This window comes from Takifugu rubripes, chromosome 2 (genome assembly GCF_901000725.2).
Source record: "Takifugu rubripes chromosome 2, fTakRub1.2, whole genome shotgun sequence".
Classification (NCBI taxonomy): Eukaryota; Metazoa; Chordata; class Actinopteri; order Tetraodontiformes; family Tetraodontidae; genus Takifugu; species Takifugu rubripes.
The window spans coordinates 7,581,811-7,642,758 of record NC_042286.1 but is presented as its reverse complement, the minus strand read 5'-3'; the positions used below and the strand labels follow the sequence as shown (position 1 = coordinate 7,642,758).

The following is a 60,948-nucleotide window of genomic DNA, read 5'->3' as shown; positions in this document are numbered from 1 at the left end:
AACTCCAAATTACCTGCATCAAGGAGTGTTAATGGGAAATTTACACTCAACATGCATATGTTTTACATCAGTCATTAGATTTATGATTGAGATACGAATGTTTTAGCTTGCTGCATTAAAAAACGTGCATACATCTTAATTCTTTCCACCATTTGCTGCTGCAGTGAGTGACTTGAAATGCAAAACTAAATGCATATACATTAATTTGAAGTACAGCCTCATCGCCTCTGGCGCTTAATGTTGGAAAACAGTTGTATGTAGAATTTCAGATCAGAAAACACGATGCTCAAAACACAATTGAGCATGTAGCGTTCGTCAACAGCGACACCTCGTGGAAACTATTGGCTTCGCACAGTGACGTCAAAAGGAAAACTGCTGGTAGACTAAACAGTTTTACAACATCAACCACTCTTTATTTACAAGTTATCACGACAAAACAAACACACCAATGGTGGGCAGCCCAGTCCTAAAGAGGTGCAGTGGTGTGAAGAAACTGAACAATAAAAGGGAGAGAGAAAAAAGACAAAGTATGGAGGATTTGGTTCAATCATTCTAGCAATAGGCTAATTATCTCAGGTCAACATAACTGAATTTGCAAAAAACATTTCCTTTACTTGGGTGGGGAAGATGGGCTCAAATTCCTAATTTCTCACACTGCAAAACTGGAATAACTTTTCCGAGGCCATGACAGAGGAAGGTGGAGTGATGCGTGATGGGTAAACATGACATCATTGAATCCATGTGGATGCTAAAGCGGATGAATAAGGATGGCACATTCAGGAAAGGACAGGCAATAAGAAGTGGGCTAATCACAACAATCCCATGGCACTTGGAATAAATATGGGAATAAAATCAGGCATTGGAAAAGGCAAAAAATCTGCAGTGAGGCATCCAAACAAATCACCATAGACTGCACATCTGACCCAAACTGCATGTGGGTAAAACCACATGTCCTCTCCTGTCTCAACTGTTTTCATCTGCAATGAAATCGACGAGGGCAGAACTGCAGGATGTCATTTCAGATTACAAAAACTGTGAACCCGACTCCCATCCAAATCCACGTGGGAGACAGATTGTGTGTACTGTAGAGACAGGCATAAGAGAGTGGAGCATGTAAAAAACCAATAAGAAGCAACGATAGATATGCGACAGCAAACGTCGCCATCGCTCACATGCACACTACGCAATACAGCTCTGCATTTACACCAGAGCACAAAACGGGTTTTCAAGTACTCAACGCTCAATCAGAAATTAAAAAAAAAGAGCAGGTGGATAGGATCTTCTGTGTACATTTAAATCACAGGCCGGGAGCCTTTGAAAGCAGGATAAAACACAATTAAAGGGATATTTATTCATTTAAGTACAAAAGCCTGGTATTATTGAAAGTCAGCTGTGTTATTGCGAGTTGTGACATTCTTAAAATGAGTCGACTCACAACAGCCTGAACAGCTTTAAACAAACAAACAAACAAACAAAAAAGACACAGTAAAACTAATGTTAGAACTGAAAACTTGACTGGTTTCCCTTCACAGAAAACCAGCAGGGTGAAGTCTATATTGGATCTTCAATATCTGAGAAAAGCTTATTGCTGCAAACCTGGTAGAGAGTATTTGCAAAGTTGTGGATCCATGGGTACACAAGTCAGGTCAGGTCATTGTCTAAGAGGTCAGTGAATGCATCACATATGATAACCTACCACATGCTTTTCAATGGTTCATATAATTAAAAAAAAACCCAGACTATTTCTTCTCCTAACTTACGCAGAGCAGCACGGTCAGATTTTCCTTAACTCTTCATCTGGCTACTTTTTTGCAGAGGCAGTTTCTTCTTCCTTCAGGACAAACTTTTTCCTCAGAGCTTCTGAAATCAGAGTGGCAGAGTCCTCTTCTCTGAGGGACGTGCAGCCTCTGTTGTATCTGCATACGCCCGGAGGATTTAAAAAAACAAAAACAAAAAATCAAACAATTAGCAGTTTATTAAGCGTCCTACCTGGTGGTGTTATTGGTAAATGGTGTTCTGGGACATTTATGAGTCCTACCTCTCTTTACTCATCTTCATGCGGTTCATGTCCTTCAGAATATCCATGACGTCAGCAAAACTGGTGGACTTTGACAGAGACACCGTATCCTCTTCAGCCTCCCGAAAGTCCATGCTGGGTCTGTCCAGGTCAAAGGTTGCCGACGCCGTCATGGAGACTGTTGGCAGAGGGTCGGGCACCAGCTCAGACACCATTGAGACGTCTTTTTCATCTTCCTGCTCTTCTTCTTCTTCCTCCTCTTCAGTGACATCGCTGATGACAAAGGAAGCGGCCCCGGCGGTGGCGGGCTGGTAGGACGCCGTTTCGAACGGTGCCATAGAGAAGCTCATGCTCGTGTCGTCAGGTGAGAGCAGGTCAGGTGTCAATGGGTTGGAACCTGAAAGGAAGAAGAGGAGCTTGAGTATTTACTGAAAGATATCAAAAACCCTACAAACAACAACCCCAACATTTTTATTATTTATTACAGGATGTGAAAAGTCTTGATGTTTCTACACGTTTTGATCTTATGGACTCAAGCAGCTAAACTATGAGAATATGGACAATGACAATTGTCATGAGTTGTAGCTCTTTTCGGTTACATGGTAACATGATTGGGGCTAACTGTGTGACAATGGTGCAGACAAAAAGTTCAATAAGGGACACGCATGTGCCACTGGATGGCAGAGATTATGTTTTGACACTGACCTAGAAACCGTTGCTAAGACATCTTAGTACCAGAGAGCTTTAGAAGAATCAGGGCAGCAGGCTTGATAGCAGAAGTATCAGAGCCACCAGTGAATATGGGCTCCACATTGCAATTTTGATGCCCTGATGTACACGGCAGCCATTACACGCCTTCATTTACTCACCTGAATCAGTTGCCACAATCTTGGCAATCTGTGCACGAAGTCTGCTGAGCTCGTCCTGCAGGGCGGTAGTGCGGTTCAGTGCCGTCACGCCAGGCTTCTTAAGACCTTCCATTCGTTTACCCTCGCGGCGGAAGTTAGGCACAGAGGAATTCCTGTGGAGCACGAGGAGTGGTGTGGGCCTCCATTCATGCTTCAGAGGACGACAGTCACTCCTGAGAACAGACAAGAGGACGATCAGTAAATCAGTGATTACCTTTATATCACGACTGTCTTTCCCTAACCTGGCACCACTCCATAAACTTTGTTGGTGACTAGATACTTACCGCACTCTGGCATATGTCTCTTCTTCATCTGCGACAATCCAGGCTATATCAGCCAAGGTAGGAACCATTGGACCGTCCGTGGGCCGAAGAGGGCCCAATCCGGGTAATTCCTTAAGTGTAAATTAAGTGGAAACAATAATTTAAACTGTTGTGAAGAAAGACTTCCTATAATGCATATAAAGTGTTTTTATGAGTCAATATTTACCTGGAAACATGCCCTTTGGGGAGGCTTGAGTGGAAGTGTGGAACCTATTCTTCTTACAACACTACGAGTTGAGCCATGAGGCTTATTCTGCCAAATTGGAATAATATCCTGCAAAGCCAATTAAAAATAAACACAAGTCTCTCTTATTATTCAATTATATTTTGCTCATTGCAATATTTGGGGGGAAAACACATTCAAAAATATGGCTAAGCAAAACTAAAAGTAATATCCAAAAAACAAACTCACAGCTTCTGTTTCCATGGAGATGGCAGCTCGGTCTCATGCACTGAGAAGTTGCACGCTAACAGCTAGAGCTAAGATTGGCTTACTGTCCAGCGAGTCAGCAGACAGGTGTCATCTCAATGAGCCTGAAAATCCTTAGGTCTGAATAAACAACTTAGGAACTTAGAGCATCTGTTGAAGGAAACAAACAAGGTAGTGTTAATCACGCAACTTCAATCTTGTGAATACTGTCCTTGCACGAATGTTTGACTTTGGCCAGTTATAATAATCATCAACATTACTAACCTGCACCAACATTAGCAACCTGATGTGTACGACGCATTTTACATTTCTAAAACATTGAAAATTTATGCTATTATGTTGCATAACCCCCAAAACCCATTTTCTTTTAGCAACATCACATCGACTCTGCATTCACTAGACTTCACCACTCAAGATCAGATTTAGTTAGAAAGGTTTGATCCAAACCCTTCAGTCAGCAACCAGCAGCAAATAAAAATGGATTGAACTTTTGTTTCGGCGTAATTTAGGCGTCACATTAACACAAAGACCACTGGGAAATAAACATCAACGCTAACCTTCACTGCGTATTACTAAATCTGTAGACGTTACATTACATTGCCGAACGGGTGAAAGCATTTTACTATAGTGATTTAAAGAATTTCCGTCCTGTCATCTTGTACATGCGGTAGTCCAGCAGCCCAAATTACCGGAGCAGCGATTTAGCTTTAGCCAAATCAGCAGCAAGCCCCTGATTGACCCCCAAGCGCCCACCACCATTACAATAAACGTTGTTATTTCTGGTTTTATATCAGTTGACCAGTGCTGTCATAGCGCAATTAAATTCTGTCCGCAACTTACAAGTTATCCGGCCGCGATACTTACCAAGCAGCGTCTCCTCTTCGTCTTTCAGTTGTGTTTGCGTTCATTAGGCCGGAAACCTGCTTCCTTCATCTGGACTATGATTGGCTGTAGCCCCACCAGCTTCCTACCCGACAGCGACCCCTATAGGGATAAAGTGGTAAGGGCCATTGTCATGGCAGTACGATAACTTCAAATCATTGTTAAGCATGTGATTAAAGACGCGCACGCACACACATATTAAATTGACCAAATGGGCCGATTACACCTCTAAAAGTCATCATTTTTACGCGTTTATTCAATGTAATGTGCAAGCACTTAAGTCAAGCATAATTTGCCATTTATGTATTAGATCAAAACATGAACAACAAATTCGCTGTGATAAAAATGTTTAGATGTAACTTTAAAATATAGTTTGCTAGAAATATATAGAGAAATATATATAGAAATATATAGTTAAATTAAAATTATTAATACATACGCGTCCGTCTGAAACACAAGATATGTTTAGCGGCTCACTTCCGCTTTCGTTGTTGAATTGGACTGAACTATCTTGACACTCCCTTCAAGGTCGCCATATAGGCGGAGCTTCACTATTGAAGTTGCTCACGTTATTTCTGCAGCGATATCATAACACTGCATTATGAAGGTGCGCTCATATGACCAACAATCTTCATTGCTAAAACAGACGCAGGTTAGTCAAGATATTTCTTCGTCAATTACCTGTTCTTCTCTCCGGTGCTGAGCTGTTGATGCCATATTCTTTCCTACCACAGCGGCAACCTCAGTCATTCTGCATAACTGTCGCCTAAAATAGTTACATCCTCAGCAGTGATTATATCGCAGAAGGAAGGAAGCCAGTTGTGTTCACTTGGTGATCGACAAGCATTTGAAATCTTGTGACTTAAGGAAGAATAGAGAAAGAAGCTACGCTAACCCCGCTGTTCTTGTGGGTTCCGTGGCTAAAAACATCAACATCCGCAGGGATCTGTCATGAGTTGCGGTTAGAACGTCTCTGTCTCATGGCCATAATGCGAAACATTCATACCATCCATCCTTTATTTATCTGATCCGGTCAACGTTATTGAGCCACAAAAGAGACTAAAAGCATACTTATACTTATAGGCAGATTGGCGTGTCAAAGTGGATTGAACCACTGGCTGCATCCCATTGCAAAATGTGCAGCTCCCTTTCTCTGCGATCCTGTGGTTAAAGGTAGAAAAAGGATTACCCGTTTTCTCCCCTGTCTGTCTACATGTTCAGTATTTTCAGCCAGCATTTCTGACTTGTGTAGGTATCTGTGTCAAAGTGAAACAATGGGGAATAAAAGGAGAAGGAAGTATACCAAGTGAGCCTCTCATCCATCTGAAACCGCCTGCCTCATACGGAAGTACCAGTGAAAATGGCTCAGTCCGTGAGGAGGCCCAACACTCTAATGGCCAAGGATCAAGAATCCCAGAGGGACAAGTCCAGGACCAGCTACTTTGGCAATGTCAAGACCAGGTTAGGCCTGTAAACACACAGATTACTGGCACAAAATGGAGGGGAAGGTTCAAGGAGGCATGTGACATGTTTACCCATTTCCCAGTTTAAGGCACAGTACAGTCAGGTCTTTCATCAATGAAAAATCTGTGTGCACATTTTAGCGAGTCTTATTACCATTCAGCCACTTACCTCTTAGTCATTACAGACTCCTACGCTGCTGAAAATAAACCACACTGATTGTTACTTGCAGTAATCTAAGGAATTCTCCTTCCCCAACCTAAGACCTTAATGTCTGTTTTTGGCAGTTTTAATGGCTGAATAAATAGTATTTGGTACCTTAAGTGCTTTTATTCGCCATGCTGCACAACTGCAGCTAGGTTGCATTTTAAATTTGATATGTACCATTTAATAAAAGCTATGTAAAGCAGTGTGCAATGCTTATTGATCTCACATTTTAAATCTTTCCTGCAACTATTGAGTGAGCATAAAATTAAGTTCTAGTCACCGTAGTGACTATTTATAGTCTAATTTAATCATTTATTCATCAATATCTACAGCACCATTAAAGTAATTAATTGGTGTATTCTTTTATTGTATCTCACTGAGCAATTAGGAGAAATACAAGTACTTTTAATTACTGTTAGTAGCATCCACCTCAGGGTTTAATATTAAAAAAGATTTGTTTTTTCTCTCTTAGGTTGGGTTCAAAGCTCCCTGCAGGTGTCTCCCAGCCTCCACAGTTTGCCAAGAAGCCCTGGGAGACTCAACCTAAAACAGACCCCTGGAACCAGGATCAGAACCGACCCATTGGCCGTCCTCTTGGCCACACTCCCTACATCAGAAACCCCAAGCTGAGGCAGTACTACCTCCAAGGTAAGCCTGCAGAGTTCCATCACCCCCACATATGGAGAGGACTGTTGTCAAGTGGCTCTTTGAGGAATTTCAGCCTGAATGTGTATTGATTTTTCACTCACTGAGGATCTTTGCACACTTGCATAGAGGTTTTAGCAGGCGGTGGCAGGAACTGTGTGCTCATCTTATTTGGAACCAGGGAACTGAAGTCAACGCAACGCAACACAACACACCAATTGTGCCTTCTCCACTTCTCAGGGACGTCATGGGATGTAAACAACACTGCAACGAAGCATCAGGACATGGAGGGTGCATCATATGACAGGACAGACATCATGGTGAGTCACTTGTTTTCTTAAAATCTTCTCCTGGCATGAAGCAAATGTGGGGCTGCGGCTCTATGTCTGGTGAGGTATGTGATAACAGGCAATTTTACAGTACTGCGTCAAAGTTTATAGTCTTGGTAGACCTAGATAAAGAGAGAGAACAAGGTACAGGGTGTCAGAGCCATCCAAGTGACACCATGGGCAAGCAGAGCATTTTCCAGAGCCTCTACAACAAATACAGCCGGAAGAATATTTTTTCAGATTTCTATTCAAAGGTAATTATCACCCTTGTTTTTCAGTAGATTTTTACTGTTCAGTGCTGTTTAACTGAGTTGTCTTTCACATTTTATGCTGAGGAGGTACCTTGGTTATTACATAACTGTTACCCTTTTGCTGACCGGTTTTAAGCAGATAAAGAAGAAAAAATGGTGTTCATTCAGAGTTGAGCATTTATCTCTTTCTTTTTTGTTGTGTTTGCTCTCCGTATTTATCTGTATGTTTAGCATTTGTCATGCAGATCTTGCTGTGCTGAGTGGATATTGACATTGTGCCTTTAGCGTAAAGAGCAGGCGTTTGAAACAGTTAAGTTTATGTTCGGGGACATGTATGTTAAAACTTACATAGTTTAAGCCTCTCCAGGCTTACTCTGGCACAAAACCGCCCAGCTTCTCTATGGCCTCATAATCCGCGAGGTGGCTGTAATCTAATTTAGGTCAGTGGGTCCTTGTTTTCATGGTTGATAGTTGTGGACATGGTGCTGCTGTTCGTGGCGTTCTTCAATAATATTTTTGCTCTTATATTGTGCACTTTTTGAACTAATGTTTCGGTTTTAACTGCCGTTTCCCAATATTGTAGATGCACATTTTGTTTCTCAGGATGTGTCTGACTATGAATGCCAAATAAGCTCAATTATCCTGCACATTAATAGATATTGTGGCCATGTGGTATGCAAGGCAAACAGGTACCTATTGCATCAATATCTACCAATGTGGAAATCTGATTATTACATTCCTTCTCCTGATTATGTCACCTTAATTATTATCTTATTTTAATTGCTTAATCATTTATCTGCAGGTTCTGCAGGTCTTGGAGCTCTTTTTTATTGATCATGGAATTACATGATTTACGATGACAATGTTTTATGGACTCTTGAGTACTTTGGTTTACTGTTTGATTTGCGGTCGGGTTTCTATGTGACTGCAGATCTACAACCCTTATGAACCAATTTAAGTTATAATCCAGACTTATGTGCCCTCTTCTTTTTCCATCCATTGTTCTGCCAGTGCAGGGTTGCAGTTGCCATGGTGCGTATTGTATCTAGACTGGTGGAGCTGATGTTTTTTTGGTGTATCTTCTTTTAGGGTCTCCCTGGGGACACAGTGTTCACTGTTGCAGCTCCGTTTAATGGAACTGGTGCATCCTCAGTGGAAGAGGGGAAAATGGGTCACCGTACCCCCTACTCTTCCTCACCTTTTTCCTCCTTTGGTGGTGACTTCATCCCTAGAAAGGTACAGATCAGCTCATTGCACAATCAGATACAGGAGCAGCAAAGTTTTTCACATGCTGCTGTGGACTAGATTTGAAATGCAAAACAGGACGGCTGAATGCATTCAGGTCTCAGCAGGAAATGTGATGATAGATCGTCAATATCCCTCGGAATGTCTCTTTTTATTAGCAAACTGATATCCTTTACACCTTGATAGCTTAAAGTCAAATATCATATGTTGTAACTGCGTACATAAGTTCCCTCTTCACAACCCTCATGTTTCACATGCAACCAAGATGCTACTGCAAACAAAGAGAAGTAGAGAAAAAAACAGGTTGTTAAAAGAGGAAGTAGCCTCCCATTTTACCTAGTGTCAGTGTTCTCATGGCTTCCACTCCGGTCTCACAGGCAGGTGCTAATATTCAAGGATCATCTCAGCCAGAACTGGATGCAGACGCGCAGGTTCAGCAAACAGAGGAGACTATTTCAGACTCTTACAACACACTCGCTGCTCAGCCTCAGTCCCCTTTACCAGAATCTGACTACGATAAACTTCTGGTGAGTAGAACTTCTGGGGGGTAAACCCTTTCACTGATTATTTTACAAAACAATTTGGGGAAGAATTTGCTCTAAGTTTTAAGCATGACAAGAGCAGCACGAGAGGACAGGTGCGCTCTGGGCAAAGCTCTCTGCCTGAAGACAGATTTGTAGTTCTGCCACTGCTAATGGTGAACTTTATATACTTCACTACTTGCCTGACAGTGTAGTTATTTAAGGTGTTAAACTGACAGTCTTGAACAAAATCTAACAATTGCTACATTAAGTGTGTGAGCTGTAATGATTAAATCTGTAGTTATGGCTTTTTCCCAAGTTGAGACCCATTGTCACAAATGTGCAGCCTAAAAATCAGTTTAAAACTGTCAATTATGTTACTGTTACTTTTCAGAATCACAGATGATACTCCTCAGCTCATCTCATGATCTTTCACATTATCTTATGACTCCAAGTTGTGGTCTACCACAATAAACAATATGAAACAAGGTTTACTACAACAGCAAAATGTTGCATTAATGCACCACTTAATGTGATATTAGCAAATCTGTTGCAATTTAATCTAAATAGAAATGATCTAGTTTGAGATTGCATCCAAAATATGCCTGTTTTCATATTTCATTTTATAGCTTGCATATTGTTTGAAATTAAGGTACAGGAGGCATCAAAGATATCAGACATACATTTCATTATGTGTTCATTTTCAACCATGTGCTGTACTGTATATTATATGCTTTTAAATATATCATTGATTCTCTCTTCATGATCATTCAGCTACTTAAAAGCTTAGATGTCAAGGAAACATCTAAAAACAAGGAAATTAGAAATAATTAGCATCACTAGCTTTCAGATTAAAACTGTCCAACTTGTCAGCTCATCTGTAATTGTTGTAAAAATGGACATGTTGACAGGATGTGGAGGCGGTACCAATGCCTGACGGACAGCTCTGCTTGTTGGCTCTGCCACCTGAATTCTGTGAGGGAGATGGACCAGAGGCCGTTCAGTACCTCAAACTGCTCTGCCGCTACATCACAGACCGTAAGGTGGGTGCGAGAGGCCTTCACTGTCCTCCAATCCTGTGTTATTCGCTTTCACTGGACTGACTTCAGTGGTTTTCTGCATCAGGGTGTGGTTTCAGGTATCCTGCTGGTGACCTCTAATAAGATCTTCTTTGACCCGTGTAAGACTCACCCCCTGGTGAAAGAACACGGCTGTGAGGAATATCTCCTGTCGTGCTCTGTTGACAGTCTGACTTCTGTTTCCTTCTTCTCTGACATCTCCCATATTCACTTCAACACATCCCAGCAGAGGTCAGCAATGCTTCACTCCTCTCAAACAGCCACGCGGGCTGATTCACACTCTAGATTTGTTTTGTGTCTCAGGAAAAAAGGAAAGAAAATCCTCCAGCAGTTGAAGAGGCAAGCCTACGGCCTTCTGAAGCAAAATGGGGAGTCGACCCCAGCTTTGGAGTCCGTCCATTCAGAGTTATCTGGTCTGCCTCTAAGGCAGACCAAAGAAGTTTCTGGGGAGGAAGAGGAGGCTGAGAGCATGGACATGGATGAAGCTGAGGGGGAGCTTGGTGGGATCCATGCCGAGGGCTCTCTGGGTATTCTGAGCAGCACTGCCACCTTCTGCTCTGGAGGTCAAGGAACCGTCAGCACGCAGCACACGGTCGAAACAAAACCATCAGAGACTGCAGGTAAGAATGTGAACCAGTCGGCGATTATAGTTTATCACCTTTTATTCATTTCTCCATGACAACTGTTGGTTGTCTGCTCACTCACAGCACCCCGGAGGTCGTCTACCGGCAGCCCTGGCGGTCTGATGTTTGTGCGGCTGCGGGTTCAGCTGCCTGCGGGAAAGAAAAGAGGTGCAGGAGCCCTTCAGATAGGCTCTGCCAAGACATCACGCAAACAGGACGCCTGGCTTGCTCTCTCACAGGAGAGGTGAGATAACTAAGGGAAAGTGAACCGTGCTTACACGTCTGGGCCGGTGTTTAATATTGCAACAGCTCCCCGTTCCTTAACTGCTCCTGTAAATACTCCTGCCTTCTTCAGTTGAATATTCACTTTCACTCAGCTCTCAGTGAACATTGTCAAAACATTACAAAGGTAACATGTAAAAGTAAATCAGTCACTCATGTACTGCACCTATACTTTCACAGCATTCAAGAGGGAAAAATTCTTTTACTTTAATAGATTCGGTTATAAATCGCTCCTTTACAAGAACAGTTCACTCTTTGCCTCTGCAGCTCAGACGAGCTCTACGCCTACCTTACACGCTGTCGACCAGACTTGTGCATACTCGAGGGAGGGGAGGAGGAGGGGGAAGCTGACCGTGATGAAGAGGAGTTTGTCCTCATTGAGGACAAGGATGAGGTGGAGCAAGAGGAGGAGGAGGAGGAAGAGGAGGTATGCCACAGGCTTCGGAGCTCAGGAGAGGACTGGGAGGTAAGCGGGTTCGGTCTTCTCCCACTGGGCAGTAAACAAGAACAAACGTTCCATAGATGCACCTTCTCTGTTTACTTGAAAAGATTTGATAATATTTAATAATTCCTTGCGCAGATGGTGTTGATGGAAGACAGCAGGGACAAACTAAGCCTGGTCCAAGACAGGGACCCTGAAGGTCTCAGTAATATCGTAGAGAGCAGTGACATTTTAGAAGCTTCGCATATCAGAGAGGTGAGTGATGCACAGAAACCAACTCTTTTGTTGAGTCTGCGATGATGGAAAACATGCTGGAAGAATTTCTTTTGAGACTCGAGATGTCCTTCAGTTTCTTTAAACAGTCCAGTGGACTCTCTGGTTGACTTCAATGGGAAAAAAAACTTGATCTGGATGAATGACAACCTACACGAATATGTTAACAAGTCCTATTTTGATGTTGGTTCAGTCAGCTCATCCGAAGTTAGGGACATGTAAATATTTAACAAATGTTGCTGTATGAACTAGCATCAATTTGTTTTCAAATCTTTCAAACACGGCTAGTGGTAGCTTAGTGAGGTAGTGGTAGCTCGGTGGGGTGGTGATAGATCTATCACTAGGGGACCCGGCTGGGAAGCAGAGGGCTCTTGATCAAAGCCCTGGGTGCAGTCAAAATTTGGAAGGTGCTCTGGTAGTGGGGAAAGGTACAAGGACACCAAGGTTTTTATTTTTTCTCAGTTTTGTTCATTTTTCTCAGTTATCAAAGGAGCTTCCCCCCAGGACAATCGGCCACACCTGGAACCTGGCCTACAGTACATCCCGCCATGGTGCCAGCCTGAAGACCCTGTACAGGAAGCTCAGTGCATCAGACTCTCCTGTGCTAATTGTCATTAAGGATGCTCTTGATGAGGTAGATTGAATGTTATGAAAGTAATACTATTGCTTAAAAATGAGGCCGATAACATATATAAAGATGCCTCTGGACAGTATTTTACATTTAATAACCATTTTTTACTCCCATTATTATTATTAACAGTGTTTTGGTGCCATTTCTCTTTTATGTAAGATATTCGGGGCCTTCCTTTCCCACCCCCTAAGGCCCAGTGAGACGTTCTATGGCACAGGAGAAACCTTCCTCTTCATGCTGCATCCTCGCTACAAGGTGCGCCACCCGACCCACGTCCTCCATGAAGTGCTACTGTAGTTAAATAGGAGTTGAAATTTAAAGGTGTCTTTTTGTTTTGGCAACAGTGCTTCAGGTGGACTGGAGAGAATTCATTTTTTGTTAAAGGAGACCTGGACTCTTTTGCTATTGGTGGAGGCAGGTAATGGCCCCTTTTCCAGCATTCTCTCTTTAACTTTAAGCTCAGAATTTGACAATTTTTCTGATCATTATACAAAGGTTGTTATTGGGGTTTTACATTATAGTCCAAAATGTGGAGGTGTGGACCAATAAGACTGTACTTTCTTTCATCAGTGGTCACTTTGGTCTGTGGGTGGATGAGAATCTGTATCTCGGCCGCAGCAGCCCCTGCTTCACCTTCAACAACTGTTGCCTCTCAGAAACCGATGACTTTCGAATCATGGATCTGGAGGCCTGGACGTTCAGCTGAAGACACACTCGTGGTCGCCTCCACCTGCACCCTCACCACCGATCAACTCTGTCCCTGATCATTAACACATACATCTGTTAATTCGCCGCTTCATCCCCTCAAGTGCTGGGTGTATCGGTGTTCAGTGGATTTTACTGGCTGAAATGAAGCGAACAAAGCTGATCTCAGCAGCCTCCCGGCGTGGAGGAACTTAGACAGTGGAAGGTTTCACGGTGTGCTCATTCGTGTGGGTTTGGCTGCCAGACTGCTAAAGCTGAACTTTCACGAACCTGGACCGAGCCCTTGTCTTTAAATGGAAAAGGTTACACGTCCTAGACACTGCACTTTGCTCTTAATGTGAATAAGTAACTTTATATGTGTGCCTGTGATCTGAAGTAATGCATGACCGCTCATTTGAGTCGATTTCTCTATTTAAATCTGCACATGCACGTTCTGCACATGCACTGTCCAATTAAAACCTGAAATACAATGCAAGTGACTGATTGGTTGACCCCTGAAAAGACCACAAGTCAATAAAAGGCTGCATTTCAAATTTCGTTTGGACTGTCTGTGTTTGGTCAATGAATAACATATGAGCGAGGATTCTTTTGTAAAAGAACACATTTTTACCTTTACTCATTTAGTAAATTACAATTTACATGTTTGCTAAATCTGAAATGAGGCAAGCGGTTCACCAGAGATTGTGACTTTTTTTTTAAAGTCACAAGTGTAAAAGAACAACACTGTCATCTGGAAAAGATTTCTTTATTTTACGTAGTAGTAAGTCTTTGGCTTAAAAAAAAATCAGTCAAATCCTTAATACTCATTCAAACAGCAAACAAAGCTTTAGTTTTAAAGTACCACAGTTGTATTGAGTCTGCCCTGCTTTAGTGCCCCGAGGTGGAGGAGGATTTCTCCTGCAGCAGGCTTCAGCAGAAACATCAGACGCTGCCCAGCACAGAGAGCTTTAAGACAACATCTTCACAAACTGCTCAAGCATGACTGAAAAGGCATCACCCGCCCACATTCCCTCTCTGGGTACGCTCAGCAGTGTTAAAACTCGCTCCTCATTTGAATATTGCACCCCAGAATAGAGGAGAGGATTATGTGTTTCTGAGTGTTATGATGGATTTGCATCCATTTGTCTGCAGCTACAGACTGGTTGATTTATGCTGCTGCTCACTGTAAAAACCACAGCATCTTAAAATATACCACACTGTCAGTAACAATAGCTTTAGGAGGCCACAGTTTTCCTGTAAAAAAACCCCCAAACACTAACCAAAAGAGATACCACAATAAATAGTAACAAAGATGAGAGAAGGCCAAAATGTTTTTTTCAGGAGCTGAAAAAGCACTGGAGGGTTTTTTCCTTATTAAGGGTCCCCGAGGAATTACTAATCATTTCCTCTGCATGAACATTACTGTGGCATGTACGCCCGGGCTCTCTCTAGTCCCTCTTTTAGAAAGCTGATGTAAGTGGAAGTGGAAGGGTCCTCGAACCCGCCCGAGAAGCTGAAGGGCGTGCCATCCTCCTCTGGTTTCATGGCTGTCTGATCCAGGAAGAAGTTGGCATTGATGTGGTGGACCTAGAACCAATCACAGATTGTAAATGTACATGCATAATTTGATTTATATGCCCTGAAGCTGTATGAAGTGTTCAAAGTAGAACTGAGCAGAATCAAAGAATTTGCTCTAAAAAAAAAGATCGGAACTAGTACTACTAATCTAATATTAGCCTAGCACAAGCACCAACAAACAGGCTTTCAAAATCTCTGACCATCTATAAATGTTATAACAACTTTTTACTTGCACAAGAGGTAAAATATTTACTATAGTTCCATTAGGCAGCGCCACCATCATCTCCACAGGGAAGCTGTACTTCTCCAGGTGTAATCGGGCCTTTTCACTCAACACATGGTTCTGCTCGTCAGCCTGAGAGGAAAAAAAACTCTGAATACACTGACGACAAATAGGTTGTGAAAAACTCTACATCTAAACAAAGTACAGAGAACTGGGTCACGGGATTTTTACCTGCATGCTCTCCAGCTCTTTGACCAGAGACCAGCTGCTTACGAAGCTCTCGTTGAGCAGGGCCAGGACGGGCGAACTTTCCAGGACTGTCTCCCGGAGAGTTCGCCCCGAACCTACAGAGGGCAGATAGATATTAGTGCTGTAACTGGAGTCTCTGTAAAGGTTTTGCATAAGTTTTCTCACCTCAGCAGGACTGGTCATCTAATGCTCCCCAGAGCAGAATGGAATGCACCAGTTTATTTTCTGCTTCAGCTCGCTCAAAGGCCTCTGAGAATGGCAGGTAGGACACCTGGAAAAGAGCGGCCGAAAAAGTGATCTCCTGGGTTAAACTCTGCTGTGTGCTGAATAAACAATGGGTGTTTACCTTCTTGAATGGGTAGAAGGTAACATCCAGATGTTGAGCAGCTTCCTGATGACTGATCTCCGATGTCCAGTGGATGTCCTCGAAGACAAACTGGATCGGTTCGCCGCTGTCCTTGCTGTCGATGACATTACCCTCCTCATCTGTGATAACAGTGGGTGTGGACGGGCCCAATGACAGCAGCTCCAGCTGTGGACACATACGCTTCCTACGTCAGGAAACTCCCTTCCCTGAGGTGAAACATCATTGCTGTAACAGAGACACCCGTCCCTGCAGCTGTACCTGTGGCAGATATCCAATATCAACCTCCATGTTGCTGCTCTCACTGGCACCGTACAACCACTCCATGTCCACATTTAGCGACCTGGGAACGGGACAGATCACAATGAAGTCACTGACAAAGACACTTACAGCAGCAATCTCATGCCACAGACTCACCTGTTGTTGGGGACATAGAGGCGGAATTGTCGGACGTGGGACGCGTCTTTGGACAGAACAATGTTGCCAGTGAATTGCCCAGGGGTGAACCAGAAAGGGAAGTTTGGAACTTCGTTGAGCTGGAATTCCGCATGAATTCTGCAGGAGGAAAATTGCATCAATGAGTAAATGAACTTGCCCCCTGATTTTAATGTGTCATCAGCTTATTTACATGCACTTTTCAACACTTCCGCCAACTTATAATGGCTCATGTTCTTCCTGGTCGCCACTGAATTTCCTTCAGCTTGAAAATATGCACACGTTTAGCGTCAGTGGGACATAAATATATTCATTGTGTTGATGCTGCCTGCCAGGGGGCTCCTCACCTGAACACGATGTCATAATAAAAATCATTGCTGGCACGGATGCAGGCGACGGTGCCCTGAGGGGCAAAGCGAGACTTGATGAAGGGCCGAGGGTGGAACATGCTCAACAAGGAGTGAATGAGAACCTGTAATGGGGCAGCAACACCCGTTAATAAACACACTCCAGTCAGGGACCCATGAGTGCTCTTTACAAATACCTCTTTGCCTTTCGGCGAGGGAGGATGGTAACGATTGTTGGGCAGGTAGCCGGTGAAGATGTTGAGCTCGCTGGGAATAAGCCACCACGTGTTTCCTACCTCCAGCTTATTCTTTGGAGGTAAGAAAACCCTGAATTGTCTGGCGGAGAAGGAAGCAGAAGGCACTGCTGGGCTCTTCCAGGAGCGCAGGCCGCTCAGAGAGCTGTGGGACACCTGCAGAGGAAGGATAAACTCCAGTTACCACCCAAAAACCAAGCCATTGTGCCACTACTTTTAAAAAGTTTGGCTCTCCAATGTGTTAATCAGCACCAAAAGAAAATAAGAAATCATCATACCCCAAGAAATCCATCCCTGCTTTTTGTCATGGAGTCTAGGATGAGAGGCTGCATCATGGCTTCCACTGTAAATGTCTCTCCATTGAGTTCATCTGTCTCTTCCTCCTCAAACTCTACGGGGGGTAGGATTCCTTCAGAAGGCCAAAAGGAAAAATCCTCTCAGGCTTGTAGGTGAGATTCAAAAGGGCAATAACAGGAGAAGCGGCATACCTGTCAGTTTCTCAGCTATAGGTTTAAACTCCTCTGCGCTGAGATAAAGGTCATGGTCAATGTCTAAGGAAGAGAAAAGAAAATGTCCCTCTGCGCCCAGCGTTCGAATGCTCTGTTCCTATTGGAAGAACATACACGTTTGTCCTCATTTACACAAGCATCATGGGTTTTCAATACAGCCTGAAATCTGGGACAGTGACCTGGATCTCTTGAAATAATGTACAAATGTGCTTTTCTGTCCTGTGTCCATGTGAGTCCGAGCACTCATTTAGCATTAGCTGGCTGGATAGAGATCAGCCCAGAGGCCACAGATTCCTTGCACATGTTCAATAAGACCTTTCCAGACAGATGCGTGTCTGCAAGACCTTACACAATGGAGGGAAGGGTGGGTGGGAGTTTCTAAACTTCAGACCCTCTCTAGTCAAATAAAAGCTTGGATTAAAGCAAGTTGAGTTTAACCAGCTGTGGCACAGTCCCGCCCCACTCATAAAAAGAAACAGGGGTGCAAAAACTGCAGATGTGGGAAAACTCCCTCCACCATTAATCAGACTGCCGAACCTCATTAACATACATATGCAATGCACCTTGTTTTACAGTATAAAACACATTTGTTTTGCAAGAATTTTACAAGACTTTTACTCGATATGCTCAACAAATACAACATTAAACAACTGCGTTTCAGATGTGTGGCTTACGTGACGTTTCAAGAGGTGGGCATCTTGATAATACTTGACCCCGAAGGCAAAAAGTGGAACGGCAGTCACAAGAATGAGAGTCCACAGCCCCTTGCAGATCCACGATCTAGAGCCCGGGTTCGCATTCCCAGCATGCGGCGGGGTTTTGCTCCCATTTTCGGGGGTGTTTTTATCCACGTCTGCGGCCATCCTGGATCTCAGCGGCGGCTACTGTGATGACGGCATTGTCATGAAATGACGGTCAGAAAGGTGTCCTTCGGATTGTGAATTTTCCAGCAAATGATTTATCCGAGTGTGTTGTGTCTTCCCCAGCTGTTGCATTCCGTGGTGACGCTATGGAACCTTAGCTTTAGCTGCACAGATTTCACCCCCTACCAATGTCGAACCATTGGCTGCGGTTCAGATACGTCAAAGAACAAACGACACCAAGAGCTAAACGGATATGGTTGCAATTTCAAAGTAAAAGTAAATTGGTATTTATTTATTTATTGGTACTTATTTAATGCAACAATAATATACATATATAAACACTATACTGTATACACTATAGCAAATTTGGCTTAAACGTGTCAAGAGTTGCGGTTCGAGGACACTAATTCGTTTATTTTGAAACAATAACCGGAAGTAGGGGTGTTGGTAGCTCAGTCTCGTGGGCTGAGAAGCAAAGGGATGTTAGTGCGAGCCCCAGTACAGACAAAACATGGAAGGTGTTCTGGTATTAGGGGAAGGTGCCAGAATGACTTCAGAGCACTGCTGAGGTACCTTTGAGCAAGGTACCAAACCCACAAATGCTAATAAAGGGCCCACAAAAGCTAATATAGGGCCTTGCAATGAACTCATCCAGGGATGGACCCAGCCTTCGCCCATTGTTTACCTTCCCCATGACCCCAAAAGGGATAAAGCAGTTAAGATGAGGCAAGATGAGAAACAACCAGAAGTTTCCTTATTTTTGATTCAGCAATGATTACTTTTGCCAAGGTGATAACAGGCATTTGTTTTCCTGTTAAAATAATTCTAAAAGTTTTGAACAAACTTTAGTGAAATGTCTTTGGAGATGATAATGGACTCAAATAAATTTTGATGATGTTCGTACGGGTGTAAGTCACAATAGGTTGGTGAGTCAGACGCCGGTGAGCTGCTTGTTATGTAATGGGATGGTGTTAGCATTGTTCTTCCAGGATTTTTTTCCCCCCAGTGAAACATCAATTACATATTTAAACTACAAATTTACATATTTAATTACAGATTTAAACAATAATTTCACCAATTTCAGAGTGAAATGTGGCACATATATCTGATACTGTCCAAAAAAAAAGGAATTCTTTGTATGTCAATGTTAAAATTTATTGGCATTCCACATTTTGATATACCATACATGCAATATTTACATGGACCATTTATAAGTTGCACTATACATTACCAAGTTCAATGGTAATGCTTCCAAGTTAGGTTTACAGCTAGGTTGAGATTTTGTTTATCAGTCCAGCACAGATATAAGCAGCTACTCCATGTCCTCTTCCACAGACTGTGTCTTCACTTCCACTGTCTTTGGAGGGATGTATGACCCCATACCTGCAGCTCTCTCTGCTTCCTCCTGAGTATAGGGCTCCTCCCTGAGCTGTTTCAACCTACAGAGAAAAATATTTAATAATAATGTCATAGTCTTAGTTATCGGTGGCATACATATATTGTATTACCTTTTCTTGTGCACTTTACTTTTGAAGTGATCTTTTAACGATTTCATGTCCACAAAATATCGCCTGCAAGATATGAGTTGTTCACAGGTTAAGTGGACATTCAAAAGCAGGATTTATTTTGCAAGACATTAATGAAGGAGCCCAAAACCTTCTATTTAAAAATAAAACCTACGCGCAGTGTAAACAGTAATGCTGTGCGCAGCCTGTGACGTCATAGTCCACTTCTTGATGTAGCAGCTTTGCTGCAATGTCTGGCTTCATATCGGAGTGGATCTGATCCAGGTCTTTGGTTCTGCGCTTCGTTTTCCAAGTTTTAGCAATGTTCTTCTTTCTGCCATTGTTGTGGTTACCCGTTTGTTTAGATTTCCCCATGGTAGATTTGACGAAACAGTCTGTCATACCACAAGGAAAACACACAATTGAGACACAAGATTAATATATTACAAAGCTATATAAAAAAGCAAAGCTGAGTACAATGACACGATGTATCCATGTGTAAACTATACCCACAAGTCAATCTTAACAAGCCTGTTGAGAACGAAAAGCCCAAATTTACAAAGTTATGTATCGGAGAATGATAATTTCGCAACAAATCATTATCAGAGTAGTAAAATATCCAGCTATATTAAAATGTCAGAACAAACGTCATAAATACACGTTATATACTTATAGAAGTCGCCCGTACAACAATTTCTGTTTACCTACTGTCACACGTGTGGCTAAGAGGAAACAATTGTACTTCCGGGTTAAAGACCGTGGCGTTATACCAGAGTTACACCTCTAGGTGGCGCCAATCAGTTAGATAGATAGATAGATAGATAGATAGATAGATAGATAGATAGATAGATAGATAGATAGATAGATAGATAGATAGATAGATAGATAAAATAGTTTGGAGAAAAAAAATCTGATAATAAGACAGAATTATGAATTACAGACAAATTATATTATTTTAACTTATTTATAATGTTGCTAAGCCAAACCAAAGTTAAATATATATAAAAAATATGAGTTTAAAATGGTCATCGACGTAGTTTAAAAATTTCTTAGAATAAATGCGAAAATAAGAATAGTGACCTGCTAATGCTCTTTCGTTATCTTTGTGTTGCATTTATGTGCCCATCAGAACTGTTGCAGGCAAACGGCGTTGAGATTCGATTAGAATAAAAGTACTGTCATTTAATTAAATAATTTATGCACCAACAAAAAGATTACATTTTAGGGGATAACATGTGAGAGAAAAAGCTTTATAAAATCTAACCTTCCAAACTGACAACTCAAAGAGCCAACTGAATTGAATTAAAATGATTTAAAATCTGCAGCAATAACCAATACCTTCATCGCTACCTCAGCTTTCAAGAGCAGTTATAAACACACTGAAAAATAGATTTTAACAAACTGGGGCCTCTTGTGTATTGTAGTGAGAAGTTTGTCAGTCGTCTTTAAATATTCCGACAGTCAGTGAAGGCGTTATCAGACTCTACTCTACTGCATACGCGCTTTGGTGGAGAGCGAAGATGGCGGAGAATAATGTCGAACCAGAGAACGAATGGAGCAGCCGGGCCCTGGACACGACTGAGGACACTCTGGTTGCAATGGAAACACTGCTTGCAACGCTGAGAGCCTTTGAAGACGTGCTCAGGCAACAAGATATATCCGTTGCATCCTCGGCAGAGTACTGCGACAACTTCTGTCAGGTAATGTGTACATGCTACCTTCAAGCTACCGCACGGCTAATATCGCTAGCTCAGCCACGATTTGTTTTCATTTTCATTTGCCGCCCTCACTCTTATCTGGATCGGCTGCGGGTTCGCTAGCTGCCCGAAAACGTGCAGGGTTTGTGGACAAGCGGGGAGCAATATAGCGCCGTGTGTGTTATTGTTCATACGCGCGTCTGCATATCATTTCACAGAGCAATTTACCTGTCAAAAACAGTTCCCGTTGTAGGAAAACCATGCACGCTGCTTCGGGTTACTTTTAATGACATAATGACCTGCCTTCCCATTATCACCCATTCTCTACGAAGACGAAGTTTTAAATATCTTTGCACGCACATGCTATGGTCCGTATTTTCGTGCGTTTGTGTGGGGCGGGGCGCATCTGTCTTAAATTTGCCAAAATGTGCGCTTCATACTTGTGCCTTCGTTCACGTTTGAATCTGATGCAGCGTCCAAAATCAGTGGAGCAACGTCGCATTTATTCGTATGCTCAGATAGACTGTAAGTGTGATTGTCACCCAGAGAATTAAAGTTGTGCGGGAAATGAAAGCATGAACGCTCTATTCCACCATTTAAGTTGTCTGATGTTGAAATTGGTTAGATACTCAAATGTGCTTCAGACAATGTATCGTGCCTCAGTTACACTGAGTTACACATTAGCCAGCAGCCCTTTGACCTTTAATCCCTGCAACCTGCACTGTGTCACTATTAAGCAGCAATATCCAACTGGTTTTATGGTTATGTTTGATCAGTTTGGAAGTTGTCTGGATGTAATTAGTACACTCTCAAAGGACCTTAGTTTTTGCTCGTTTTGAGGGTGTACTGTGGATTAAGACGTCAGGGATTTGCTTTGGTCCCATCTAGCATGGTTCCTACCGTTTCATAAATAGTACTCCAGGGAGGTTGTAACAAACCCGATTTAATGCATCTCACTCCATCCAAGGTGTTGAACTGACTAGACCCCCATGTTGGCTCCTCTGCACCAGGGGAGAGATCCCAGCACTATTTAAACATCAGTCATTAAAGCATTTTTTTTCATTGCAAATTTTGAATCAGTAGGTCTCAGAATTGATTTCCAAATCTCTATTGGCATTTTAATTTTACTTATATATGGACAGATATTATAACACACACTGTGATAGAGGAGCGTGTTTGTGCGTGAACCCCAGTTTATTTTGTTTACAGCACACTATTAAAAGGCTTCAGGACCATCTTTTTCTGTAAAATTGTGTCCCATTAGACCCAATCAGTAGCATTTCACATCTGAGAGATTTTCAGCTGGGATCAGTTAGGTGAAGGTGGGTCTCTCCCCAGATGGATAACCCCTCTTCACCCTGACAGATATCTCATTTATTTCCCTCATGTTATTCCTCACTCTTTACATTTTCCTGTTTGTTTGTGTTTATAGGCACTGATGCACTATGCTGGGAGCAGGAACTCTATCGAGCATGGTCTTCCTCTTCTTGAGGCCTACTGTTTGTCCATAAACTGTTTTGCGGCAGCCCGGTCCCTCCTCACTGCGGAGTCCGACAGAGTAGCTCTTGTTCTGAAGAGGCTAGCTTTGTGAGTACTGGGCAGTTTTTGCATACGACCTCTTTAGTATTTAAATGTTTGAGAGCAAATGTTCCACCTGCAAGTTGCTGGTGCTTTGCATGAGGTATATATTCAGCATTTCTTTACGTGAGTTGTATTCATGTCATGTGCTTCCAGGGTAAAAAGAATCTAATTGTAAGAAGTTGGAAGGAAGTAGGATGTAGAAAGGCAGAACATGGAGTTTGATTTATCCATTCAACCCACAATGGATATTTTAACAAAGAAAACGGCAATTAGATGATAAGCAGGTTCAAGGACAGATGTGCTCTGGTTCCTAATTACTACATGACACACAAAGCAGAGAGAAGGGCTGCCGTCAACTTCAGGTGTTGAATTCACATGTGGCAGCTGTTTGATTAGGGCATACTTGGGACGCACTGGGGGGATTTCGTCTCTCATCTGGCTTGGAAGCGCTCTAGTGAGCTCCCAGAGGGGTTGTAAAAAGTGGCTGGGGAGAGGAAGGACGGTTTGGGCCTCCCTGTTTAAATAGCTGCCCTTGTAACCCAGATAAAAAGATGAGCACAAAATGAGATGATGGTTTTAGAGTATCAGGAAACCCAGATGTTGCTAAACTTCATTAGATTTCATAGAATATAGGTGCTCCAGAATGACAAATATTTAGTTTTTCATTTTCTTATTTATTTATTTATGTTCATTTTGGCCCTGAATAGAGGGAAAATGCTAACTTTTTTGTCACTGATGACCTCTTTCTTCAATGTCTGTCAGCTTGTCAGAGGTGATTGTAAATATCAACTTTGTGTCTTGCAGGAGCTGTTTCGAACTGTTACTGTCAGTGCCTGAGAATGAAATCCCATTTGAGGCCTGGGTTCAGTTTCATCATTCAGTTCAGGTGCAGTATTGTGATTTACTAAAATAGCTCCACGGGAGGATCCCAGGCAATATCAGTGGATTTGTTTGCCTGCATATTGTGTATCATCCATATGTAAAGCATTTATTACTAGTCCTCAAGTTATACTGCCCACTTATATAGTGTCACTGTTGACTGATGTGTGCATGTGAGGGATAGATTCACTGCAAACAATTATAATTGACATTTATCATGAAATAGCCCAGCTTTGCTTCAGAGAATGAAATGATTTGCATGTTAGAATCAATGCAAAAAATGAACAGTCTCTTTTCTTTTGCAGTTTGCCCATGAAACATTATTACAGTATGGCAGCACAGACCTCCAGGCATTACTTCAGATCACAGGAGAGGGTGGAGCGTGGAGCAACTCTGTCCTTACTTCCCTCCTCACTGGCCAACCCACCAGTGCAGAAGAAGGTCAGTTTAGCGGAGCCATTTAGGTCCTCAGGTGGCGACTTCTCACTACCCTCCATAACCAGACTTTCTTTGTTGCCAGTGGAAGCATTAATCAGCTTGGAGGGCGAGGGCTTCATGGAAATGCGGGTCAAACACCTGCAGAAGATGGGCGAGATAGCCAAGGCGGTGGTGCTGGCCAAAGCGTGCACTGAATGCAGCTTCATCTCCAACCAGGCTACATTTCATCACACTTACGTCTCATTGCTTTGTCATCTGCTTCCGAATGAAGAAGCCATCATGGAGGTATTTATTTTGGAAAGAGTTTTATCAGGACATGCTGAGCGGTATCAGCTGGCTATGATTTCCGTGCTAGAAGTTTTTGCTTCCTCATGATAGGAAATGTTTATTAGTTCTAAAAAATAAAAAGTCTGTGCACATTTCCAAATTAGATATAGAACATGCTAAAAATAGATGTCATCACTTGATCAAAGATATAAATAGATGCTGTCTCACCAGAAAAGCATTTCAAAAACACAGTTTGTGATTCCGTTTCTCAAAATATTGAGAATTAATCAGTGAAATGTACCAGGAATTTTATTTCTCTTTTCATTCCAGTGACATAACAATGGTCTGGTCTTTCAGGTCTTTTAGCTTCTGTTTTAATTTCTCCTCATTTACAGAGAAAAAAGATTGGTGATAGACCACCTTTCTTCTGAAAGCCTAATCTTCAGACTCTAAGCTTCTCATTTGACTTTGACTTTTAAGAGCCAAGTCAAAGATCTTTTCTGTACAGTATTTATAAGGTTCACTGTGCATGCTGCTTTCTTTTAATAGTAAAGTGGCCCAAAATCAGAGTTGTTTCGTGGTTATCTGCTCTCCCGATGGCTTCATATCTCTATTTCACGCTCCTTTGCCCTGCTTTGTTGGGAGGTTACAATGGTAATCAGAGGTTTGGGTTTTGAAACTGAGCAGCTGCTGTTGCATGCTTCCCTTTTCTCTCTCTTTGTTGAATTTATTATCCTGCTGCATTATCTCTGCAGACAAAAGAAATCCTGCTGCTATTTGCACTTTTTTTTAGCTTTTGTTCTTTTAGTCATTTGTGCAAATTTTAATGTTCAGTTACTGAAACGTTGCAGCAGCCAAAATTAGTCACAGCATAAATTCTGGTGGTGAAGAATTCCCATGAAAGGTGTTATAAAGGGTAACAAAGACACAAACAAGTGTATCAGCGTCTTCAAATTTTGTGACCTAATAAAAAATAGTTCCAAACGGATTTAGAGGATCCTAAGGTTTATATGAAGCCCTAAACAATAATTCAAATGTTTGCATAAATGATGTTACCTGTTAAGAAGTTATTTTCTTCAATTCTTAGCTCTTTCAATTTTCTCTTTTTTTTAGATATCCAGGCTGGACTGTAAGGACGTCCTGGAGATCACGTGTAATTTGGAGACGGAGGGAGAAGAAAACACAGCATACATCTTGTGCACAACTTTTCTGACCCAGCAGCTTCAGCAGCAGAGCCTTTACTGCTCATGGTGAGCACTTTAACTGTATAAACAAATAAGTGAACTGTCTAAATTGTGAGTTGAATATAAACAAAAAAAATCACAAGAGTGATTTTGGTTTTGTTCTTTGCTTTGAATTCAAAGGGAGTTGACTCTCTTATGGAGTAAACTTCAGAGGAGGATCGACCCTTCGCTGATGTCTCTTCTGGATAGATGCCTTCAGCTCGGTGCTATTGCCAAGACCGTTGACCATTTACTTTCTCTGGTTCGTGTTATTCAGACAGAGGTGAGTCCAGCACCAGTCTCTTTCGGCATTCGTATCACCACCGCTGAAACAGCAGCCTGGAATGAATGATGGTTGTCTAACAAGTAAGGAGAAACGGTTGTGGCCTCTGATCTTTAAAAAGCCAGCCATAGGTTCCACAGTGTAGGGAATCATGAATCAAGAATGAAGTGTTTGAAGTACACAGACGGGTAGAAATACTACAGTTTCCAGCACATCATAAATGGTTAAGATGTAATAAAAGTTATGTGTGAATCACATGCAAAATATATAAATTATGGTTTTTATGGGAGTTTGAGTGTTTATTATTCTCCTTGTTTCAGGCAGAGGAGATTGGGGTGCCTGCCTCAGTAGAGCTTTGTGTCAAAGCCCTTCAACTTCCAAAGCAGGATGACACAGAAACTAGGATCTCAATCTGCAAGACAGTGTCTCGTCTTCTTACCGATGACCTGGAGGTGTTACGTGCCTGCCTGCTCACAGAGTTCCTGCTGGGGCCCAACCAAGAGGTCTTCAGCCGCCTCGAGGAACTCCACTTGCGTCCTGATCAAAAGTATGACCAGGAAAATGAAGTGATTCCCAACTCGCTGCGCTGCGAGTTACTGCTTGTACTGAAAGCCTACTGGCCCTTCGATCCTGAATTCTGGGACTGGAAAACTCTTAAGTACCACTGCAGCTCCTTTCTAGGATTAATGCCAGAGTCAGAAAGTGAAGAGGAGGGGACAGTTGACAAGCAAGAGAAGGACTCACAACCTGAGCTACAGGGATTCCCAGTTAAACTTGAGTCTGATCAAAAGAGGTTAAATGGAACCCTTGATAGTCACAAACAGCAAGATGAAAATGTCTGTAGTTCTAATTTATCAGAAAGTCCAGCAGGAACCTGCAAGAAGAAGCATAAATTCTGCTGTCGGATATGTAAAAGGGTGATCGCTGACACCCAAATCATCCACCACTCTAAAAGGCATGCACAGGATGGCTGCCACACCTGCCCCGTGTGTCTGGAAAAGTTTAAGAGCAGGAAGGATCTCGTTCCTCACGTGAAAAGACACATTGAGGAAGAAGAACCTCTTTCCAACGCAGTTAAACAAGAGAGTTCACAGAAACAGCTGGACGAGGATGACGATATCGAGCCCGGGGAGATCACCATCGACCCGTCCTTAATGTCTTATTATAAATCCACACACGATCCAGATGTGCTGCAGCACATCGTGCAACAGGCCAAAACGGTGAAAGACAAGCCCGTGGACGAAGACGAGCACGTAACATTCGAATACATCGCTAAGCACTTTAACCTGCAGAACCGAGACGAGTATCAGTGCCCGGGAACCGGCTGCAGCCGCATTTTTAAGCATTCCAAGTACTTGTACGTCCACTTGAAGTCTGAACACAAGGGCGACGAAAACGTGAAGCATTTTCATCAGATGAGAGACAAGCGAGAGAAGTGCATTTTCTGCCGACGGCATTTCGCCACGGCGTACCATTACCGCAAACATCGAAGACTCCACTATGGCGAGCGGCCTTATGCTTGCGTGGTCATGGGCTGCGGCGCTCAGTTTCGCTCATCCAATGAGCTTGTCACACACAAACAAACCCACGGCTATCAGCTCAACTACGAGTGCGAACTGAGCGGCTGCAATGTCACCTACTCCGATTTAGGCCAAATTTATCACCACGAAGCACAGCATTTCAGAGACGCAGCATTTACCTGCGTTAGCGATCAGTGTAGAAAATACTATCTGTCAAAAAAGGAATTCATAAAGCATTTATCCACACACAACATCACCTTCTCAGAAGAGGACTTCGAGGCACAGAAGAAGGCAAAGCAGAAACTCCTCAACACTGTTCGAGAAGCGCCACCGCATTTTAGCCGGGCTGACAGCACAGAGGAGATCGCTCATGAAGATATGTTGAACTCTTCTTTAGGGAGCTGCGATTCTGAGGAGCCGAAAGCGACAATGACGCTGGTGGCCGTCTGTTTCGATGGCAGCAAATTCACCTGTGGCTTTGAGAAATGTGGCATGACCTTTTCCAGAGCCAGAGATGTCCAGAGACATCTGAAATGTGCCCACCCAGAACACCTAAAGCTGGAGAATAAAGAACACAAGCATGACAAAGAGCGAGACCCAAAATCCAAGGGGGCACTAAAGGACAACGAGCCAGATGTTGAACATAAGGGACAAAATGAGCCCTCGGCTCACTTTCAACCTGTCGAGCCTTGCGATGAACGTACAACCCTGCCCCATGGCAGTGAAACAAATGCATTGAGCCTCCAGACAAAAAGCGATGCTCTGAAAGAAATCCTTCTTATGCTCAGTAAACTAGATCTGAATTCTTCCACTGGTATTGTGTCAAGCGAGCTCTCTCAGTCCAGCCTGGAGCCTAATGCATCGCAGTTATCCCTTCATCAGACAGCCCCCGCCAAGTCTCCTCCTGTAACGCCTCCTGAAATGTCCCCACCGCATCCTGAAGAAGACATCGAGACTGAAGAAACCTTAGCAGCAGATGATGAAGCCAGTTTGCAAACATTAGCCAGTGCCAAGCCATACATCTGTGAGATAAGTGGATGTGACTTCAGGACTGCTCAGAATTACAGTTTAATGAGACACTACAGCACTAAACACGGTCGCACTGTTGAACAAGCAAAAAGACTGACTTCTTTAAAAGCTACTTCTTTTAAACCTTATGCGTGCCATCTTTGCTCCAAGAGCCACAGACAGAAACATGCTCTGAGGGTCCACTACATTCATACGCATAAAATGAGTCAAACTTTGGTGGACAAAATAAGCTGCGCGTCTGTTGTTGAGCCTAAATCTCAGCCTTTGGCAAACCATCATGTCAAAATAAAGAATGCAGTCCACGAGTTGCCGCACCATCAAGAGAAAAAAAACTCCATGGATACTGACCTTCATGACTTCAATGACAATCATTTTCTGTCTGAAGAGGAAGCAGAGGAACACCCAGAGAACCATGACGACGGTGAAAAAAAGGAAGAAAACAGCGACGGGGCCCCCCAACAGGTCAGAACCCGACGTGTGGTAACCAGAAATAACCTCTGCTACATATTGGACAAGTTCAGTAAACCCTTTCATTGTGTCGCAAAAAACTGCGACGCTGCATTTTCCACCCAGGGAGGCCTTGTGCGTCACCTCCAATTGGTGCACCATTACAATCGCTCTCAGCTTTTATTGGACAAAGATGAGGATGAACATCACAGCCCAGAAATCAGGAAAGAGCCCGCCAAGAAAAGGCCACTTTCGAACTCGGATGAACCTCAGCCCCAATTTAAATGTCACTTTGCCAACTGTAAAGCGTCCTACCACCTTAGAAGCAGCCTAGTACGACACACCCGGGACTGCCACTCCCAACCACCAGAGGTAATCCAGTGCACATACGAAGGCTGCACAAAAGTGTTCAACCACAACGAGGCCCTAAAAAAACACATGCTTTACAGCCACTGCGAATACTATGATTCACTGGTTGTACGACTTCAGAGCTCTCACAATAAAACAGTTGCTGGATGTCAAAACAACGTCATTGTTGCACCACAGAGTCCCCAAAACGAAGAGCCTAATTCAACCGCTACTAAGGCTGAGACTTTGAATCCAGAACCTGAAGTGCCTCCCCAGATTGAGGAAACTAATAAAGACGATGTGGTTGAAAGAAAAGTGCCATCAGAAAAAGTGTCTAAAAGAAAGGGCTACAGTCAGTTTACCTTCAGGTCTTATGAAGAAGCTCTGCAGATGTGCCAAGACCGCTGTTTGCGAGTGGCCTATCCGTGCATGGTTCAAGACTGCGAGTCCGTCGTCACCTACATGGGAAGTCTGCATCGTCACTACTTGAAAGTTCACTTCATGCGACGGGAAGATCTCATGAAGAATGAAGATAAACTTGTTTTTAATGCCGAACAACTGGAGGAGCTGATCCAGAGGAATTCTGCCAGATTAACGGCAACAGGAACAAGCGTCTCTAATGAAGGTTTTAAGATGGAATGCGAGGCTGAGCCAGAGAGCACAGACGCAGGGCAGCCTGTGGCCGTGGGTGCGCACATTGTTAAGTCAGACACAAATGAGAAGGAACCAGATCCATTGACTTTTCCTGAGGAAGAAGCAAAGGAGCCACCACCGATTGAGAGAAACGGCGTCCTAGTTGTTGCGGATGAAGTCCTTTATGGCGAGCCAAGCGCCAATGGACACTCTGAGGTGCCAGTTGTAGAAAAGCCTAAAAGTCCAAAGCCAGAGGGTTTATCCTGGGAGAAAATCAAACCACTTCTTCGTCCTGTCACCGTTGATCTCTCACCACCATACTCGCTGCGCTTTACTACTGAAGAGGGCTTCCATGATGTGCTGCCTTCCAAAGATGTTGGGAAAATGTTGAATGGCTCTGTCTTGCTGCCTAGTCCTCCTGTACGCCAGCCTCTAAAACGGAAAAACGAACTCTCTGAACAACCACCAAATCTGAAAGACACTCAGCCTTGTAGCCCTTCTTTTGACATCACAGCCTATAAACCAGTCGGCTTTGAGAGCTCGTTTCTGAAGTATATACAAGACACAACCACTAAAGACAAAAACCAGGGTCCAGTGAGACGGGAGTCTTTCAGACGCAGTTGTTCCGTTAAAGAGAACAACCAGCTGGGAGTCTCTCTGACCCGCAGCAAACGTAATTACTCCCCACTGTCGAAGCGCCATGCTGTGACCGGAGACCTCAACTCAGTCCAAAACATAAAATCCATCTTGGACAAAGCCCTGGCTGGGTGCGGAGACCTTGCTATTAAACAGCTTCAGTACCTCAGACCTGTGGTGGTCCTGGAAAGGCCTGTGTGCTGCAACGCCACCACTACCACCACCCCTGATCTCTTCCCATCAGAAACCAACAATTCCAAATTACTTCTGGGAAGTTAGTTTTAAGAAGCGTTATTTTCTGGCAGTTCTCTTTTTCATCAGTCAGTCAGTATTTTTCTTTATTAAAAATTTACATTTACAATTTGCATTGATCTTTTTCATTTAAGACTTGAAGAAAAAACCCTGAGCGGTGCATATGGAATACCTTTTGTTAAAAACAACTAACTGTAAATACTGTAGTTTTCCAAGAATGATATACACACTTTCAAAGACTAGAAATGGTCAGTAGCATATTGCAAGGCCTTTTTCTGATGTGTTATTGTGACTACAAAAAAAGCATTTACTTCCTAGAATCACTTGAGTGTTTTGTTATCTCACCGATTTATATCACACCAGTGTTGGGATGCAGTGAACAGGAAATGGAAATGTTATATCCATTGAATTTCTCATAATCTTTTTTACTTTCTTAATTATGTAAAGTGATATTTGTTTACAGTATGCTGGAAAATGTATTTTAATTTAATAGCACATAAGGTGATTTTTTGGGGGGGAGCGCATGGAAATGTGATGAGTCCTTTTTGTTGGAAGGAGTAATGAGAACGATAATTTTTGATAATGATGGATATTGTGGATGTCTTGGTTGTCTGTGCTGAAGTATATGTGGCTTTGCTGGCATTGGAATCATGTTTACATTACCAAAGCAAGTGTAAGAAAAGTACCTTTTTAATAAAGAACTATCATTTCATAGGTATATGTGTTGCACATTGAATTAAAAAATATGTAAATACCACTTTTTCTTACATATAATACATTTTATTTTGCATAAATATGCTGCAGTGATCAAACATTTTTAACATAGTTATGTATAACAGTTTAACTTGTATCATAAGGGCTAAAATTGAATACAGTACTGTCTGAAAGTATTTTTCACTATTCATTTTCACAGCACATTGTAAATATTTATAAAGGCCAAGAGTGTTTTAACGGTTCTTTTGACCGATCTTTATTGGTCGAAATTCTAAATTTAGATTCAGAATCGTAAAAGCGCAGCGGAACCAAATGCTCTCGCGGCTGTTTCTAGAGGGGTGGATTTTGTTGACACACTACGCGCTGCACGAATGGAACGATATTAGCTTTAAAACCTTGGCTTATGAATGGAAACTGGTTGCAAAGATTTCCGAGTTCTGATTTGTAGTCGGTATCTGTCATTATAACACAGGGACAGTTTCCTAAAATATTTTTTTACGTTTGTGCTGAGTTAAAGCTAAGTAGTTCCTAACTACTGATCGGTTTCGGGCTGGTCAACATACAGTATCATTGGCCTTTTAGCTACTAGCAGCTAGTCACCCCTTCACCAAGAAAAGGCCAAAAAGAAACCAAAAAATGTTGGAATCTATAGTTGACCTACCGGTGGAGAAGCAGATATTTTATGCTGTTTTGGGATTTTCCTGGACAGTGTATCTGTGGGAGGCATACCTTTCTTATAGACAGGTGAGTAAAACAGATGTCAGCTAACAGACACCACCAAGAAGTTTCTACCGAGGTGGTGTCTAATTCAAACTAAATGAGACATAAGTGAATGTTTTTGTTTCCTCTGGAAAACCGAACAGCACTAGCAATTTGATTTCCTGAAAATGTGTCCAAAAGCTAGTCATTTTTATAATCAAATATTTGGGGAACACAACTCCCTTATCCAGCGTGCTAATGCACTAATGCGATAACAGAAAAAGAACGAAATAATTTTTTATAATGTTTTTGTAGGGTCCAACAGAACGATTGCTGATGTCTTTATGCTCCACAGAGAAAGATATACAGAACAACAACACATGTGCCTCCAGAACTGGGGAAGATAATTGATTCTGAAACATTTCAAAAGTCACGTCTTTATCAGCTTGACAAGAGCAACTTTGGCTTTTGGTCAGGGCTGTATTCCGAGACTGAAGGGACGGTAAGTTAATTAAATGTCTATATATATATATATATATATATATATATTCAATAGGCTTGTAAATTGATAATGCCATAATTCAAAACGTTTTAGTTGATCCTGATCCTGGGTGGAATTCCATTTCTCTGGAACATTGCTGGTTCTGTCACGGCCCGCTTTGGTTTGGGTTCGGAGTATGAGATCACCCAGTCACTGGTTTTTCTGACGCTCGCCACTCTATTCAGTGCTGTGACGGGACTCCCCTGGAGTTTGTACAATACATTTGTCATCGAGGAGAAGCATGGCTTTAACCAGCAGGTACACTGGTGACTGCAACCGACCAACAATTGCACTAATTATTAGAACACACTTTTGTAAGTTTATTTACATGTTGTCTTATATTCTGCTCAGACAATAGGGTTCTTCCTGAAAGATGCAGTAAAGAAATTTATGGTGACCCAGTGTATCCTGCTACCTGTCACCTCGCTGCTCCTGTACATCATCAAGATTGGTGGAGACTACTTCTTCATCTACGCCTGGCTGTTTACTCTGGCTGTTACTCTGGTTCGTGCTTTGTGCACAAACAGGAAAAACATGTTGCAGAAATTGTTTCAATGTGCTAACAGCTCATGAAATTGCTGTTCTCTAATGTGCTCAGGTTCTTGTGACAATCTATGCTGACTACATCGCTCCCCTGTTTGACAAGTTCACGCCTTTGCCAGAAGGAGAGCTAAAGACTGACATCGAGGCTCTGGCGAAGAGTATAAGCTTCCCCCTCACTAAGGTTTATGTTGTTGAAGGTAACGCAATACATAGTTATGATAATCATCTCTATATCTAACCATCAATTTAGACTGTAATTGCTTATACATTTTTAATTACACTTGGAGTATTTGTGTAGGTCTTCACACAGGTCTTTGTTTTTTATTTCCAGGATCCAAGCGTTCATCTCATAGCAATGCCTATTTTTACGGCTTTTTCAAGAACAAACGCATTGTGCTGTTTGACACTCTTCTTGAAGACTACTCGCCTCTCAACAAGTCTGGAGAGCCTCAGACTGAGCAACCAGAGAGTGACGAGTCATCCCCTGAATCAAAAGCCAAGCCAAAGGTAATCTACTGAGAGAAGTTCTTGCTTGGTCTTAAATCAACAACATGGCTCCAAAATCTTAAATTAGTGTTATTTTATTGTGGCTGAAATTTTGGCTGGTGCTAAATAGGGCTTCCAACAGTAAGACCTGTTTACAGTAACTCTTTTAACGATGTTTTTATGTGTAGTATAGTATTATTGACCTCAATCTTATTTGCAGAACAAGAAACAAGGATGCAACAACCCAGAGATCCTGGCAGTGCTGGGTCATGAGCTTGGTCACTGGAAGCTTGGTCATACTGTCAAGAATATTGTTATCAGTCAGGTGAAATTCTTTTATATTTTATTACAATAGCAAATGTTTTTTTATGTACATGTGCAGAATTAATCTTATTTCTTTCTTTCTGCAGATGAATTCCTTCCTGTGCTTCTCATTGTTTGCCGTTTTAATCGGACGGAAGGAGCTGTTTGTGGCTTTTGACTTCAATGACAGCCAGCCCACATTGATAGGTTTGATGATCATCTTCCAGTTCATCTTCTCCCCATACAATGAGGTAATTTTGAGAGCGAGAGATGTTGATTTAGGTGTTTTTGTGTCTGCAACCTTGATTTTTCTCATCATTCTTATTTAATTTTTGCAGCTCTTGTCTTTCTTTTTGACGGTCCTGAGCCGCAGGTTTGAGTTCCAGGCAGATGCCTTTGCCCGGAGTATGGGCAAAGCTTCTGAGCTCTACTCAGCCCTCATCAAGCTCAATAAGGACAACCTAGGTTTCCCTGTGGCTGATTGGTTGTTTTCAATGTGGCACTATTCCCACCCTCCCCTGCTGGAGCGCCTGAGAGCACTGGGCAATGTCAAGCAGGACTGACGGGGCTGGAAGGGGGAGCAGCGACTTCTGCCTCCTCCAAAGGGCCTCCGCAGACCTCTCCTAGCCCTGTGAAGCATCCTACTTTTCCCCCCACCAAACCCCTATATTGTTTTATCCATTTTTTTTAGCTCTTTCTCTTGCCATGCTTTCTCTTGTGTTCCCATTTAAACCTTTGTTTTTAAATCAAAATTTAAACATTTCCGGATGAGCCAGCCTTAAAACCCTGAAGCGAAGTCTCTGCCCTTTCTCACTAAGGTCCTCAAATGCTGTCTCTGAGATCAAACCTTGAGGGCAATGTGTGCTGAGCAAAAACTACTGTCGGAGCACAATTCACACTTTTGTGCAGTTATTTATGCATAATGAGAAAATATCTGATTCCAAAACAAAGATGTAAAGACTGTCTGACGTCTAATGGCTGATGGTATGAGTGATTTTTTTTTTCTTCTCTCAGTTATACCTATAATCTTGGGTTTTGTTGATATGATAGAATCCATGAACAAGTTGAACATGCGCTCCTAACACTGGTTGTTGCAGGTACACAGGCTAAAGGGTTTGATTTGTCTCTCGGGTGAAACTTTTCTTTGTGAGAAAACATTTCAGGGAAAGCTCAAGAGAAAAACACAATTGATCGTCCACTCAAATTCTTCATTTCTCAAAAAGGGACTGTATGAATGTCACCAAAATAAAGCAAGGACCTCCCCTTTTAGTTATTCTTTTTTTAAATAAATTGACTTAAAATGAGCAGCACGTAGTGTTTCAGTTTAGGCTAAATGTTTGTTTTCTTAAGTCCATTGAGGGAGATTTTATTTTACTTTTTGTAAAATGCTTGCGTTATGTTTCCTACTATACCTGTACATATGTAATTTGGTCTGCACAGTAACAGTGTACGTATGTGAATTTTGAAAAGCCGGTTAAATGTGTTTTGAAATTTTAAGTTCACACCGTGTATCTTAGTTTCTTCTCTTGGTTCATTTTAGAGTAAACCTGGCATGCAAGTACTTGTTAGGTTTGGAGACCTCAAACGCCAGCATTTGGTTTGTTCAGAGAGGGACCTGTATGCTTTTCTTTGCTCTGTTCAATAAATTCCTTGTAGGCGATATTTGTGGTTGATGATTTTCACAAGGTTTGAAAGGTAAGTTTGTGCTTTTTCTGCATGTTTGAGTTGTTTTACATGTGGCAGCCTATAGAGCTACTAGTAAGATTTTTACCAGCATTTTCTTTGTTAAATCTGTTATAGCCTTTAAATTATTTCATTTCGGTTCTTTTTTGCACATTATCACAGTGGAACTTGTTAAAAATGTTGCCTTTTCCTGCTTTTTAAAATTGCCTTAAACCTGTACATATGTAGTTTCCTGACATGATCCCTGAATTCTGTTTTAAGATCCATTCAGCCTCTAAACTCTTGACGTAATTTGATTTATAAATATATAGGTAGAAAACCAGACAGTAAATTGTTAATAGGGATAATATAGAATATGTGATTTGCTATTAAAAAAAAAGGGCGTGTAAACTTTCAAAATAAAGATGATTTTAAAGAAAAAATATATATGTTAGTGTCACATATTTGCTAAATCTAATCTCTTTTTTTTTTTTTAAAAAAACTACTTGTACAAGGAATGCAATTGAAATTACCGCCTGACAAGTCAATCAGGACACGAATCTGAGAGACTTGGACACATGATCTTCCAAAGATCATAAGCTAACCTGTTTATATTGTATAACCGTATTTTACTGCTGCTTTCCGCTATACTGCACTGTTGCTAGTCATTAACAAACTACAGCCAACTAATTGCATGTGCGCACTTTTTGCTCGATTTACTTAGTTCTCCTCCCAACCAATCAAATAATACATTATCCTCAGTTGGTATGAGGATTTTGTTTTATTTTTTCAAGTGTAGGTTTCTGTTTATGCCGTATTTTGGAGAAATAGATTTGATGCTACTCCGGAACGTGCGGTCAGCTGATCACGCAGACGTCAGAAAACGTGCAGTGTCACGCTGCTTTCAGACCATACCATTGTGTTGTCAGGCGGAATAATTGGTTTTCGCATCACAATAACTTTAATCATGTTCAAAATACTACAAAACAATAAATGCTGTAGATATTGCACTTTGCTGATGACAACGCTGCGTGTGTGCTCGCTTTCTCATTGGTTGACCCCGTGAGGATGATAATGGCGCCGTCCTGTGGCGTGTTTTTGTGGACAAGGACATGATCGCAGTTGCCCAACTGTGGTGCCAGTTAAAGATGGCGAGGTTTTTGAGGCCTAACATTAGGAGCTTTGTCTCTTCTCAGCTGAGAATGTCATCAGACCAGGTAAGCGCATTCAGAAAAGGCCGATATGATGCTGTTTCTGATTGTGTTTTCTAAATAATTACCGCAAATCTACCGTTCTTTGCATGAAAGGGCGTTTGACAGTTGGCTGTTGACGTGATTGTATGTTGTAGTCATGCTGTTCCTGGACTGTAAGCATAAAGTTTCGTCTAATTATGAGATGTTGGCATGTTAAATTTGTATTTAATATGTGGTTATTGGATCATTTTACCACCAACAGTTTCAAGTACCAAAGCAAGCTGTTGGTCTGAGTGAAATGAAACCATGACCTTCACAATGGAGGGTGGGGGAGTTATGGTCAATTGGGTCGTTTACATACAAAAGGTTTCAATTATCACTACATAATGCGTTTGTCTTTTAACTCTTCTCTATTAACGTTAGCTGGGGGAGCTGGGGAAAGGTGCTGGAAAAGGTGGCGGTGGAGGAGGGTCCATCAGAGAGGCAGGTGGAGCCATGGGGAAGAAGCAGGCCGCCGAGGAGGAGATGTACTTCAGGTAAGCCAGTGTTTCTTTTACAGCAAACAAATGTGCACTGTCATGTCATGACCTCGACCTGTTTATTTCCACCTTAGACGCAAAGAGCAGGAGCAGCTGGCTGCATTGAAGCAGCATCACCAGGAAGAAATTGACCATCACAAAAAGGAGATCGAACGCTTGCAGCGTGAAATCGACCGCCACAAGGGAAAGATCAGAAAGCTGAAGCACGATGACTGAGTGAAACAAACCTTCCCAAATGATGACACTCAACCTATCAGTCCAGCCACATGGTTTTCTGTGATTATTCCACGCCTTCTGTAACCAGGCCAGACAAGAATGTGTGGAGGAGTGTTCTGTAAATGCTTGAAATGATTATAGATGGTCATAACGTTTGTTTCCATGACATGCTCTGACACACAAGTTGTTTATTTTTTTTTAAACATTTTTGTTGTGGCTCAGCCTATATGTATCAAATGAAAAAAAAATCTAATATAATCCATGATATGGTTGCACCATTTTATCTTGGGTGATTAAAAATACATTTGTATTGCAAGTTTACTTGAAAGTCATTAGGTGTTTCCTTACTTTTTTCTTCATTTTTTTCTACATTTTCTTACATGTGAACAGAAATGCAAACTGACAGTACACATTTTTAATTATTGCATGAACAATATACAACCACAGGTTGTACACCACGCCATGCCACTGCTTGTTTGGAATTTGAGGAATTAAAAAATACAAGCAACCTGATATAGCCAGTTTACTCCACTATCACGTCAGTGTAGAGATGAACTGAGATTTGTTACATGACATGGGTTACATAATCATAGGTAAACTAGTTAAAAAGCCATTTACGGCAATTCTATTTTACTTACCTGCACGTAGAAGTCTATTCTAAATCAAATGAAGAATTAAGATAATGCTGAATTGTTAAATGGGACTGTAATCTTCCACCCACCAGGTGGCGATAATTCTGTCTTGAACCACTTCTACAACACGACAAAATGTCGTCACTTCCGGATACCCCTGCCTTTTACCACGAGCAACCCCGTGCATCTTTCTTTTTGCGCATCATGGCGGACCGGTTCAATAAGGTGGGCAATCGTTGGAAAGAATTTTCAATCTCTTCGGTGTTTTGGTTGAAGTCAGGCCTTGTATTTACCCTTAATCTGCATGTCAAAGCCACAGAACATGTATTTATAGTCCTTGCGTTGGTCTGCGTTCCTTGAGGATTTTATATTGTTTCGTGTTTTAGACAGCCAGCGCGGCTTGAGGAGACGTGCCTTCATCATGGCAGCTTCCTTAACAAGCAATGCTGTTAGCTTGCTAACTGCCTTTGCTCTCCATATTACATTAATGCAGAACTAATAACTAATCCTCTGCCAATTATAACGTATTGTCTTCGCGCCATTTCATTTGACACTAAATACCTACATTATGTTAAAAGGGCATTACGATGGGATGTCATTGCTAACGTAGCATGTCCATGCGTGGATGATAGCGGACTTGTGGGTAAAGTGCGCTTGATATTTTAGTATTCTTACTTGGCTGCAGGTACGCTGGTCAAATATATCAATGCTACTTTTACAGGGGAAACACCGAGGCTTTATTTAACAATGCAATAACGCATCTGTCACGTACAGGTTCTGGTGCTGGATGGCAGGGGCCATCTACTCGGCCGGCTCTCTGCCATTGTGGCTAAACAGCTTTTGCTGGGTAAGTGCTGTTATCGAAGGCTCTAGACTACATGTTGTGTTGTCAAATGACCATTGAACGCTGAATTTCACAGTGAATTGGGTGATCGCTGCAGGTCTGTCAGTGATGATATGTTTGTTTTTTTGCTTGAGTTTAGCGACCATGAGAAAACTCACATGCACTACCATCTGAGACGGATGATCATCTGTAGTTTAGGTTATGCATTTGCCTCTTGCCACAAGCGTGTAACGCATTAGTATTTTTTATTTTATTTTTTGCAGGACACAAAGTGGTGGTGGTGAGATGTGAAGGCATCAACATCTCAGGCAACTTCTACCGCAACAAGCGTAAGTAGTGTAAACCTCTAAACTGTGGTAATTTATTAATATGCATGTCTGTGATGTGCTTAACCAATATAATTCGAGTTTCATTGACAATGAGACAACCTCACATGCACTACCATCTGAGACATCAGTGCGACACATTGAAATCACAGTGGAGCATTTGGCATATTCTAAAGATGCCTTGTCTGTTGTTCAGTGAAGTACCTGGCTTTCCTGCGTAAGAGGATGAATACCAACCCCTCTCGAGGGCCGTACCACTTCAGAGCCCCCAGCAGGATCTTCTGGAGGACTGTCAGGGGTAAGGACATGGCTATACAGTTTCTATATTTGTGGCATTGTAATACAATTGGAATTGTGACAAAAAGAGGTAGTTATTGGCACTTTGCTCAAATAAAAGTAGGGGTTAAAGTGCAATTTACAGAGCAGTGGTAAATGCTTATCAGAAATATATATGTCCCATAATACCAAATCAGAGTAAGTTGACTGCCCAGAAAATGGCTACATTCACAGAGCCAGCACGTTGTTCCTGTTCTTACTGTGATGAGCACTTTATCTCAAAGCTGATCCTCTGTGATGAGACGCAAGATACGGATCTGATTACTGAGTTCAGCAGGAACAAGCGCGCGTGCTTGGACAACCTGATGCTTTTAAAGGTCACAGGTATTAAACCTGGGTGTTTTTCTCTGACCAGGCATGCTCCCCCACAAAACCAAGAGAGGCCAGGCTGCTCTGGAGAGACTGAAGGTGTTCGACGGTATCCCTCCACCCTATGACAAGGTGATGAAAGTTGACCTATCTGATCTATAGTTTTGACTGTCTTCGCTTGTATGTGGTGTTTGCTGTTCATCTCAGTCTGACCTTTGAGTTTGGGTCCACAGAGGAAGCGCATGGTGGTTCCAGCTGCTCTTAAGATTGTGCGTCTGAAGCCCTCTCGCAAGGTGAGCTTTAAACCACTATTCTGTTCCAATTCGATTCAACTTGACAATGAAGATCAATGTAACCCTTAACTGATCATTTATTGATGAGTCCTACTTTTCGGATCTGATTGCTGAGTCGAGTTGCACCTCCAATTTGAGAACTCGTTACTGAATTCTCTTCTGGATCAAAGGCTGGATGTGGTTCAGATTGCCAGATCAACACTGAAATGTTGTTCTCCCTCCTCGCGTCAGTTTGCTGTCCTTGGGCGTCTGGCACATGAAGTTGGCTGGAAGTACCAGGCTATCACAGCCACCCTGGAGGAGAAGAGAAAAGAGAAGGCCAAGCTCCGCTATGCCAAGAAAAAGACGGTCAGAAAACTGACCAAGCAGGCTGAGAAGAACGTCGAGGCAAAGATTGCAAAGTACACAGACGTTCTGAAACAATATGGAATCCTCGTCTGAGCTGGTTGTTTCTGGCTAATAAAGTTAAATAAATGTTTATAGAAAGTGTTGGCTTTTTAATTCATGTAAAGGAAAATGACTTCTGGACCAATAAGGGTGAACTTCTGTAGTTAGGAGGGTCCTCCGCTCCAGAAACATAAAGGTCGGGCTGATATAAGGAAAATTATGCTCTCAACTGAGCAGAACTTGGTTTCCTACACACCCCTTAAAGGTTTCATCCTAATCTAACCTTTTGAGGTTTCTGTAGAAACGCACAGCAGCACCGAATCGTCATGCCGGCAGGTGGCGCTGCAGGGCCTTCAAGAGCGACTATTTCCACTTTAGGACGTTTAATGACTACTGTGTCTTTGGGAAAAGAATGAAAACACGTGTAAAACTGCACAAGTGGCATTTGGTGGGACGAATTTTGTGTGAAGTAGGAAAAAGAATCCGGATTATCAGCAGATGAGCTCATTATAGGATCATCACAGAAGCGGCGCTGCATCAAACTGGGTTTGACTCCTGGATTCTGACACCAAGCAGCTACTGAAGAACAGCAAAACAAAATATCTCTGGTTTCTGTCTGTGAATGCGCTTCTTCCACCTTCCTCTTCCACCCTAAGAGGATTATTTACACACATGTGGGCTTTATGTTATTTCTCAGATTTAGATAAACTAACCACGTCTGAAATATATTCTCCAGATGAAAGCAGGACGCACTATAAAGAATCTCCATCCCTGTATTCTATGATTATGTCTGTCTGTCTATATGAGGACACAGTAAAGTGCACATGCCTATTTAATTGCACGCTCACGGAACACTGCCTCCCCCCAATCTGACACCTGTCCACCTGCGTTAAGGTGGACAAGAATTCAACAGCAAGCTGCTCCTGTTTCATGGCAAATGTTGGCCAAATGTTGGCCACTGCACCCAGAATTGGAAGGCAAATAAGAAATAATCTCTTAAAACCATCAGGGGCTAGAACCAAAAATATGGTTTAAATGGACTAAAAGCCATTTTGGAATTGGGGGGGGGACACATCTGTTGAGGGTTTCAGAGATACACCAGGCTGACTGATGTGGCTTTGAATGGTTTATTAAAGCTTGTTTGTTATTTCTTTCCTTTTGCAGAAAGCTGAAAAATGCCTGACAGCTGATACACTTGAGCCATGACAGACTGCATTTAGCCAGAGTTTCTGATATTAGCAGCTACGACTCGTTCTTCATGTTGAAATGATTGTGAACGTTACCCATTAACGGGTTTTTATAATGAACTGAAAGATAAAGCAGTGTCAAGCTCTATCTGGTGTGGCACAATTCTTCGCGTGTGTCATCAAGACACAGCTAAATGAGTGCTTTGAAACGGAATTAACAATAGGAATTAATTAGCTCTGATGTCACACTTGACGAACAACGCTGAAAAGAAAACTGACAACACGACCTGTTTTTAGTGTTACACTGGAGCCAAAGACGGGTTTACATCAGCCACATATTAATAAAAGCATTCACACAAAGTCTCTTTATTTAAGAAATCGATGTGAATGACTTCTGTCTGGAGGCTTTCCCCCCTTTCACCGTGGTAACCCCAGTGTGTGCGAGTGGCTCTCCTGCACCAAAGTTGTGAGGATTCCAATGACTTTCATGGTAATTGCTATTTAGACCGCGGGTACACTGTGCATTTAGATCACCCAGCGTGTGAGTAATGAGAATAGCTTTCCTGTTCGAGTGATCATTTCTTATGCTTTATGAGTCATTGCTTAACCAAATACAGCAGCAATTTACCCCCACTGTTAATAGAGGGAACTGCTCCTTGAATAGTTGCTTATTCATTTTCAACTCTTGCAGCAAAATTTAACATTCAAGATTAGAAAACGCTGATGGGAAAATGAAGGAATGATTTGGAAAAGCAGGTGGGAGGACCCGGATGACCCCGCTAACCTGTGCCCTTTGACCCCGAACTGACAAATCACGGGTTTGAAATTTACTGCAGAATTTAGTCAAAAAGGCAGGTGAACTCATGACAGCCCTGCGGGTTCCAACCATCGGTCTCTTTTGAAACGTTGCAGATGATGCGTCTGCCTCCTCTTCCTCATCTTCGCTCACGACAAATGCTCCACACCAGCTTTTATGCAAATTCATGCAGACAGAAATGAATAAGAAGAGGAATTTGCCTGTCGCCGTGGACCCACGCATTCATCACGGCACGAGCAGCTTGTCATAAGTGGCTTTAGAGGAGTAAAAAAAAAGAGAAAAAAGATCTAGATGATGTATGCTCTGGCTGCACTGTAATGGCTGTCTGTAAACATATGATGCAGGTGGGGGCACTCGGCGCCTCCTTCATATTCACCGACCTCAGTGCGGAATTGGAATGATATAGAATGACAGCGGGGCAACTTGATTCATTCGTTCTCGCCGAAGCCATTATATCCATTTACTGACAAGAGCAGCTGTGAAATTCAGAACAGGCAGATTGATATTGGCCGCCGAGAGTCACAAATTGAATTGAGAAATTGAGGGAACGCCGAGACCCAACAACCCTTATCGACTCCGCTGTAATGAAGCACCTCTGAGGCGTCAGACGCGTGTTCGCATAGCCTCACAACACAAAGTCAAGAGCCAGGGAAAGGTTAGGCCCTACCGCGGTGCACGCGTGGCAGAGTGTCCTTGAGCAAGGCAATATGGAAGGATTTGGGCACTCCTGAAGATAAATACACCGCTGGGCGGTTAAATATTATGTAAATGATGGAGAAAATGATTCCATTTAAACCTGCAGCTGCTGTGAAAACGCGTGGAGCTTGTTATTCACACTGTACTGAACAGGTCACCAGGGGTTCTCCCCAGATTATGGATCCATTCACATAATCTACCCAGTTTTATTCCTGCACTGAGCTGGAAGGTTTCCTATGATTAACAACACAAACATAATCAGAAGCATTTTGGGCTGTAGCACCAGAAAAAAGGTTTAAGTCTGTATTTTATGGTGAAAACAGCTCGACAATTTCTGGGCATTATAACTCCATTCAGCAGTGTTGCTCCTTGTTTTAATGCTGCAGCTCCTCATGAGGACAAACGGCCACGGCGGTGCGGCCTTATTAGAAATGAATGGAAAGAAGCGTTTTAATATTGGCCTCAATGGAGTAATATTGATTCCTGAGCAGAATTTGCTGTAAAGAAGCAGTATGTGCTACAGTATCAACTAGGACTGACACAGTTGATTGGGTTCCACTAAACCAATATCCCAGATAAACTGCTGTAAAACAGCCGTGCACATATCTGCTCTTCACACATAAAGATATTTATCCCGCTAATGCATCTAATATGGGGTCCATGACGTCCCCCAGGCCTTCCCTGCTAATTTTCCTGGCCATAGTCACCACGCTCGGGGCTGTAAAATGCCGCAGGAGTGTGAACTTGGGTCTTGGCTGCAAACGCCAGAGCCCGTGCAGCACCGACCCCTCCTCTAAACGATCGATCCGAGTCCTGCGACGCGAACGGCGAAATCAGGGAATGTTCTGCTGATGGAATCACCTACATTTAGACAGATGCCGAGCGTCACGTCAAGTTGAGGGAAACTCAGCAACGTGTGTGAATTTCCCCTGCGAGCGTGCTAGCGGCACACGGAGGATATGAAAACAGCCACGGTGTGTTTTTCATGCACGCTTGGGAATAAAGCATATGGGATGGTTTTAAAGATGTCACTGCAAAGATTCCCCTGAGTGTGCTGCTTATCCACCTCTGTGAGAGCAGACCACAACCAGCTTTTTATATCTATACTCTCCAGCGGGGGGTCACGAAAGGCTACAGAAAATATAGTTCTATTTTTTATTTCCCTCCATCTGTCCGCTGCTTTTTGCAGCTCACGTAATCAGAGGCCGACTCTGAAGACGCCCTTGTCGACGCGGTCTGAAAGGCCTGAGTTGAAAGAAGTTTTGACTTGGGGGGTGGGGTGGGGGGGAGAGACCCCAACAATAAACCAACCCATTTACGTTTGCGCGCATGCAATTTGCATGAGACGCTACGTGTGGAGCAGGATGGCAGCAGACTGTTGCTGAATAATTTGCAGGAGTCGATGTTGAAGAGGTGTCTGGCGTATGTATAATAGATTCTGAAGAGAGCATATTTGGCTCCGGAGGGAGGAGGAACCGACCAGCAAGGCTCCATTTAGCTGGAGAGTAAAAAAAAGTTGAGGTTCATCTGTGAGGCGCCCACTTTGAGCATGTTTTGCGATGAAAGTAAAGTTGCATTTCCTTCTATAATTGCTGTGTATGCACGAGTGCTTTAATTCCCTCTTTAAAAGAAAACACAAAGCAATAACCAGATGGTCACAGATTTCCATGAATACATCAAAATTCCTCAGCAAAAATAGAGATGTGACCACCAATGGCCACTCTGGCGGTTTAAAGGCTAAAATCATCTGATTGTGAATGCTTCAATATGGCCTCGCTAACACACGTGCTCTGCCGCCCACGATGAGAGGTGCCTCGTTCACGTGCGCGTGCGAGGACTGACACGTGGCGTGAGTTATGAATGTGACCTGATCGGATCTTTAATAAATCGGGTAGCGGCGGCTGCCAGTCCAGATGAGCTCAGCGTGGCGAGAGAAAAATTGGAGTCGCCGTCGGACTCAAGCGACCGCACGGGCCCCTCAGCCTCGACAGAATCAAAGGAGGCGCGTCAGGTGTCCATGGGACGAGGCGCTGAAGCCGCGACGCCGTTCGTTAGCGAGCCAGAACAGCAGCGAGCGCTTTGGTGGGGCTTTAACGGTATAATCAGAGGAGTTTATCCAATTTCAAGCTGTCCACAAAGAGTTCCTTTTAAATCTCTTTTCGACGGTTTCGCTGATCATTGAGTCTTGGACGGCACACGTGAGGTGGAGAAAAAGACTGATAAGCAGAAACCCGCGCAGCGATGAACATCCCTAATGAGGTTTCGGCCCAGTGTGTGTGAGCTGGCGCTCTACTCCCACATACGAAAACCCAAGAAAAGAAAATGCTTGAAGCAACATTCTCTGGTAAATCTTCCTCGCATATACAGCCAACATCGTACTTTAGGGACAGTATCTGCGTAGAATGGGGAGGAGCACCCATGAATTGATCATAATGAGCGGAGCTGTATTGATTTTCTCTCCAGTAACAGCATTCTGAGTCAACTCTGGTTAGACTTAAGCTTTTTCTAGAGGATCAACGATTTGATTATTTAATGGGAACAAAATAATTGTCTCTATGCTGCCGCCGCGGTGTCCCGGGGAGGCTCACTTTTTCCACATTCCCGCCAGAACTCAGAAATCAGCCTTCCGACAAGCACACCGGTCTCAACAGCGTTAACAGTCTTCTACTTTCCACTCTAATTCCTCTCTCCTTCCCCAGCGATTTGGTTTTTCCTTTTGGTGGCCTTTCTTTCTGTAACCTTTGAGAGACAAAAGCACAGCCTACAGCCTTCAGCCATGCAACCGAAAGACTTTTCACCGTCTGAATCATGCACGACAAGCGTGTCACGCTCTGAAATCTCACGGTGACGGGCCCCGAGATGTCCAGAGCGTTTTGCAGAACAATGTGAACGCTTCTTAGATGCTAGCCTGGCCATCTGTCCTCCTAAACGTGGCACAAGCATGAAAAATATCAAGAGCGTCCCTCAGAGATGAGATCGGTGGTGAGGAGGGATGGACAACAGTGCCCCAGTGATGTAGCCTGATGTTGATAGCGTGGGCTGGCTAACAGAGGATGACTACGCAGAAATGTCTGTCATAAAAGACCCGCCTGCAGCACACAATTAAAATGTACACGTGAATTAAATGCGAATAATTAAAGCTCTCAGTCTGAAGATGTTTTCACACCAGCGTTACTACTGTCCAACTGTCAAAATGTGCCAAAAACAAATGTGCAACAAAGACTTCTTTTCTTCTTTATATCTTTGCTGAAAGTCCAGAGCTCCTTTATACTTCCCCTTCAGCCCGTTAATTGGACCGCTCCTCATGACAGAACTATCCATTTGAACCGTTTAGCACAGGGAATTCATTAGGATAGCCCACTTATTCCCAACTTCTCCACTTCTTCTTTCTTGATCACGACAGAAGTTTGGAAAGAAACAGTCCAGTTGGGGAAAAGTCTGCCCGTTGACCCATCTGTCCTAAACATGGAATCCCCAGTGGACCCTGTGTGCAGCTTAAGTTCTCTTTTGATTGATAATTTAGGATTTTTTTGGAACAGTGGTGCGGTAACACCACAAACTCTGCTCTGTTTGACCTCATTAACATACCTGAAAACCCACATTGGATCAGCTTGGTGTGCAGTGTAGGTGTATATCTATAGAACCTCGACTGCATGTTTCTCTCTGAATCTCCTCTCCCTCTTTTTTCTTTCCCACGGGGATGAAATGAACTAATCAGAGGGATGTGCCTGCTTACCTACCTGTAAATTTATTCATGACGCGCCCCTGGAAATGCCCAGAAATAAATCACTTTTCTCCCATGGCCCTTGTTCAATCTCCCAGCTCTCCCTTAGTGAGGGAGGAGCTTACAGAGAAAGGGAGCAAGAGGGAGATAAAGAAAAAGAAGGAAGGAGAAGAGAAAAGGAGGCTGGCTGACCCCAGAGGTGGAGTTAGTTAGCTCGCTCAGTGGTACAGTACTTCCAGGCGGTGCTGCAGCGGCACCATCAGGAAGAGTAAATATCAGATGTGTTTGAGGTTCCTGATCTGAGAGCGGTGAAATAAAGAAGCTGACGCCCTGGAGTTTTGACTGCACCCCCCACCCCCGTACCGTCCACAGGAAGAGCCAATGGGGCCCAGTTTAGTTGAGCAGATAAAAACTGGCCAACGTGAAAGTGTAAAAGGAAACCAGAAGACGATCAGCTTCGCTACTGTCACGTGACCCCCAAATCCTGATGTCATTCTCCTATAGGATACGCCAGGTCTAAAGCGGCATTAATATTTCAGGGCATTTTTAATAAAACATGCTAACATCGTGAATTCTTTCTGCTGAAGTGGGCTCCTCTTTAACGTCTGAACCCTAATCAAAATGGAAAACCGCCCCAGTCACACTCCACCTCTCATTAGCATATTTAATACCCAAAAGGGAAGACAGGACCTTTCAAAGGTCCGAACCCTTTAGCGGCTCCATCTGGGGATGTTCAGGATCCAAAGGCACCAGGCTGACTCGGTTTAACCCCCTCATTCTTTAAACCCGGAGCTAAATGCCTTTAACAGCCAATTACGAGGCTCAGCGATGACCCCTATCGAAACCCTTTAACACAATCAGGACCGTTGATGGCCATTAAGGGCACAATTACAGAAACACCGAGTGGCTGTGACGTTTGCGTGTTGCAGCAGATTATCAGATGGTTCTCAGTACCACTGAGTACCTCTTTTTCTGTAGTTAATTTGAAAATCAGTAAGAGTTCTTTATTCTTCAACAGCACGCCATCAACAAGCCCAAAGCACGTTTGAAACGGTCGTTTTACGAATACAGATCCCCAGAAATAGATATTTTAGTATTCCGTGTAGTGCATCATTGTATCAATGACGGCGCCTCCCTCAGAGCCGACAGGCTTCTCTGTACGGTTATCCTCTGAGATGCAGCTCCTCCGATCTAACACGCACAAAGGCGGGACGAGTGTGTCAGCCCCGACGCTCCCTGCAGGCCCTGAGGTCAGAATCAAAGGCAACATCACAGTTTATGCATCCTTGAAAAAGACATGTGTGTGTGTGTGTGTGTGTGTGTGTGGGGGGGGGGGTCCCAACGCAGCCTGAGTCATCAAATTATGCTTCCAGGTTGGATTCTCCTGCCACATCCGAGGCCCGATCCAGGTAGCTGGACTAATCTATGGGTTTTATTTATTCCATGCAGGAACGTGTTTCTTAATTTTTCATTCCAATGATGCAGCTAATCTCAAGGTCACGGGAACTGACCTTTCTAGTGCGCTACCAAGAATTAGCTAAGGCTAATTATGCTCATCCAGTTAGATCTGGGTATTCAGGTTCAACATAACCAATTAATTTTCATGTTTTCATATGTCCCCCCGTCCTCCTTGGCTTTTCTTTTCCAGTGGTTTCACGTGAGCATTAGCATGACGATCCCTCTCTTCATGTGTGACAGACATGTATGTTCTTTCCCTGTACAGTAGTGCATTAATAGGAAAAGCAAAACATCTGAGCATGTCAGGTGGGTCAACTCCCACTGTCTGTCTAGAACAGATGCCAGTGTCCCACATGAGCGCTGTCAAAATACAAAAGGAGAAAACACCCACCCACATCCTCCAGCATGGCTCAGCTGTCAGTCAGGTAGTTGCATGTGTTTTGTTAGGGGAAGCTTGTACATCCGGTGCATTGCATAAACGCTCCAAGAGCCGTAACAGATGAGCATCTGCGCACCGTGACAAGGTCCGAGGCTTTGGCTTTACTGTGTATAGGACTGATCCTAAAATCCCAGATAATTACATAAATGCTGAAGAATTCTGAAGAAATAAAGGGCACAAACACGCCTAATCTGACATAAGAAAGCAAAACACAGTTAAGAGAAACTGAGGTGGAAGAGGCCAGTGTGCTCACATAATATCAAAAGCAGGGGGATATTAAAACCTGCTCTCTTCTCTGCTGATTTCAGGTGCAACATTTCATCAGATCTCACTGAAAATCCCGCCGAGGTTCTGCTGAGGATAACCGACATTTTAGCTCCAAAAACATGGCGTCGGCCGTCTTTTTGCTGCAAGGTTGGCGAAGCAGCAGCAGATGCAACCTTGGGGAGCTCAGCGATGCAAGTAACTCTGGGAAAAAGTTTCCGCAGTCACTCCTCTGGTGCGTCAGCATCATCGGCAGTAACCATCCTCCTCTCTCCTGTCAGGTGAGCGTGAGTCACCGAGGCTGCATCGACGCTTTTGCTTTCATCCGAACCTTGGGTTTCAGCTGAAAGTTTACCTCCGGGTCATGTTGGGTTTGTTTATCTTTTACAGTTAAAGAAAAAAATGCAGACGTCAGATGTGTCGGTCAGGTACGTGCACTGTGGGCATCAGAGGAGACTTTAATCATGAGGTGTGAAGGGAGGAAGACCAGAGAAGCCTTGAATGGATCCATTGTTTGCCTCTGGATCGGCGGGATAAATAAACAACGGGATGACAGCTGCAGGTAATCATTGTTTTTTTATGCTCTCCTTTCACCCCCTGGATCCGTCTCCCTCTCTGGCTCGATATACAAACCAAGAGGAGAAGCTTTGGGAAAACTCAGCCTTCACTTCACCTATTGAAGAAAAACCTCACGATGGCTTTATTGCAGGCTTTAAATTAATCCCCAAATGTCGTATAAATCCAGTCGGGTACTTGAGGTTGATTTTCTCACCATCCTGACAGGTTCCGTTTAAAAGTAAACTTTATTTTTTTTGTCAGTTTAAAAAGGGGAAAGCAAAAGTAATGGTGAGTCGGTTCTGTGTCTGCTGAGACAGCACTGGTTGCACAGGTTAGAATGGTGACTAGTGGACTTCACATTCCGGTGGGATGTAAACAGACGTCACTTCCTGGAGGACCACATGAGTCGTCCAAACCCGTCACGTCCACCTGGGATATATACACAGCAATTCCTGCATCGATTTGGCTCTCAAGTCTTCAATAAATAGCAGAGTTTGCTCTGCTGTTTTGGACTTAACTCTGTCTCAGGAGCATCAATATTCTTGGAGCTGAAACTTCTTTAATCTGTGGACAGCGTGAGAGGGGCGTGCGGGGAGGTGAGAGGAAAACAAATCCATCCCATTAATCACGACAGCTGATTGTGGTCCGCAGCGTGAGCATCTTAAATTGCTTTGCCGTGTCAGCGGCTCTCATTAACATTTCTCCCTCCTCCTGCTTCTATCTAACCTTCCTTCTGTTTCTGATTTTAAAATTAGCAGTGACAGCGAGGCCTTCCAGTACAAAAACCCGCTCCCAAATGCAACAAATTAACCTCAACAGTACGTTTGGACAGGAATGAACTGTTGTCCCTTATTGGTGGAGACTTTGGTGGCATTTATATAGGTGTGAAACTAAACTAGCAACCCAGTGTGCATGAGTTTAGCTGTTCACCAGTGTGACGTGCATAACTTTATTAATCTTAAAAACAAGAGAAAGCAATCTCTGCACTGGCAGGTAAGGACATTTGGGTGCACCAAATCACAAAATGGATTCCCACCGATGAAGTTAAACATACAAATACAATATAAAGTGCAGAAATCGATTTCAGCACATGGTTGACCTTGAATAATGGCGGATCGCACAGCTCCTCTCATCAGTTCGATACTCCAGGGACCACCAGCGGTGTAAAAAGACTGCTTACACCAGCAACAACTGCAGCACCTCACAAATGATTGTTAGGATTGAGTTGCAGGAGTGGCCGTTTCCATGAAAAGTGTGACTCTGCAGCAGGCTTTTTAACACCCACTGGAAGAAAACAAATCATTATCTCATGTCTGGTTTATTTGTTGGCTTGTCTTCACAGGGAAATCCAAAAGGAAATTCTTACCCAGACTTTGTGCCACAGTTTTCTCACCTTTTAATGCTTTAGCTTAGCTTGTATTTGGCATCGAGGCATGAATGGATGGAATATAAGACCTCCTCAAATTATATATCACCAAAGTTTGACATGTAATAAGAATATATAGCCTTACAGGGACATTTATATATGTGTTCACCTATTGTGAGTCCTTTAATGGCTGTATTTGTCCCCCAGTGCGTCAGCATATCAGCGGGAAATGTGTTCGTATATTGTATCTGACAAATCTAGTGATGGAAACAGCTGAAGACTGCAGAAGACGGTAAAGGCTGGGGAGAAGTAATTGTGTTCTATGGCTGCTTAAGGAAGGTGTTTCCAGAAGGCTGAATCCACATTTATTCATCCAACAATCTCTTCTTATAACGAGACTGGACTGGCAAATCTAATAATGCAAATAAAAAGATATGAGGAAGGTACAAAAATGCCCATTTTTTTGGTTGAGGGGGTGTTCTAATGACAGATTTAATCAAAAAGTATGAATGGAAAAAAGAGTTTTCTGTAAACTTTAAAGGCAGAAAATTGTGTTTGGAATATTGAAAAATTCCTCAATACTTAATCAGCTTGACTGGCTGAGAGTCTTCCTCCCTTCTGGCTCATAAAATATCACGAAATGCAAATCCTAGCCCCACTTGGTCCCACATTTGAACGGAAGAGAAACTTATTAGTCTTTTCAGCATCATTAAAAGCGGAGACAGGCCGGAGACAGGCGGCACAGCGGCGTCGAAATACGGCAAGAAATCACTGACAAGAACACGTTCGGTTTCATCAGCGGCCGGCTCTGTCCTCAGCTTTCCGCTATTAACACTCCAGGAAAGACATTTCATAATCAGATTGCGTGGGGGGGAAAAAAATCAATGAATGGAGGCCTTAATGACCCTGGTTAACATGCTTATGAGGTCACACGTCTTGTCTGAGATGTCAGGTGTTCTCAGACGGAGTAATTTAGTGCCGGAGCAAACAGATGAGAGCCTTGAAACGAGACGTTTTAGAACTACACTTAATGGAAAATTAAGCTGATGATTTTCATGGAAAGCTAGCAGCCGTTAAAGGCCGTGGCATGTCTTTCCATGCGCCACCAGTAGATGGCGCTTTAAAGAGCAAATTTCCCTATAAATCTGGCGTAAAAGGGATGGATTTATTTTGATAAGGGACAAGATTTGACCTGCAGTTTTAATCCCTTCTTTCAGACCGAAGGACATGGACTTGTGTAGCTGTAGCAGGCTCATACTGGCGAACAAGAATTATAGATTTAACCATAGATGGAGAAACAGTGGTGTGCTTTGGAATTAAAAATGAAAAACAAGTAGAAATTTAGATGAAGTAATTTTATTTATTGATATGGAAGTAATGGAAGGCCTTTAAAACTTCCCCCTTCAGGACAGAGATTTTCTAGCAACGTTTCAGGTGTTCTAAATTTCAAAGCACCATTTTTGCTTCTTGTTCGGCTGTTTAATTTTTTCACTTTGAGACATCAGTCTCAATTTCATCCTTTTTGTGAGTCCCATGTTTTCTTTTCAGGGCACATAAAAAATATCTTTGGGGCATAAAATTCCCATCCTTTTTTTCTTGCTTCACTTTCGGAGGTTTTGACAGCTCTGAAATGATTGTAAATGGCTGTTATCATTGTGAGTAATGAAACATTTGCATAGGCACCGCCGGGCTGCGCACACACATCAGACCGAAACAGAAAGTCTTTCGGCACCAGTCTGCCGACACTTCAGCCCGCCTCACAAACGAAAGTCAAATATGTAAATATGAAGCCAACAGGACTGAGACAAATTTATTTGGAGCCTGTCACTCGGTGACAAACAAAACCCTCACAGGACGGTAAAAACAAGGATCGACAAGAACTCATTCCACTCTTATCTGTGTGGGGCTGATTTATTTTCCTCCTCTGCTGTTGTGACCAGCGACACGATCAAAGAATGCAGAGAAACCAAGTGCAGCGGGAACATTATTCTGTCCTGACAGCATCTTTTGTTCATAACAAAGAAGAAAGTCAAGAAATGGACCGAATGTGATGTGGATGTTAACGAGAGCCGATTATAACAGGACAGAGAGGCTCATGGGATTCATCTGTGGGTTATAATTGGAGACTAATTTTAGAGGTCAAAGGTCAGATGGTCTAAATGTAGAAGTCCTTTGCCCGTATTCAATGTGCGTACTTCTCTGTCCTTGACTTCTCGCCGGCCAAGTTCCAATTCTAAACTCACAATCTGTCAAGTACGCTCCACCTTGCTCCAGTGATTTTATCAGGCGGGACTTGAGCGCACTTCGGCAGGCTAGGTATCCCACAATGCATTTCACCCTGTCCACGGAGTGCAGCGGCAACGGCAGCATGTAGGAACTTAGTGACACCCAAGTCGTTCACAAACCTTTCATACTGAGTATTGACAAGACTATAAAAATGAGCTCGCATTCGTATTTTGAGCTTAAGAGGTTCCAACTCTAGTTTATTTTATGCAATGACTATTGTAATTCTTTATAAATAATGGAACTTTTCACAGCAATCACACTTATCAGATTTTTGATTGAGGCGCTTGCTCAACTACAGCGTGAATTATTTATAAGTGAGGTGGGAGAGAAATTGGACTTCAATATATTCTGGAAGACTCACAAAATCCCACACTGGATGTCCTCTGTGAGGGGAAAAAATGCATATTTATGAGCTGTTTCTGTAAAAGAGCAAGACAGGGCCACTTCAATGTGAAATTAGTTTCTCAAAAACAGCAAACAGGTGCCAGCAAGGTCACCAGAGCCCCCGGTTGAGAGGTCAAACCCACTCACCAAAACTATATGCTTACACCTTCATGGGAGCAAAAAGCTTTAAAAAAAATGCCGAAAATCGGAATATGTCTGCCTTTATGTTACTTTCCCTACCTTAAAATGCGCCCTGACCTTCAGAGCACACTCAAGGTCAGGGCGCAAGCAAGTGCCAAGTTTGATCTTCTGCTGATCCTTCATTTGATTAACCTCAGATAAGTGTGAGACTTTTAAAAGGCAATTTATTCCCCCAAAGCCCTGCACCTGAACATTGAAGCACACCATGATGCATTTTTAGTCGCAAGTCAGCTGTTTGCGGGGAGGGCCTTGATCTCGCGGCATGTTATTAAGGCCTAATAAGTTTTCGTCTGCGTAGGTGTGGGGGCAACGCTTGTGTTGCGCAGGTTGCGTCAGCGCCGTGGTGGCCTTCTGAAGTTGAGGACTTTTAAATGCTAATTGCCGTCGTCGGCCATCTGACTGGTACGGAGGACAAAGCCTTCATCTGGCAGCAGCGTGGGTGTGACAGCGCGCCAAAACGCCACACAACAGGCTTTGAGTCATCGCGATGGCCGAATAATCAGGTAGATGAGAAGTGTGGGAGGAGCAGCCCACGTTCACCTTAGCGTTGACCACAACCGACTCTTACATAACCACCTTCTTCATCTGACCAAACGTCTTTGAAACGACAACACCAAACAGTAAAGTAAACAACAGGCTCGATGAGGAGCGCTCACATTGAAGTTAGCCATGCGCACTGCGGGGTTTATGTCTTTAACATGCGCGCCCCCGGCTTATTTTAAGATCCTCAGAAGGAGTAATGAGGCCATTACCCATAACTGTTCTTATTCGTCTGTGCATCCCATCCTCACAGAGCAAAACAAGCAAACGTGCTCTGAAATGTCAACGAGAAGCATTAAAGAAGATGTCCAGAGTTTGGGCAAAGACCCATTTTATAGGAACGCAATGGATTCTTGCATGGCTGATAGGAAATATAGCTTAGAGTAGATCCGTGGCTGAGCCATGTGGATCTAACGTCCTTTGCACCCATCACAACACCCTGCTCCTCCCACCTCAGATGGTAGCTGCTGCCTCCACCCTGGGGCCTTCCTTCCATGGACCGTGTTCAGCATACCTCAGCAAGGATGCGTCAGGCGGCCACACTGCATAATCCAAGGGTTCCCGAGGGTTCCTTCTTATGAGGTGTGACCCTCCCGTTCCTGAGGGTGAGTCCCGACTGAGCGAGGAGAGAGCTCACCTCAGCCTGGAGAGATGGTGGTCTCACTGGATCACAACAGCAGGTGAAGGTCGAAAAAGGAGAAGCTAATTGGAGGTAACGTTTTAAGTTTTGTGTTAGCTCTGCTAATGCTACGAACTGTATGCCCAGTTTGCAGTGGCGCCCTGGTGTTTCAGTGTTGCTCTGCATTTACTAAGTCATTCCTCCACCTCGTTGCTCCTGCTCTGACACCCACACGGAGATGTGCGCCACCATCTGTCACTGTTGGCGACGCGTGATGCCTACATGCATGTAGTGTCACTTCCTGCCATTGCACAAAAAAAATTGACGGCGAACTTGCAGGATTTGGTCTCTGGTTTCTAATACTGGCGTCTGAAATTCCAATCTGGGTTTATAGTTTCCACTCATTAGAGTTAATTAAGGGACCCGTTTGTACAGCCTTTAGTTTGGCCCATGGGACAAGTAAAATAATAGAGTTACCAAGTGGAACTGTCCACATGACTTTGCACTGCCTCAGTGCCAGATCGTGATAATGTTTACAACAGTGTAGCTTGACAACAAATTCAAAGACGTGGAGTGGAGAACATCTCCGGGGGTCATTCGTGCCACATTAGACGCTGACCTTTTGAAATAAAGTAACACAAACGCCACCGAATCCTTGCTCGGTGTTGCGGCCCTCGCCATCCAAAAGTATTGATGCACAAATGCATTTAAGCAGGAAAGAGAGGACGTTTAGGCTGGTCTTTAGCATGTCCGATACCTGTTAATGTTGCTTTAAGGTTAAACTAAGGTTTACTTTAAGGTTAAAGTCGGGGTCAGGGTTCACCAGTTGGTGGTTATGGTTGTGATGGTTAGGGTAGGATGCTGAAGATGATGGCGGTGAGTCCTCACAAAGATAGAAGTATCTTTGTAGTCTCTGTCAGTTCTGAATCCACCACCGTCGAGCCCCTGACACATTGTAATAGCAGAGTCATCTTTCTCTTCTTCGCCGGATGACCACTTATCAGCAGTCAGTTAATTTCCTGCCAGGCCTGCGGTAAACAGAGCACACACACACACACACACACACACACACACACACACACACACACACACACACACACACCATAGTGGATATCATTATTTTGGTTTTATATATATATACTCTATAGTTATTAGTCTATAGTTAGTGAATTAGCGAGGAATGTTGCCATAATGGAACATACTGTATACCGCACTCAGAATATTTTACTTTATGTTATTTTGTTGATTTTATTTATTTCTGTGCTTTTGCTGGTCGTGCAATGTCAGTCTTTTGGATTTTGAAACTAATCCTTGGTGCTGGTGTTATGTGTCAGAGGCGTAGGTTTAAATTATTCAGTCTTCGCAACAAAGCCCAAGTTACATTTTGCCAAGTTACACACACACACACACACACACACACACACACACACCAGGACCTTTGAAATTGATGAACTATGTAAGGGCTTTTGAGATTATACAAGATTCCTGAAGCACACATTTGATATTCACAAGAGAAACTTTTGCTTTGAGTTTTAGCAAGTAGAATGAAATATAGTCCAAACAGCAAACGCACTAAAATCTGCTTTTGTGGTTGAAGGTGCAGCGAAGAATAAATGTGTTTGTTGAGATGCTTTGTATAATGCAGCAGCAATATGTTCTGATTGTATCTGAAGAAAGGGCCAGATTCATGAATCTGAAGGCAGGGCCGCTTGGGTGGAGGTATGCACTTCATTAACTGTTATCTACAGACGGATGTTGTGCCAGGCGGCTTATTTAAAATACACCCGAACGTCGGAGTGGTAGTAACTGTCACGGATCTGCCGTGCATTTTTTTAATGGCAAGCAAAACAAGACATTTTTTAGTGGTGTGTAATTTGATCATTATTGGGTTTCTGGAGTTATCTGATGGTTCATGTTAACAGCTCAGTTTATCAGCTTTATCAGGTAACGGCAGCTAGACAATGCAGGAGTGGAGGGGAACAAAGGGGATCATCAGATCACTATTTTTATTTATCTTGCTCCCTCCAGACTGCATGAATTTGGTGTTTACGGATCCTCAGTGGGGCGTCCTGCTAACAACCCCGCCAGACTGGGGTGCTGATGTCTGATCTCCTGTCTAACCAGTAACAGGGCAGGATTTTCCCAGCACATGACATTTGTTTTGAATTTCTCAGCCTCCAAGGTTGGATCCACCCTGCCTGAATATGTACTAATGCATTGGCGTCTCTTTGGACGCATAGCAATGAAGCAGCCTATTAGGCCTGAACACAACCTCGGGTCATCTTTCCAGGGTGCAAACTTGGACCCAACTATATTCAGAAGCTTTGGATCGCGCGTCTGCTTTGTCTCGGAATGTTGACATAATTGCAGAGCTTTTCTCAGTGCTTCCAGCAGGGCCGGAGTTGAAAGAGAAGCTGGTGTTGTTAGAGGCAACGCGTGGTCGACTTTGGCTTTAAAGAGATTCTTGCTGACTTTATTTGTGGCTACCTGGAGTTTCGGACTTTGCTCTTTCATCATGGGAACTGCTTTCTTTGTGTTCTATTTATTTTAGTCCCCCATTAGCAGTAGAAGTTCCATGACCTCGGTAGAGATGATGGGGACAAGTTTTTGAACTTTTATCACTTTTTGTCACAGCTGTAAGCTACAGCTCTTCTAATGCATCCCGCCATTTGTTTCCTCTTCCTCGGTTTCTGCATCTGGACAAGAACAAAAAAAGTACACCTACAATTTAATCACAGTGCTACATAAGCTGTCAGACAGTTGCAATGAGTCCAAACTTAATTTTGTCAAACAGGGATCCTCCAGAGCAGAGTACAAAAGTGAATATTCACAACAGAAGCTACTGCAGAACAAACAAAAGCCCCTTGGGAATATCAATGCAGCCATATGCCCCAGCTATGGTGCCTGGTTTGATGCAGAGGCATCGCACGGCCTTAAATCCAGCGTCAGTACCTTGCAGAGGAATGTTCACTGCGCCAAAATAAAGATAAGACAGCACTTTATTCTTCTTTTCAAAGGTGGATGAGGTCTGGGGCTAAGATTAGCATACCGCTTCATTAAGAGCACCTACGGTAATTGTTTAGTTCGGATTAGTCACCAACAAATCGATCCTTGTGTCACCCACCCAAAGACAAGATTATATCAACCTATTGACCGTATCTATTGATCCGATCACAAGGCAGGTTTTCCCCACATATTCTAAGCACCAGTGTTTTGTTTTTTTAAATTCTTTTATCCCATAAATTCCCATTTGCCTGTGAACCTTTAGTCAGGGAGTGCCGTCCTGCCAAGAATGCACAATGTTCGCCGCGACGCAGCCTTTTGTTTACAGACAAGTAAACAACCCTTGATTAAAAAGTATAAAGTAAACATCCTGTGGAAATCCCACCAATGATGAATAGCAGCGCTCAGAGGGCGTTAATAGCATCTGAGGTGAAGCGTTGCCGAGACGCCTTTGAGGGACGGCAGAGGCAAAGGGAAGTCACGGTGAGCACATGCGGCACAAACACATTTACATGCATGAATGCATGCATGCGCATACACACAATACATGTTATTACACCTTAAGGTTGGTTATAAATCTAAAACTGGAGCTTTTTCAGACTAAATTAAATTAAGGGCTGCAGAAGCTTCTCTGGTCTTAAATGGATCAGCTTAACTCTCCTCCACGTTTCCTTTGTAACCAGCGAGGGTTCGCCTCCCCACATCTTTCACAAGGAGGTCTGGTGCAATGTGGGTTTCAGTCGGTTCTAGTTTGAATCAGATCTTTGACATCATTCCGAATGGTGGGATTAGGAAGCTATACTGGAACACAGGAAAAAAAGCAGTGACAGGAACCCAATCTCTCCGCCCCGGCAGTCGGGATGCTTCCGACTGTTTCCCAGATGTATCAGTCTTCGCCCTTCTGGTGTCTTTTCTTGATCCCCGCTGACAGAAAGGCCCCAGTCGCTGAGACTCACTACTTTAGAGTCCACATCATATCAAAGAGGTAAAGCGCACTCTAGATCCCGTATTCCTGTTTTAGGCAAATGTGTAAAATCCACAGAGCTCTCTATTGTGGCTGGCTTGCACTTTCAGTTTATTGATGCTTAAATCATGGCTGAAATTCTCAGGGAAACATTTCTAATTGTGTTTTTGAACTGAGATAGGAAATATTCCTCTTTTGACACTCCGTCCACTCCTCCCGCTGTGCCCGGTTCAGCTTGTATCTTTAATATATCTCCCAGCCAGACTGTTGCTGAAACAAACCCTGCTGAGTGCTCTCTGTGGTCTCACTAGAACCCCAAACAAACGATCAGAAATGAGCAAGATTAATGCTGCTGCCCTTCGAAGCTCTTTAATAATAAAATGGTTTCTTGGCAAAAAGTCTTATTAAAATTGTGAAGATGTCTTCTTTCAGAAAAAGTTGTTTTTAACCACTCCTCTGGGGTGTTCTAGTCTTGAAGTGACACAGATATTCCAAAAAAAAGGTTTGCTTTTAATGATTGACAGAGTACCCTGTACACATCAGTACCCCTGTACACATCACTATCAATGTTATCGTCTCGTCATCTTGAATTTTTATAGTTGGGTTCATTCACAACGCGGAAAAGAAACAGACGAGCTGTACAGACAGTTTGAGGTGGAGATGATGCCTTCGTGATGCCGTTTAACCTGACGTTTCATTTACTGCGAAAGGAGGAGAGAACAGGAAGAGGAAGATTGAGTGACTGTTGAAGGATTCAGGAGAGCCTGAGGTTCGTTTATTCATCATCCTCAGTCTCTTTCTGTCTCCATCCTCATTGTTGTTATGCGTGGAGGGTGTTTTGTCTCTGTTGATGATTTTTCTCTTTCCAGCCTTCTTTCACAGTCAATAAAAGTTGTCCCGTTTTGGCCAGACACACCTGTCACTGGTGACGTCTTTCATTTCACCGATTCTGTCTGGAACACAAACCCAATTCCTGCTTTCCATTGCCCTCAGAACAGGGTCTGGATTCAAAAGCAGGGTCGTGCCGCTCCATTAGAGGGACAAGCCCAGCAACAAAAGGAGGTCAGCCCTGCTGAGGCATTAAAATTCCACCTGCACAGTCACAAACTCACCTGTAAATGTGTCTAATCATCCGCGGCCTCAAAAAGCTTAGCAACTGTTTTTTGTGTAGGAAAAGTTCTAGTTTAACTCTAGTTTAGGTTAACTAAGCTATTAATTTAACTCTAATTTAACTCACCTCCTTTTGGACACGTCGATTAATATGCTATAGTTTTACCAATCTTAATCCAAATAATTAAAAGGATCAGAAGTTTAGCTAAAATGTTCTTGGCATTTCCAGGTTACATCACATCACAAATCATCACCAATAATGAGAAACATTAGCATCAGACTGATTTGAATAGTGAAAACAGTGAAAACTCAAAGCACCAGATTAACAGGGCTGTTTTTTTTCCCCCTAGAAATAAACCTTCCTTTAAATGTTGATGGGTCCTGGTCCAATTAAGTGGAATTAATGTTTTATTAATCTCAACAGATTCTTTAAACCTTCTCCTGGCTGAAAACTTCTCACTTGGACGCTGCAGCTGATGTGAATCTGAACTGAGCCCATGTCAGCAGGAGTAATTC

The 60,948-nt window shown here is 43.0% G+C and overlaps 7 protein-coding genes and 2 non-coding genes across 17 annotated transcripts; 6 read left to right on the top strand and 3 right to left on the bottom strand.

Annotated features, from left to right (window-relative positions):
- Nucleotides 1-388: 388 nt before the first annotated feature.
- Nucleotides 389-5,367, bottom strand: mtfr1l (mitochondrial fission regulator 1-like). Of its 3 annotated transcripts, XM_003962708.3 has the most exons (9): nucleotides 5,000-5,056; nucleotides 4,543-4,662; nucleotides 3,661-3,828; nucleotides 3,415-3,522; nucleotides 3,210-3,319; nucleotides 2,887-3,098; nucleotides 2,039-2,414; nucleotides 1,761-1,916; nucleotides 389-1,082 (listed from the first exon to the last, which is right to left on the bottom strand). In XM_003962708.3, exons 3-8 carry the CDS (start codon nucleotides 3,673-3,675, stop codon nucleotides 1,802-1,804), a joined length of 936 nt encoding a protein of 311 aa, XP_003962757.1. In that variant the 5' UTR covers nucleotides 3,676-3,828; nucleotides 4,543-4,662; nucleotides 5,000-5,056; the 3' UTR covers nucleotides 389-1,082; nucleotides 1,761-1,801. The 3 variants fall into 3 exon arrangements, with proteins under 3 accessions (XP_003962757.1, XP_011616341.1, XP_011616334.1); XM_011618039.2 differs by lacking the exon at nucleotides 5,000-5,056 and adding an exon at nucleotides 5,242-5,367 and having other exon boundaries at nucleotides 389-1,916; XM_011618032.2 differs by having other exon boundaries at nucleotides 389-1,916.
- LOC101067988 (nuclear receptor coactivator 7) lies at nucleotides 5,089-13,787 on the top strand. Of its 3 annotated transcripts, XM_011618004.2 has the most exons (17): nucleotides 5,089-5,212; nucleotides 5,644-5,733; nucleotides 5,813-6,021; nucleotides 6,701-6,876; nucleotides 7,114-7,193; nucleotides 8,543-8,689; nucleotides 9,076-9,225; nucleotides 10,131-10,262; nucleotides 10,345-10,529; nucleotides 10,602-10,918; nucleotides 11,006-11,165; nucleotides 11,471-11,669; nucleotides 11,784-11,900; nucleotides 12,400-12,552; nucleotides 12,709-12,804; nucleotides 12,894-12,967; nucleotides 13,120-13,787. In XM_011618004.2, exons 3-17 carry the CDS (start codon nucleotides 5,921-5,923, stop codon nucleotides 13,253-13,255), a joined length of 2,223 nt encoding a protein of 740 aa, XP_011616306.1. In that variant the 5' UTR covers nucleotides 5,089-5,212; nucleotides 5,644-5,733; nucleotides 5,813-5,920; the 3' UTR covers nucleotides 13,256-13,787. The 3 variants fall into 3 exon arrangements, with proteins under 3 accessions (XP_011616306.1, XP_011616310.1, XP_003962758.1); XM_011618008.2 differs by lacking the exon at nucleotides 5,644-5,733; XM_003962709.3 differs by lacking the exon at nucleotides 5,644-5,733 and having other exon boundaries at nucleotides 5,102-5,212; nucleotides 5,828-6,021.
- A 196-nt stretch (nucleotides 13,788-13,983) lies between these two features.
- Nucleotides 13,984-18,274, bottom strand: selenon (selenoprotein N). The gene is made up of 12 exons (XM_003962710.3): nucleotides 17,867-18,274; nucleotides 17,172-17,289; nucleotides 16,962-17,092; nucleotides 16,627-16,839; nucleotides 16,430-16,554; nucleotides 16,065-16,202; nucleotides 15,909-15,990; nucleotides 15,630-15,815; nucleotides 15,449-15,554; nucleotides 15,266-15,378; nucleotides 15,065-15,166; nucleotides 13,984-14,820 (listed from the first exon to the last, which is right to left on the bottom strand). Exons 1-12 carry the CDS (start codon nucleotides 18,053-18,055, stop codon nucleotides 14,653-14,655), a joined length of 1,671 nt encoding a protein of 556 aa, XP_003962759.2. The 5' UTR covers nucleotides 18,056-18,274; the 3' UTR covers nucleotides 13,984-14,652.
- Nucleotides 18,275-19,191: 917 nt separating this feature from the next.
- On the bottom strand, nucleotides 19,192-29,868 carry znf593 (zinc finger protein 593). 5 transcript variants are annotated; one of them, XM_029830367.1, is made up of 4 exons: nucleotides 29,635-29,868; nucleotides 19,736-19,955; nucleotides 19,564-19,626; nucleotides 19,192-19,494 (listed from the first exon to the last, which is right to left on the bottom strand). In XM_029830367.1, the coding sequence occupies exons 1-4, from the start codon at nucleotides 29,747-29,749 to the stop codon at nucleotides 19,368-19,370; spliced, it is 525 nt and encodes a 174-aa protein (XP_029686227.1). In that variant the 5' UTR covers nucleotides 29,750-29,868; the 3' UTR covers nucleotides 19,192-19,367. The 5 variants fall into 5 exon arrangements, with proteins under 5 accessions (XP_029686227.1, XP_011616372.1, XP_003962544.1 ...); XM_011618070.2 differs by lacking the exon at nucleotides 29,635-29,868 and adding an exon at nucleotides 20,269-20,358; XM_003962495.3 differs by lacking the exon at nucleotides 29,635-29,868 and adding an exon at nucleotides 20,265-20,355.
- A 1,956-nt stretch (nucleotides 29,869-31,824) lies between these two features.
- Nucleotides 31,825-35,741, top strand: zmpste24 (zinc metallopeptidase, STE24 homolog). Its single transcript, XM_003962496.3, has 9 exons — nucleotides 31,825-32,251; nucleotides 32,562-32,708; nucleotides 32,802-33,005; nucleotides 33,099-33,251; nucleotides 33,346-33,487; nucleotides 33,622-33,797; nucleotides 33,997-34,101; nucleotides 34,187-34,330; nucleotides 34,418-35,741. Exons 1-9 carry the CDS (start codon nucleotides 32,144-32,146, stop codon nucleotides 34,640-34,642), a joined length of 1,404 nt encoding a protein of 467 aa, XP_003962545.1. The 5' UTR covers nucleotides 31,825-32,143; the 3' UTR covers nucleotides 34,643-35,741.
- Nucleotides 35,742-36,802: 1,061 nt separating this feature from the next.
- Nucleotides 36,803-38,019, top strand: atp5if1b (ATP synthase inhibitory factor subunit 1b). Its single transcript, XM_003962497.3, has 3 exons — nucleotides 36,803-36,958; nucleotides 37,358-37,470; nucleotides 37,548-38,019. The coding sequence occupies exons 1-3, from the start codon at nucleotides 36,854-36,856 to the stop codon at nucleotides 37,687-37,689; spliced, it is 360 nt and encodes a 119-aa protein (XP_003962546.2). The 5' UTR covers nucleotides 36,803-36,853; the 3' UTR covers nucleotides 37,690-38,019.
- Nucleotides 38,020-38,431: 412 nt separating this feature from the next.
- On the top strand, nucleotides 38,432-40,916 carry rpl13a (ribosomal protein L13a). Its single transcript, XM_003962712.3, has 7 exons — nucleotides 38,432-38,546; nucleotides 39,096-39,168; nucleotides 39,429-39,494; nucleotides 39,688-39,789; nucleotides 40,183-40,268; nucleotides 40,370-40,429; nucleotides 40,661-40,916. The coding sequence occupies exons 1-7, from the start codon at nucleotides 38,457-38,459 to the stop codon at nucleotides 40,868-40,870; spliced, it is 687 nt and encodes a 228-aa protein (XP_003962761.3). The 5' UTR covers nucleotides 38,432-38,456; the 3' UTR covers nucleotides 40,871-40,916.
- Nucleotides 39,264-39,345, top strand: LOC115248959 (small nucleolar RNA Z195/SNORD33/SNORD32 family). The gene has a single exon (XR_003887687.1). It is a non-coding gene; the product is annotated as a small nucleolar RNA Z195/SNORD33/SNORD32 family (small nucleolar RNA).
- Nucleotides 39,538-39,620, top strand: LOC115248960 (small nucleolar RNA Z195/SNORD33/SNORD32 family). The gene has a single exon (XR_003887688.1). It is a non-coding gene; the product is annotated as a small nucleolar RNA Z195/SNORD33/SNORD32 family (small nucleolar RNA).
- Nucleotides 40,917-60,948: the final 20,032 nt, after the last annotated feature.

What these genes read in the sequence shown, in the direction of transcription:
- LOC101067988 (XM_011618008.2), top strand. Translation starts at nt 5,921, where the DNA reads ATGGCTCAGTCCGTGAGGAGGCCCAACACTCTAATGGCCAAGGATCAA. An exon ending in GCTACATCACAGACCGTAAG is followed by an intron (nt 10,263 to 10,344) that starts GTGGGTGCGAGA and finishes TTTCTGCATCAG; the next exon opens with GGTGTGGTTTCAGGTATCCT. An exon ending in AAAACCATCAGAGACTGCAG is followed by an intron (nt 10,919 to 11,005) that starts GTAAGAATGTGA and finishes GCTCACTCACAG; the next exon opens with CACCCCGGAGGTCGTCTACC.
- mtfr1l (XM_011618039.2), bottom strand. An exon ending in GAGACATATGCCAGAGTGCG is followed by an intron (nt 3,099 to 3,209) that starts GTAAGTATCTAG and finishes GTCTGTTCTCAG; the next exon opens with GAGTGACTGTCGTCCTCTGA. An exon ending in ATGAAGATGAGTAAAGAGAG is followed by an intron (nt 1,917 to 2,038) that starts GTAGGACTCATA and finishes GGGCGTATGCAG; the next exon opens with ATACAACAGAGGCTGCACGT.
- atp5if1b (XM_003962497.3), top strand. Translation starts at nt 36,854, where the DNA reads ATGATCGCAGTTGCCCAACTGTGGTGCCAGTTAAAGATGGCGAGGTTT. An exon ending in TGAGAATGTCATCAGACCAG is followed by an intron (nt 36,959 to 37,357) that starts GTAAGCGCATTC and finishes TATTAACGTTAG; the next exon opens with CTGGGGGAGCTGGGGAAAGG. An exon ending in GAGGAGGAGATGTACTTCAG is followed by an intron (nt 37,471 to 37,547) that starts GTAAGCCAGTGT and finishes TTTCCACCTTAG; the next exon opens with ACGCAAAGAGCAGGAGCAGC.
- rpl13a (XM_003962712.3), top strand. Translation starts at nt 38,457, where the DNA reads ATGTCGTCACTTCCGGATACCCCTGCCTTTTACCACGAGCAACCCCGT. An exon ending in GGCTAAACAGCTTTTGCTGG is followed by an intron (nt 39,169 to 39,428) that starts GTAAGTGCTGTT and finishes TATTTTTTGCAG; the next exon opens with GACACAAAGTGGTGGTGGTG. An exon ending in CTTCTGGAGGACTGTCAGGG is followed by an intron (nt 39,790 to 40,182) that starts GTAAGGACATGG and finishes TTCTCTGACCAG; the next exon opens with GCATGCTCCCCCACAAAACC.
- znf593 (XM_029830367.1), bottom strand. Translation starts at nt 29,749, where the DNA reads ATGCAGACTTCCCATGTAGGTGACGACGGACTCGCAGTCTTGAACCAT. An exon ending in CATTACTGTTTACACTGCGC is followed by an intron (nt 19,627 to 19,735) that starts GTAGGTTTTATT and finishes CATATCTTGCAG; the next exon opens with GCGATATTTTGTGGACATGA. An exon ending in AGTAAAGTGCACAAGAAAAG is followed by an intron (nt 19,495 to 19,563) that starts GTAATACAATAT and finishes TTTTCTCTGTAG; the next exon opens with GTTGAAACAGCTCAGGGAGG.
- zmpste24 (XM_003962496.3), top strand. Translation starts at nt 32,144, where the DNA reads ATGTTGGAATCTATAGTTGACCTACCGGTGGAGAAGCAGATATTTTAT. An exon ending in AATCAAAAGCCAAGCCAAAG is followed by an intron (nt 33,798 to 33,996) that starts GTAATCTACTGA and finishes TCTTATTTGCAG; the next exon opens with AACAAGAAACAAGGATGCAA. An exon ending in TCTTCTCCCCATACAATGAG is followed by an intron (nt 34,331 to 34,417) that starts GTAATTTTGAGA and finishes TAATTTTTGCAG; the next exon opens with CTCTTGTCTTTCTTTTTGAC.